General features: G+C 42.0%; 1 protein-coding gene across 1 annotated transcript; it reads left to right on the forward strand.

The window, feature by feature from the left end:
* The first annotated feature begins 7354 nt into the window (after positions 1 to 7354).
* LOC120945638 lies at positions 7355 to 44366 on the forward strand. The gene is made up of 13 exons (XM_040359960.1): positions 7355 to 7462; positions 9227 to 9309; positions 10298 to 10360; positions 14150 to 14209; positions 15872 to 15910; positions 18882 to 18947; positions 24100 to 24144; positions 26736 to 26762; positions 34600 to 34647; positions 37857 to 37883; positions 40141 to 40176; positions 42751 to 42798; positions 44271 to 44366. Exons 1-13 carry the CDS (start codon positions 7411 to 7413, stop codon positions 44349 to 44351), a joined length of 675 nt encoding a protein of 224 aa, XP_040215894.1. The 5' UTR covers positions 7355 to 7410; the 3' UTR covers positions 44352 to 44366.
* Positions 44367 to 72089: the final 27723 nt, after the last annotated feature.

Raw genomic sequence — 72089 nt, forward strand, 5'->3', positions numbered from 1 at the left:
TAAATTCTGGTTGGGTGTCGCACACTTTTATCTCCATCAATAAAATGGTAAATATACTTGAAACTTTACCAAAGATATATTTTGCTTAAAATTAAATGTTTATGCATATTCTTGGAAATATTCATATAGGTCAACAAGTAAAAAATCTTCCCTTTTGAAATGTTCCTAAGAGTAACAAAAACCTCCTGATGAAGACCATGAATGTAGTGGTCGAAAATGCATTGGGGTATTCATGTGTAAAGTAAACGTATAATGTAACAACATATAGTGGAAATGCTTTGTTCTATATTCCAACCAGGGCTCACATTTTAAAACTCTTGTAAAAACTTGTATTTGGCACTCTTTGATAATAAAATATTGAAAATACTTACCATTTTATGATTATTTTGCTGCTTAAAACTACCCTGGGAACTTTTCCATTTTAAGAACTCTCATTTAACCCAAACCATCTCTGAGAGATATTAAATCTTAAAAGGGTTGTAAAGGTACAATTTTTTTTTTCCTAAATAGCTTCCTTTACCTTAGTGCAGTCCTCTTTTACTTACCTCATCCTTCGATTTTGCTTTTAAATGTCCTTATTTCTTCTGAGAAATTCTCACTTCCTGTTCTTCTGTCTGTAACTCCACACAGTAATGCAAGGCTTTCTCCCTGGTGTGGAGTGTCGTGCTCGCTCCCTCCCTTGGACTACAGGAGAGTCAGGACTCCCACTAACACACAGCTCCTTTCTCTATCTGCAATATAGAGAGCATCCTGACTTATTTGTGCAACCATTTACACATCATCATTCTATCACCCACACATATTAAATTCCATCCATCACTTCTATCATTTTTTTTATCATTTTATTATATTTATTATATATTATATATATATATATATTTCTTTTGGGCCCGTCCTGGGCTATATATGGCTGTATATGCATATATACACATATATATATTTTCTGATTAACATTTTTTTGATTAATATATAGACAGGCAAATATCTGCATGTTTATGCTTACTTTTGTACAATCTCCCTACAGGGTTACTGGTGTCACTCCTTTGGTGGATAGTCTTCCTCCATCTTTGGTTGGCCTGCACCCCTTGGCCCCCTCCCCGCCCACTGGACCTTGGTGGCTGCTGCCCCGTCCCCCGCTCCCCCCCTCTCTCCCTGGGTCCTGCCTGGTGGCCTCTCCCTCCACCCGCTCTCCCCCCCCCTTCCTGGCTCCGCTGGTGTGGGGCTGCAGGTTGCGGCCTCTTGTAGGCCAGGGGGTGATGCTTTTCTCACCCCGTAATCTTTTTGGTCTTTCTATCCACCTGACCATCCTCCCATCCGGCTGGGCCATTCAAGGGCTGTTCCTCGACATTTGGCTACTGGATGACTGCCGTCCTTGACCTCTGACAGTCTCCTGGGTATGTGTACCTTGGCAGTGATGTCATTATATGTCAGTGATGTCATTATATGTCTTGTGTGTGCAGCTTGCAAAAAAACATGTATATAATATTTAATATATATGTATTTTATTGTAGTACTTATGGTCGCAAATCTCGTTCCCCCCTGAAGAAGACTGCAACTTTTGTAAAAGGTCAGAACTCGTTGTGGCCTTGCGTCCTCAGTAATCATTTTTATGTTATACTTATTTTCCATGGCTGCCTTTTGTATGCATTAGCACTTGTATTATGTTTCTCTCTGGAGCTCATGTCCTGATTCAAATTAGATTTTTTTTTACCATTTATACATATATTTCTTTGATACCATTTGAATGTAAATAAACTTTATACTTTCATATAAATTTTCACCCATTGTTTATTTTGTTATTTTTTGCTGCAATTCAAAGTCCCTAGGGGTACTTTTTATTTTTCGTATATACAGTAAGAGCTGTGAAAATGTGGATTAAACTCCCTCAAGAATTAGTTCTGGACAGCTTGATAGATTGTTTTAAAAAAAAGCTGGATGCATTCCTAAATGCATGAACTATAACCGGATACTACAATTTGTAGTTAATAACACCAGGTGTAATTGACTCTGGGAATATCCGATTGTGTTCTTGGGAATCAGGAAGGATTTTTCCCTCACTGGAGCAAATTGGATGATGCTTAATTGTCTGTTTGTTTGTTTGTTTTTCTTCCTCTGATACAACCATGGGTTTAGGATAGTGTATATGCAGGTTTTTCTATTTTTTCTATTGGTTGAACTAGATGGATTTGTGTCTTTTTTCAACCTGACATACTATGTAACTATGTAACCACTTTATAATATATATTTCCAGTGCAAAGGCACAAAATATTTGAAATATTGGGCAAGACAAAAAAAGGTGAATAGTGGGCAAATTACCAAACAAATCTAGATGATCGATATGATGAGGATAATTATTATCAATATTTGGTACATAAGCACAGTCATATGTTCTATATTATGTGAACAGGATGAGAAGAAGCACTCATAAGGGGCCCCTGTGGGGTACAATGGCCAATGGATATTTGTTTAGTGAATGCTTTATATTTACTGTGTATTAACAGTATATATTTTTACATAAATTAATTTAGTATTGCCTAATGAATTAGAACATTATTTTAATATGGAAACTACTAATGACTGATTTTGAAGAATAAGTCTCAACAATTACCATTTTAGCTGCCAGATCCTTGTATTTGGCAGTTTCCTAACCATATCATCATATTTTCTCTTTCAGTGATTTTAACCTTTTCAGACTTTACACATCCATATCACCTGAACAAAGGAGGTACTGATATTTTATCAGTCTTTAAAAGTCTTATCCACATATTCATATTTGCATGAAATGAACAAATAATTTTCTGACAGATATGAATTCAACATGACAGAATGAACTATCTTTTGTTAAAGTAACTACATGCTGTACAGGTGAAGAGTATAATGAGCTTAGACCATCTGCTTCTAACCAAAGCTGTATTCTGGCCTAGGGCAGCACTTTGCAGGGGGGCAGCACGCAAAGAGTCCCCGTCGGTTTGCACTGCACTGTTAGGCAAAAATTAGTCTAGCACCCCCATTAAGCGGCCGCACTGCTTCCAGCATGCAGGCGGACTGAATTCCGCAACTGGGGGGGGGGGGGGGCTCTGCTTCTTATTTTGACTATCCTATCATCCTGGACCACAAACCTTCCTCACTGTGCTATATGTTTCTATTTGCATGGTTATATCTTCTTAGTCCTCTACATAAAATTATCAGAAATGTGTGCTTGAAGTAGAACTATAGGCAAAACATTTTTTTTTTTCATTTTGGATAGAGTAAGGGAGGGTTATAGCTAGGGTTGTCCCGATACCACTTTTTTAAGACCGAGTACAAGTACCGATACTTTTTTTCAAGTACTCGCCGATTTTGAATACCGATACTTTGTTTTTATCTAATGTGACAGCAGCACATGTGTCAGTATGTTTTTTTTTTTATCTTTAACAATTTGTTTTTCATTTTTTAAATTTTTTACAATTTTTTTTTAAATTTTTTTTTATTTATAATGCTTTCTTTTTTTTAAGGGGGGGGAGGGGGGTGGACCGTGTCAGTGTGTTTTTTCTTTAATTTTTTTATTTTCTACAATCATTTTTTTATTCTTTTGTTTTTTTATTCTTTATTTTTTATTTCTTTTTTCAGCCCTGTTGGGGGGGGGCTTTGGTGAGATATCAGGGGTCTTAACAGACCTCTGACATCTTCCCTTTGAGACAGGGAAAGGGACCAGGGACACATGTTCCCCTGTCCCTTTCTCAGCAGCATCAGCTGCACTGAAAATGAATGGAGTGAAGACAGCGTCTTCTCTTCATTCATAAACTGAAACATTTGTAAACACAGGTTACAATGTTTCAGTTATGTGAATGGACAGAGTCAGTGATCACTGACTCTGTCCATTCGGAGCAGTAAGGAGCCGGATTTACCGGCTCCTACCCCGCTCTCCATCCTGACAATTCCAGGGGGTAAAGGAGGAGCACCGAAAGGGGAGAGAAACACGGCGGGATACACAGGATACACACGGCGGCATACACGGGATACACACGGCGGCATACACAGGATACACGGCGGCTTTCAGCTGCTTTAAAATCAGCGGAGATCGGTGCTTGTAACTTCCCCACGCACTGATCACCGCCGACAGTACAAGTATCGGGTGAAGCATCGAGAGCATTTGCCCGAGAGATTTCCCTTCACTTCCTTCCCCATAGTCAAACAGGAAGTGAGAGGAAATCTATGCAAATTAAGGGAATCCCTTGCCCCCCCAGGCCCTCAAAACTAGTGTCCCTACTCGGGCAGGTCTTAAACAGCAAGGGGTGTGACCTTGACAGGAAGGGGTGGGTCATATTTAAATTAGGGGGTGCACAAGTTTAGTCAGGCCTAGGGCAGCACAAAACCTAAATACACTACTGCTTCTAACACTGACCAAGTTTTTGACCATAACCCAGTTTAGATGAATTGCAACCAGTTGATAACACAACAGCCTTTTTATGACAATGGTTTTACTGGTCAGTAATGTATGATTCTTATTTTTTATGTTCAGTACTATGAACACATTTTTAATAAATGTTTTATTTCATTTTTTTCCAAATACTTTTTATTAACGTTCAATTTTACAATACAAAAAAACTATTCATTCAAAGTCTGTGAAGACTTCCATCAGCGGTTTTTCAAAAGTACAACTGGCCCAGTAATAATAGGAAAAAAATAGCAACTGTTTTATCTTGCAGAGTGATGTACAAGGCACTAAAATTGTTTCTTCAAATACTATAGAGGAAGGCTTCTGCCAGAGTATACCCATTAAATGCTTACTTTGGGAGGACTATTATACTTACATTGTTCATGGAGGCTGGGAGCATGGATGATTCAAGTGCCTCATTGAAGACTACCAATAGCTCAGGGAGTAGAATATCACTAGTTGACTTATAACTTTCTGACCGGAGTCCAGCTTTGCCTGTGGCTTTGCAATTAGGAGACTCAGCGACTTACCATGCTATGGTAAATTATGGTAAATTAGGTGACCTTAATGCAGCTGCTAACATACCTACTTTATAACCCCTGTGTCAGGAGTATAAATAACGAAAATGAAACTTGAAAATGGCATAGCGCATCAATGTACCTTCTGCACAAATCACTTGATATTTACTCAAACCACAAGCTAACAGGCATATATACAGTACAGACCAAACGTTTGGACACACCTTCTCATTCAAAGAGTTTTCTTTATTTTCATGAGTATGAAAATTGTAGATTCACACTGAAGGCATCAAAACTATGAAGTAACACATGTGGTATTATACATAACAAAAAAGTGTGAAACAACTGAAAATATATTTCATATTCTAGGTTCTTCAAAGTAGCCACCTTTTGCAGCAGACACATCTCTAGGACTTTTAAGAGGAGACTGTGTGAATCAGGCCTTCATGGTAGAATATCTGCTAGGAAACCACTGCTAAAGAAAGGCAACAATCAGAAGAGACTTGTTTGGGCTAAAGAACACAAGGAATGGACATTAGACCAGTGGAAATCTGTGCTTTGGTCTGATGAGTCCAAACTTGAGATCTTTGGTTCCAACCCCCGTGTCTTTGTTCGACGCAGAAAAGGTGAACGCATGGACTCTACATGCCTGGTTCCCACCGTGAAGCATGGAGGAGGAGGTGTGATGGTGTGGGGGTGCTTTGCTGGTGACACTGTTGGGTATTTATTCAAAATTGAAGGCATACAACCAGCATGGCTACCACAGCATCTTGCAGGGGCATGCTATTCCATCCGGTTTGCGTTTAGCTGGACCATCATTTAATTTTCAACAGGACAATGACCCCAAACACACCTCCAGGCTGTGTAAGGGCTATTTGACCAAGAAGGAGAGTGATGGGGTGCTGCGCCAGGTGACCTCTTGAGAATGCCAAGAGTATGCAAAGCAGTAATCAAAGCAAAAGGTGGCTACTTTGAAGAACCTAGAATATGAAATATATTTTCAGTTGGTTCACACTTTTTTGTTATGTATTACATGTGTTAATTCATAGTTTTGATGCCTTCAGTGTGAATCTACAATTTTCAAAAAAAAACTTACCTGTCCTCCCGGCTTCTTCGGAGTCAAAGCCAGGCAGGCCCACCACTTGCTGCCTGTTGAAGCACCGGGCCACCGCACGCTCCTCATCAGTCAGCCTGATGGTGCAAGGTGGTCCCCCTCCAGTGCCCATGGAATGTGCTGTAAGCTTGGCCAGCTTATCACGGACCACGCTCCTCAGATCATTAATCTTTTTGGAGATACCACTGACGGTCCTCGTCTCCCCCCCCCAAGGCATTGATATCATCATCTATCTCCTGGAGGATCTGCTTCTTCCTGGCCGGGGTGGTGTCCCGGCTCTCAGGGCCATGCAAAAAATGCCCATTTCGGGTGATGGCCCTGGCAAGGATCTCCTTCTCACGGACAGAGAAGTTTAGCTTCCTCCTCTTTGGTGCCATATCACCACCAAACACTCAGCACCAAACAGACACAAAAACAGACAGCAAAAACCAAACACCAAAATCAGACAGCACAAACAGACAGCTAATACAGACACCAAAAAACACACAGAAAAAACAGACACAAAAAACACCCAGAAAAAACAAACAGCTAATACAATCTCCTACTCCAATAAATCTTTCCTATAACACTCCTACACAAACCAACACACAGCCACAGACAACAGAACAAAAGCACCTTTCTTCAGGAAGGGAAACACATGGATGTACTTTTGCAATGGAAGGGCGTTTGTCTGGGCCTATTTATACACAGGGCGTATCTCACTAAGTACGCCGGGCCTAGTTCCTATCTCACTGATTGCGCCGGGCCGAGTTCTGAGCATGCACAGTGAGGTGCAGAATCATGCGCGCATGCGCAGTCCGGCCGGCCCTTCATTTGCATGGGGTCACGGCTCATTTCAATGGAGCACGCCCACTTCCTTCCCACTTTCAATTACCTCGCCTTACGCCTCGGAATTTACGTTACGCTGGCACAAATTTGGGCGCAAGTACTCTGTGGATACGGTACTTGCGTCACGAAATTGAGCCGGCGTAACGTAACAGAGATGCACTACGCCGGTCTATATATGCGCCGCTCTACGTGATCTGGCCCAATGTCCCTATCACAAGCTCAACAAGTGTTGATCATAATTGGACATGTTACAAAAGCAGGACCTGGTGCCAAAATTGCAAAATGGTACTTTGGCACATTATTCTCAGTTTATGATGAGGAAAAAAATTGGCAATCACATACTGTTTTTTTAACTTCATCCAATATTTATTTTAATCATTTGCCCTTTAGGATTAAAAATGACTGTCATGTGAAGACCTTTAAAGTCCTTGATTTTGTTCCATATTTTTGATGATGTCATCATCTTCAATTATATAAAAAGAGGAGCTACACCTAGGTACAGTACCTTGAGGTTAACCAAAAGAACCTGAACAATGAAGACCTTCATCTTCACCTTCTTTCTGCTGGCTGGTCACAGCTTTTGGGGTAAGCCATTCGCTTTTATTTGTCAGTTAAGTGAAATAGAAATGTTAGATCTACTTCTTGGTGCTACATTTTTTAGTGATGCATTACTCATGTATATTGAGGCACTATAAACATGGCTTCTATTTCCACAAGACACTCATTGGATAAGGCTAGAACAGCAGGGTAGCAGGAGGCAACATTCAGTACAGCTTTTACAATTACACTACATTTATTAGTTTGTTAGCATTACATTTGTTCATTCTATACCTTGCTACCTACTGAAACCTGTGGACAACAACAACAACAGTCAAACAAATTAAGAAAGCTGCTGCTAAGTACTTTCTGTATCAAGATTCCCTACTGCTCACAGCCAAGCAGCCATGTCCCCGGTCTCTGCAGGCTGTATTCTGAATGCAAACTATGGAGTTGCTTTAATAAAGGATAGTGGCTGTTTACTTAGTGTATGTTCATCAGGTTTAGCAAATAGGAAGAACCAGTGTTCACTTCAATCTACCAATCAATCATGTGCTAGCCAAAAGCCTTTTTTTTTTTTTTTACCTTTTCACATGATTGCATTTTGAAAGGGAACACAGGCTCACCTGATTTACTAACATTTTTGAAACATTAACATCCTTTACACCTTCAGTAAATCAATCCCAGTTTAATAGCATTGTTTTTCACATTTGTATTAGCATGATTTAGCCTATACAAAAGGCCATCCCCATTCATCTGTGCCCATGAAAAGGTATAATAAAGGGTTAATCCATCATTTATAAATGTTTCTTTCTTTTTCCTAACACAAAATGCTAGCACATAGTTACCCCTGTATACAGTATTGTGTTCCCTAATTAACACATCTAAAAGTTTTTTTAAATTATCAACACTCCCCGCTGACACCACCAACTTTGGAAGAGACCTTCACATCCTTACTACTTGCACGGTAAAGAACCCCCTACACAGTTTAAGGATAAACTATTTCTAGTCCAACTTCATTGAGTGGCCGCGGGTCTTCTCAAGAAACCTAAGGCTAAATAGTTTTCTCCCTAAGCTGGAATCACCTTTCAGATATTTGTATATTGAGATTATATCCCCTCTTAAGTATCTTTTCTCCATGGAAAATACGTTTAAAGTGGTTCTAAGGTCAAAAGAATGCATTACAGTAAAAAAATAAAAATATACTAGCTGCTTTTCCCTCTTCCTTGAGTCCTACATCAATGGAGTGCTGTGAGTGCTGTGTGCAGCTCTTGTCGCCCCTCTTTCTTTTCTCACAGGAGAATCAGGCAGCACCAGGAATCATTGGCTTCTGCTGCTGTCAGTCAAATTATGTGAGGAGGGAGCTGGGCGGGGTCAAACAGCCATGTGCATGTCTATGGATGCAAAGAGCCCAGCTTGGTAGCATGCCAGCAGATGAGCCCCCATAGCATACGGCTTGCTATGAAGGCACACACAGAATAGGGGCAGACCGTGTCACATATTAACAATTTACAATAAACAGAATTATAAAAAAAATATATGTTTTTGATTTTACAACCGCTTTGATGTTTGCAGTCGTTCCTCAAATCTGAGGTCCTCCAGTCCCCTTTCTTGCTGCCTCTTTAGATAAATGGACTTCTAAAAATCAAGCCAGCAGTATAAAAACACATTGCATTTTATTATAAAGGGTTCAGTAATTGGAAAGTTATTATACATGGACTTTAACAATATGTGAAAACAAGAGCTACGGTGAAAGTATTGCTATGATGGATGAGGATTGTCGTCTAATATGTATTTGTCTTTTCATTGTAGAAACAAAAGCTCAAGGATCAGACTCAGCATCAGGATCACAAGGAAATATAGTAGGACTTAATTGTCTTGGGAAGATTGTTGAGGTAAACTTTTTTTGTCTTGTCTTATTCATGTATCAATTTATTTGAGAACATTATATACACATATATTTGGTTCAGTCCTTCAGCATATGCCTTTTCTACCCCATTATTCTGGTGTCAGTGACACAGACCCTGCCACCATCCTAGTGACACAAATCCTGCCACCATCCTAGTGACACAAATCCTGCCACCATCCTAGTGACACAAATCCTGCCACCATCCTAGTGACACAAATGCTGCCACCATCCTAGTGACACAAATCCTGCCACCATCCTAGTGACACAAATCCTGCCACCATCCTAGTGACACAAATCCTGCCACCATCCTAGTGACAGACCCTGCCACCATCCTAGTGAAACAAACCCTGTCCCTGACAAAAATCCTGCCACTGTCCTAGTGATATATATTTATTATAGTTACAGTTATACCAGACATCCCAACCAACAAATTTCAGGGAGGTGGCACTTCATGCCCGCAGCCCCCCAGCCCCCCCACTCTTTGGTGACAGGAATCCTGGAAAGGACAGAGAGAAACATTTAACTGTTTCCATGCCATTGCTCACTGGGCAGATGAAGAAGCAATACTTCATCACCAGTGAGTGAGATTCTGCATTGTTTCCATCAGCATGAGTTACAATATCTCACTCATCCGGCCCGTGAGGGAGCAACGCTGGTCACAGGTGAGTATTTCTCTCTGCCCTTTTCTAGAAATTTTAGGAAGTATTGTGCCTGGTCCTTTATCTGTATACTGCTCTGAGTCAGGGTTTTATAAAGTAGTGAAGCCACTGGATGGCCATGACAGTGAGGGAACTGGTACCTCAGAAGGAGAGGTTATCATTGTCCGCCTCAATACTTCTCCAGTACAGTTCCCTTCATTGTTCAACGGCCCCCAAACTAAACAAATATGTGGATCTCTGCTGTAAAATGTTGGTAGATACTTTGTATTGCAAAATCCATGACTTATTAATGCTTCTTTTTTTTTTTCCGAACAGGCGGCTCCAAACTTCGCTACAGATCTTGTAGATTTTATATGCACAGTATATAACAGTGACTCGGTAATTATTACACATTAAAAAAAGTTATCTTTTATAAAGTCATATAATAGAATGCACTAAAATGGATAAAAATTGTTTTAATAATATTAATTTCTGTGCTAAGAATGTTCAAAGGGTAACTAATAACAATTAAAGAAAGGAAGCCGCACTCAATAATATTAAACCAATCCCGCTACTCCTCTGACATGTTTCACTCAGTAGAGCTTAAAGTCACTCTAAACGATATTCTTATTTTCTACAAATAACCCATACACATTCCCTGCTTACCCTCCCTGGCGGTATGATAATGCCAGATTTTTGATGCTGAAAGCGGTACAATTGTTTCACATGGAAATTTGGCATTTTATATTGTAGACCTGTAATTCTTATGCCTTGTACACACGATCAGAATTTCCGTTGGGATAAACTCCGACGGATTTTTCAGATGGAATTCCATTCAAGCTGTCTTGCATACACACTGTCACACCAAATTCTGACCGTCCAAAACGTGGTGACGTACCACACTATGACGAGCCGAGAAAAAAGTTCAATGCATCCGAGCATGCGTCGACTTAATTCTGAGCATGCATGTTTTTTTGTTCCATACAGACGAACAGAATTTCCGATAGAATTTGTTTTCATTGGAAAAAAAGAGAACATGTTCTCTTTCTAAGTCCGTCAGAATTTTCGATGGAAAAACTCAGATGGGGCACACACGCGGTCGGAATATCCATCGAAAATTCTGATCGCGTGTACAAGGCATTAAAAATAACTCACTTAAATCTGTCCAAACAACAGTCTAGTAGACATCCAGTGTATGATAAAGTTTGAAACACAAAATCATAAATTATAATATAATAAATAACTATAAATAATTATAACAAATAATAATATAATAATGATAAAAATTATTCAGTAATGTAATCAAATAAAAAACACAGAAATTTGCTCAGTTGCAGAATTGTTGCTGTCATTACTTTCAGTGTTTGATGACGAATTTCCCCACAAATCACTATCTGCAAGTGATTCTAATTTATTATCGCTGTTTTCTAGCTGGTTCTAAAACCGCTTTTGACGTAAAGGGACACTTTTTGGTTGCTATGGACATTCTCAAATTTCCAGGCAGAAAGAATAGTATTTATAATATAAATCTACATGCAGGGCACTGGACAAACCACTAGGGACAAAGGGAATGTGAAACTATTTGATACAGTACTGTAATCTGTAAGATTACAGTACTGTATGTATTCTGTGTTTTTCACTTTAGAATTTGGCGCCGGGCTTCGTCCCCGTGCGTCGCAATCAGAGCTTTTTTTCTCAGAAATTAGGTGCAGGAACTCAACCACGACCAGTTCAGATTTCACAAACAGTAGAAGGGTCTTAAAGGGGCATTAAATACCAGAATTGCATTACATACAAGTTCAGAGTTCAGGGGGTTACAAAGCTGTCACTTGTAAACACAGAAACCAGACTTCTGTGTTTACAAGTGATTGTGGTGAGCAGGCACCAAAGGGTCTGAGCCAGAGGTGGTGGAACTGAGTTCCCCCAAGTCGCAATGCTCGCAGGGAACGGAGCTCGGCACTGTGATACATCGAGCGGAAACACAGCTTGCAGACACAGCGGGGAGACAGCGCAGGGTCCTGGGGACAAGGTAAGTAAGCTGTACATGGATCCTGCGATGTGATCCCGAGTGTGGCTCGGGGTTATTGCTTTTGGTACTGAAAATTCACCCTGAGCCAAACTCAGGAATAAAGAGGTTAAGGGACCTGTAATCTATTTTGCACAAAATTGTTTCTTATTGCGTTTTCCTCCACCATCATGTCCTCCATGATAGTCCGAGCCCCCTCCTTTTCCCTCTCACTTCTGTTTGTTTAGAATGAGCAGGGCATGTTAGTTGCCGCCATGTACTATGCTCTATGCACCCTACAAATCCATAGTCCACAGACCCTAGTACATCTTGGGAAAAGTTGGCTATGATCCTACATACAATGGTACCATGGAGAATGTACGGAACTACCCTCTAAAGAAAAAGAAAGAAAGGAGGGCACACCGACCTAGTGCATTACCGTAATAAAAATGTTTATTAAAAATAGAATAAATCAATGGTCCTACTCACAAAATTAGCATAGGTATACGCTTTTCTGACAAACAAACTAGCTCTCCTGGCCCCTACAGGTGGGACTTGATGATGAGAGGATCAGACGTCCCTCAAACGGCTGACGCGTTTCTGGGGCGCACCCCTTTCTTCAGAGCCTAGGTGGTCCGTGGTGCCTCTCTCGCGTGCGCTTCCAAATATATATACATGTACTCATGTGCACAGGGGATCCATGCTCAGGTGACCACCGAACAGCCAACCCCGCCCTTTAATCTCTGCTTGTCCAACCCATAGGGATGGAGCTCCCACGTTCTCAGGAAATCAGATTACAGCAAACAAAAATCATTTTAGGGACTTTGAGGAGACAGAAAACAAAAGATAGACGGTACTTTTTGAGTTAAGAATACATGCTTGAATAGAACTTTTTATTTTTTTTAAGATAGAATTTAGTGTCACTTTAAGTGATCACAAGTTCCAAGAAGTAGAGGAATGTGTGGGGAGAGAAGAGATAGAGGTGGGATCAGGGTACAAGCTATGGGAGGGAGAATAAAAGGAAAGGGGTTACATTTGTTTCTATTTGGACCCACGGCTTGAGCTTAAATTAATCATTTTGAATAAATATTAATAGCATTGGCACAGGTGAAGTTGGCCCATATGTATCAAAGGAGAGTCAATTTTAAAGTGGTTCTAAAGCCTTACATTTGTTTACCCTAATGCATTCTATAAAAAGCCTTCTGGTCTGCATGATCCCCCTCAGCCCCTCCTTTACTTACCTGAGCCCGATTTCGATCCTGTGTTGTGCATGAGAGCAGCGGCTCTCTCACCTTTCTCCCTCCCACTGGGCAGATTGATAGCAAGTGAGTGTGGCTCAGCGCTGCCCACCTCTTTCGCATTACAGAATTTGATTGACAGCATCAGGAGCCAGTGGCTCCGGCGAGCCACTGGCTCCTGATGCTGTCAGACAAATTCTGTAATTTGACACAGGTCAAATTCCAAACTCATTTTCGTTCAAATATCGCAATTGAGAATTTTGCCTTCTAATGTCGCAAAATTTGTGGGCCACAGCAATGTGCGATTTTCGCATGGCCATCGAATTTGAGTGATGTTGAAATTTTTTGAAAAACAAACAAATTTCTAATCAATGATGGGAGAATCGTGTGAGAAATATGAATGAAAAAGAAATGAGCGTGAGATGTGACCTGGAAAGAAAAGACGATTCCCAGGCACAAAATTTATTTTCTGTAGCAACATAAGGCGAAATTGGAGGCTTGGTTGGCCGAATTTTCGAAATCAAAACGCACAAAATTTCTGATTTTCAAGAAAATGTTTTGCCTGCATTACAGTAAGCTTCTACTGAAGAAAATATGGGGCTGTCATTGCTGACCTATCCTAAATATGCTACTTGTTTGTTTACCTCTTGTTTTATTTTATTAAGTTAATGACCCAGAACAAGTATGCAGCAAGTAAAGTCAAAGTGAATTCAGAACTCAATTCACTAGATCAGCATGGCATTCTTGGAAGATTTAGCAATGGTAGTCCACATATTTCTCCCAGTACATATTTGCCTTAATATATTAGATAAGACAAAATAGAAATGAACAAGTACTACAGTGTTGTGATGCTATAGGTTATATTATATACATTTTCTAATAAGATTGCATCAAAAGCAGAATTCCTCTCCTGCATGTTTAACTGATTGCATTTTACTTCCACAGTCATCAGAGGACAAGGCTGCAAAAATCGTAACATTTGTAAAAGAGTATGGAAATGTGGTGGTAAGACAAGCCTGTGTTTTGTTTAACTACAGTGCATATTTTATACATTTCATTGACCCTAATGCCAAATTTTATTTGATGGTATTACAACAAAAGTTGTATCTATATGTACACTTTAACCACTTAACGCCCGCCGCACGACTATTTACGTCCACAGAATGGCACGTACAGGCAGATGGGCGTATATATACGTCCCTGCCTTCTAGCGGGTCGGGGGTCCGATCGGGACCCCCTCCGCTGCGTGCGGCGGGCGGCTTACCTCCGGGAGCGATCCGACTCGAGGGGACGGCTGTTCGTTTCTGTCCGCCCCCTCGTGAACGCTTCCAGCCAATCCTGTGAGCCACCGCCGTGTCACTTCCTCTGCCTGTAAAATGTAAACATAGGCAAAGGAAGTGATGCAGCTCTCATCTCGGCGGTATTTTCAAACCGCCGAGATGAGAGAAGAGTCACAGTAAGTCGCAACTGACACTACACTGACACCAGTACACATAGGCACATTTAACCCCTTCCGATCACCCACCCCCCTGTCACACTGTCACTGAATGCAGTGATCATATATGTACTGATCACTGCATTTAGTGTCAGTGTGACAGTTAGTGTGACAGCCAGTTAGTGTTAGGTCCAGGGTAGCCCCGTACCCCCCCCAATAAAGTTTTAACCCCTTGATCACCGCCCTAGTTAACCCTTTCACTCCCTATTGCCAGTGTCACTAAGCGATCATTTTTCTGATCGCTGTATTAGTGTCACTGGTGCCGCTAGGAAGCTAATTTTTTTTTTATTGTGATTTTTTTTACTAAAGACCTGTGGCTGAATACATTTTGGCCTAAATGTTTGACTAAAATTTAGTTTATTCAATTTTTATTATAAGAAAAAGTAAAAAATATTGATTTTTTTTCAAAAATTTCGCTCTATTTTTGTTTATAGCGCAAAAAATAAAAATCGTAGAGGCAATCAAATACCATCAAAAGAAAGCTCTATTTGCGGGAAGAAAAGGACGTGAATTTTGTTTGGGAGCCACGTCGCACGACCGCGCAATTGTCTGTTAAAGCGACGCAGTGCCGAATTGTAAAAACGCCTCTGGGCATTTAGCAGCATATTGGTCCGGGGCTTAAGTGGTTAAAAAATAAAGAAATACATTTTTTTGACCCAACACCATTATAGTTTCCCTCTGACCCTCAGTATAGGCTAGTTGTGTCCTAGAATATGCAGCCAGACTAGCTAATACTCAGGATACAAATATGTCCAATAATACATTCTGATCATCACAAGAAATACCGGTAATTGTAACATTTAGAGCCTAATTTATCATTATGGCTGTCACAGCATGCTTGCTTTTATTTACTATAAAATGATCTTCCATTAAATTGGTGCTTCAGCTAAATCAGAATTTTTATTGGCTGATGCTAATCTTGTCCAAAGAATCTTTGTAAATAACAGGGAAACTGGCGTGTCACCATTTATTAGACTCATATGTTATACTACATATAATGCCCCTCACAGAGCAGCATTACATCTGATTAAATGGCTATATTACATTTCCTCTGCAGGTGACCCTTTATGTGAATGATGCAGCTCACTGTCCCTATCACATCCTGTATATAATCAGAAGGAACTTTTTGTTTAAACCGCAGTAATGTGATCTGATTTATTATTACCCAACAGGATGGCTGTGATCTCCGCAAAATCCTCGGGCTTGGTGAAGTAAGTTTACACACTAGCACTTTGCATTGAAAATTTTCAGAGGTGGTTTCCATACACAGTGATTAAAGGGGTTGTAAACCCTTGTGTTCGTTCGAGCCTGTTCGTTCCCACGCCGGAGACGTGCACACCCTCTCTGACCCGTGTCTCGGCTCTTGATTGGATAGATTGATAGCAGTGCAGCCATTGGCTCCCGCTGCTGTCAATCAAATCCAATGACGTGGGTGCCGGTGGACGGGGCCGAGTCCGACATTCTGTGTGTATGCGCGCAAATGCTGGACTCCAGAGCACGCCCGCACGGTAACCCCCAGGGAGAATGCTTCTCCTAGGGGGTTTTTCGATGTGGGGAGGACCCGCGAGCACTGTTGGGGGACACCAGAAAACCAGACCAAGATCACTCTGCGCAAAACTAACTGCACAGTGGAGGTAACTATGATATGTTTGTTATTTAACAAAAAACAAGGGTTTACAACCCCTTTAATGTATTATGGGTGTATGCTTTTTATTCAGGCTTTTTTCCTCTTTATTTTCACCTGGTGTCTTGCCAGTAACACACTTCCTGTCTTAGGCTCACAACACTCACCCAACGTAGTGCATCTACGGAGGAGCAGTGTTGTCACCCTAGGATAAGTCTACAGAGCACCTCTACATCGCTTTATCTCCATAACATAGGAGCAAAGTTTTTTTCAGCGGGAATGCAGGGAACGCAGTTCCGTCACCTCCAACACTGAGGCCCCGTACACACGACAGAGGAACTCGACGCGCTTGGCACGTCGAGTTCCTCGTCGAGTTTTGGGATGAAGCCGCCGAGGAGCTCGGCGGGCCGCCTTCTCCCATAGAACAACGCGGACAACGAGAAAATAGAGAACATGTTCTCTATTTTCTCGTCGAGTTCCTCGGCGGCTCCATCGAGCCAAAACTGTACAGACGACAGAGTTTCTCGGCAGAATCCGGGTTTTGACCGAGTTTCTCGGTGAATTCTGCCGAGAAACTCTGTCGTGTGTACGAGGCCTGAATGTATGTAGTCGTAAGGGATGGTGGAGTGTTCAGGGAGGTCTGTTGTTGCTGGCTACCCAGAGATCTATTGTCGCTGGGAGTCTGTCATTGCTGGTGGTGGATCTATTATTGCTGGTGGGTCTTATGTTGCTGGGAGGGATTTACTGCTGAGGGAGGGGTCTATGGTTGTTTGCTGCTGGAAGGTCTATTAATGTTGGCTGCTGGGAGATCTATTGTTATTGTATTGTATACAGTATATCAAACAGATATAACTAAATACATTCAATTGTATATTTAACAGACCATATAAAAGAAGTTGAATGCTAGAGTTTACATACAATTTAAAAGCATGTTTATAGCATTGTCATGGATGCTTACTTGGAATTTAACGATATTGTTGGTGTTCTGGGTGAGATTTCTGAATAATATATGTGTGTTGATGTGGCAGTAGTTACCTGTAAAGTCAAATAACCTTTTGTAAAGACTTCCCATGTTGATCAGCAAGGACTCTGTTGCTCCACCAGTTTGGCCAAAATAATCTAAAATTATGCAAGCATAGACAATGGTGTGGTTTAGGCGGTTAGGACTTGTTTATAACTCTTAATTTGCTCTGTTTTGATCTTTGTACGTAGATTGTGTTCTGTGTGCCCTGTTCATACCACAATGCTGCATTTTTTCCAAACGCATAGCACCTCACCTAATGTCACTGTTGGCCACTGCACCATAGCTCAGCTCTGCTGCATATAAATAAATGAATTCTCATTTTGTGACATTTAAATAATGTCAGGCCTCGTACACACGAGGTGGTTGTGGTTGTGAAGCCTAAACATTTTTTACCTTAATGCATTCCTTGCAATATGGTAACAATGTTTAGGTGTCAGCATCCCCCCTCACCCCCTCCCCCTTTTACTTACCTGAGACCTCATTCGATCCAGCGCCATTCACATCTGCAATTATTCTCTCCCTTCACTTCCGGGACTTGCTGTCTTTGCAATCAAAGCCAATGACTAGGAAGCTGGGAGCAGGGCAGAGTCCCGCTGTCTGTCAATTTACACAGCGGCGGGGCACACACAAGTGCCCCCATTGAAAGCTGCTTCCCATGGGAGCACTGGACAGAGGGGAGGGGCCAGGAGTGTCGGCGGGGGGACTCAAAAAGAGGAGCAGGTTCGTGGCTTACACAGGGCAGGTAAGTATTGACATGCTTGTTATTTTTCTTTTTTTAATTTACCCTTACAATCACTTTAACTTACTGTGCTCTGAACTGATATACCAACAAGTCTAATCAGTTTTCCCAGCTACCCTTCTGTGACCTACAAAAGAACTCTTCCCTACTGTATGTAACTGATATGGGGAGTGAAGGTTAGTAATGAGGTGAGTGGTCTAGAGTGGCAACCATGGCTCTCTTCATGTATACAGTTGTACAGTTGAGTGAGTAAGGCTAGGTGAAAATGAAGGAAAAGACAACCTGAAACTAATGTAGCCACTACATACGAGGACTGATAAGGTGCAAAATGTAATCATTTCTTCCCATTCAGAGCTACAACATAAATTTGCAATTTGTATTAGGGAGGTTTACAGTTATTGAGATCTACACAAGCTTTAAATAAATGAGCACTAATCTGGCACTGCTTTCTGATTTGACTGATAGAAAATGTTCTCTTCTTAGTATGTTTGAGGGTCTATTCACAACAGCCGCTGCATTAGCGCAGCAACTGAAGTGGGGTGACTGTAATACTAATGCGCCAATCATGACACATCACGCTGTTCAATGAAAACTGTCTTTTTTTATTGAACCTTTTTGAAATGTAACACTGTGACATTTTGCCTTGTCTTGCGGTGGAAATGTACTGAAATTGCCACCTAACGCAGTCCTACCACACCTGGTGTGAATAGACCCTGAATCAAAAACAGAATGAATTAGTACAGTTTGTAAACACTATGACAATGCATATAATATATGATTTATTTCTCATTCTAGGTAAATTTGGTGGATGTCACTGCTGACTCTGCACAACCTATTGTAGAAACTGTTATCACAGCTTTGGTAAGTTTACTGATATTAAAAGAGTGTTAATTGGCTCTAATATAAACTAACAGCACTTTCCTGTCTATTATATTGATGCTAAAAACAAGAACAACAAAAGCACAATGAAAAGTTCAGCCTGCATGATGGTCCTACAGAATATCATATCTATTAACAAACATGGGGAGGTTTTTCTTGCTTTTAACATGCTCACATTAGAATCCTCACTCTGACTTATACACGGTCCAAAAAATGTTTGGCTTTAAAAGAATGACAGGACCTTAGGACCTTGTGAGTAAAAGGAATAATGTGTGCAGGCTGCCTGTCCCAGTCTGCACACTAAAAAGCAAGTAGACTTAACTATGCAAGGGAATTTTCTCTTAGCTTGAATAAGGCAAAGCTCTGATGACTTCCATCATCTAATCATACGCAAACTGAAATACTGTATTCTTTATTTTTCTTGCACGTACAGTATTTAATAGGAATTCTTTGCAAAGTGAATTTTTATCACATTCATAAAGTTAAGGAAACATTCCCTTGTTATATGAACAGTCTATTTGCCTTTAATAAAGTAACCCCATTATGTCAAACAGAAGGAGTGAGCAAGCAGTGGGTTTTAATCAGTGTGTTAAAAAAAAAAAAATTTCAAGCATGTATTATGCAAATATAATGCTAGATTTTGGTGAAACACTTAGGGCCCTTTCACACGGGGTGGATCAGTAATGATCCGCCTCCGTGTGTCCGTACAGCTCAGCGGGGATCCTCCGTAAAATCCCTGCTGAGCTGGCAGCTGACAGGGCGGTTCCCGCACACTGTGCAGGGACCGCCCTGTCTTTCCTCCGCTCTCCCCTATGGGGGATCGGAAGAACACGGACCGTATGTCCGTGTTCATCCCATCCGATCCGGCAGACGGAAGAAAAATAGGATTTTCTTCCGTCCGATTTTGTGGATCTTTGCAGAGGCGGACAAATTACGGGTGTCAGCGGATGGTCATCCGCTGACACCCGTAATCACATAGGGACCCATGTATGTCCCGTTTTCAACGGACGGATGAAAATGCGGACATACGGTCCGCACGTGTGAAAGGGCCCTTACACATAACTCCCAACTTTAAAACTTGAGAATGAGAGACATTTTCTGGAGATAGTGACCTACAGCACGCTATGCGCGCCACGGCAAAAAACTGGGTGCGATCAAACTGTTAACAGTGGTAGGGGCTAAAGAGGCACGGTTAAACCTTCATTGTACCTATAAAATATGCTTTGATTGCTGTTGCTCTAGCAAGAGTCTCACAAACACATATCCCCCATACTCCTAGATAACACCAGAACGCCCTATACTCCTAGATAACACCAGACCCCCCCCCCATACTCTTAGATAACACCAGACCGCCCCCCCCCCCCATACTCCTAGATAACACCAGACCCCCCCATACTCTTAGATAACACCAGACCCCCCTATACCCCTAGATAACATTAGAACCCCCTATACGCCTAGATAACACCAGACCCCCCTATACCCTAGATAACACCAGGACCTCCTATATGCCTAGCCAACACCACAATCCCCTATACTCCTAGCTAACACACCAGACCACCTCTCCATATTCCTAGATAACACCAGACCACCCCTATACTCCTAGATAGCACCAGACCCCCCCCCCCATACTTCTAGATAACACCAGACACCCCCCCTCATACTCCTAGATAACACCCGACCCCTCCTATACTCCTAGATAACACCAGACCACCTCCCCCCCATACTCCTAGATAACACCAGACCCCCCCCCCTATACTCCTAGATAACACCAGACCCCCTATACCCCTAGATAACACCAGAACCCCCTATACTCCTAGATAACACCAGCCCCCCCCCCCCCCATACTCTCTGTATTCCTAGATATGCATAAAATGCTGAGACTTGTAGTTCCGTGTATACAAGGTGATACATTTAGTGCTGGGACTTGTAGTTTTTTTGTATACAAGACAGATACACTAGAATGCTGGGTCTTGTAGTTCCTGTATAAAAAGACAGGTACACAGAATTCTGGGATTTGTATTTCTTATATAAAAAGACAGATACATAGAATGGTGCGACTTGTAGTTCCCATATAGAAAGACAGATACACAGAATGATGGGACTTGTAGTTCCTATATAAAAAGACAGATACACAGAATGCTGGAACTTGTAGTTCCTATATACAAAGACAGATACACAGAATGCTGGGACTTGTAGTTCCTATATAAAAATACAGATACACAGAATGCTAGGACTTGTAGTTCCTTTATAAAATTACAGATACACAGAATGCTGGGACTTGTAGCTCCATTGTAACCAGTTTTTGAAAGAGGGAATTTAACCACTTAAGCCCCGGACCAAAATGCTGCCTAAAGACCCAAGGGGTTTTTACAGTTCGGGACTGCGTCGCTTTAACAGACAATTGCGCGGTCGTGCGACGTGGCTCCCAAACAAAATTGGCGTCTTTTTTTCCCCACAAATAGAGCTTTCTTTTGGTGGTATTTGATCACCTCTGCGGTTTTTATTTTTTGCGCTATAAACAAAAATAGAGCGACAATTTTGAAAAAAATGCTATATTTTTTACTTTTTGCTATAATAAATATCCCCCAAAAACATATATAACATTTTTTTTCCTCAGTTTAGGCCGATACGTATTCTTCTACCTATTTTTGGTAAAAAAAATCGCAATAATCGTTTATCGGTTGGTTTGCGCAAAATTTATAGTGTTTACAAAATAGGGGATAGTTTTTTTGCATTTTTTTTTTTTTTACTACTAATGGCGACGATCAGCGATTTTTTTCGTGACTGCGACATTATGGCGGACACTTCGGACAATTTTGACAAATTTTTGGGACCATTGTCATTTTCACAGCAAAAAATGCATTTAAATAGCATTCTTTATTGTGAAAATGACAGTTTGCAGTTTGGGAGTTAACCACAGGGGGCGCTGTAGGAGTTAGGGTTTACTTTGAGTGTGTTTACTAGTGTAGGGGGGTGTGGCTGTAGGAATGACGTCATCGATCGTGTCTCCCCTATAAAGGGAATGACGCGATCGATGCGCCGACACAGTGAAGCACGGGGAAGCCGTGTTTACACACGGCTCTCCCCCTTCTTCAGCTCCGGGGACCGATCGCGACAGCACGGCTAAAAACAAATAGCCGCACCGTCGTCCCGGATCGCTCCTGAAGCCACGGGGACCGCCGCATGTACGGGGGGGGTCCCGATCGGACCCCCGACCCACGTCAAGCAGGGCACGTATATATACGTGCATGTGCCTGCCTGTGCCATTCTGCTGACGTATATGTACATGCGGCGGTCCTTAAGTGGTTAAGAACATCTGTCACTGAGATTGGGGGGGGGGGGGGGGGCCGTGGCCTGGCTGTGTTCCTCTGCCCTGCATCAGCAGCAGAGACTGTCCTTTAAGTATTTTGAATAGCCTGGAATGGAAAAAAATTAAGAATGTTTACAAGCAGTTAGGTATATGTTCCCTACCTAAAGGACAGGTCCACTTTCCCTATCCCAACCTAAACAAACATAAAAACTTCCCACCATGCTGCTTGCTTATTTCAGGCTAAAATCTTCTCTTAGTACCGACTATGCCAGAGCAGTGTTCACCACAGACTTGCGCTTCTCCATGTACAATGTACAGTGAGAGCAAGATCTGCTTATGTGGCGACCTCATTGCCTAATTACAATATTAGCAGAAAAGCTGTAAATAAAATAAAATAAAAAATACATTGAAAGTAGGGCCTCATGCACAGAGGGTGTTTATTTAGTCCCTGTAAATGCTATTTCTACTGGCAGGAGAAAAGCGTCTTAGAAAATATGCCTAAAGCAGCCGTGTATTACATAGGGATTTAGGAGCATCAATCTTTTGAGGGTTAATGGATTATTATTATTATTATTATGGTTAATATTATTCTATTCTGGTCATTCAAATGTGTTAACCCTCAAACGCTCTTAAATGCATCAAGCATTTAGGCGCCTTTAAATGCATTTAGGCACATCAAGCGTTTTTTTTCTGCCCTTCGGGTCCTGTCCCGAACGTGCTTTTGATGTTTTTTGTTTTTTCAGCTTGTATATGGTCCTCTTCGAATACACCTACAAATGCATATGTGTGCATGGACACATAGGCTAACATAGAGGTGCTTTTACAGGCTGAAAAAAAAGCCAAATGCCTGAAAAAGTGGAATTTTTTGAAGACCAGTGTGCATGAAGCCTATAACATTAAAATACAGTATATATCTTACTCTCCAGCTTCTGGTGGGCTCACCTAGACGAGGGTGACATATCTGGAAGTTTTTGTAGAATCCTGGAAAAAGAGAGTATCCCAAACTCTGCAAGAATGCACTTCTGAAAAGTGCTAAAAGCTTGTTCTTGTGATGGACATCAGCCACAGGTAGTAAGCAATAGCCAAAATCCAATGCAGAAAGGTGATTATTATTTTCTAGTCATGAGGGTTGCCATATAAGCAGACTTTGGGGTTGATTTACTAAAACTGTAGAGTGTTCAATTAAGCTTTGACAAAAAAAAACTGGAAGGTAATGGTTTCTATGTAGAGCTGCACCAAATTTTGCACTCTCCAGTTTTAGTAAATCAACCCCACTGTGTTTTAGTGTGCAGTCCACTTTTAAATAGAAGTATATTTCTCACTTTGGATAGAGTAAGGGAAAGTTATAACCCATGTCAGTTTATTTTTTTGCCATCTCTGTCCTATTGGGGACATTTACCTTCACTTCATGTCCCATAGCCAAAACAGGAAGTGAGAGATAACCCCCACAAATTTAAGGGAACTTCTTGGCGTTCCCCATTGGAAATGTTCCCCTCTATTACTTTTCTTGGGACAACACAACATTTGGGACTTTGTTGACTTTCTTATGCGATGATAATGGTAAACAGGACAAATAGAGAGGGTGAATCTCTTGAACGAGGGCACAGATTGCAATAAAAACCTAATAGGTGTTCTTTTCCCTCTCCACTCCACTCCAAAAAAAATGCCTTTAGTTTTACTTTAAGTGTTCCAAGCTGTTATGGAAAGAGGTATTTAGGATCTAATTCTCCATACATTGAGCAACAATGGCCTTGAAAGGTTTGAAGCTTGACTTATTCATTAAAAAATACAAAGTAAAAAATATGTATCTTCTTTCTATTTTAGGATAGTTTGGGATTAAAAGATGTACTCTCGTTATTATGCGATTCGGTAAGATCTCTAACAGTATCTTAAATCTTTCTAATTTTCACCTGTAATTAATGCTTTTCTTCAGACTAAAAATATATAATTAGGCATAAATCAGCGTTGTTATTCCTATATACAGTCTTGTCGATTACTTACTGTGGTAGCACTAGTGCTGTTCCTCTTAACTGCTATATTTACAAAGATATTGCATGCACCAATTATAATGTCTGAATATTAGTCATTGTAAAACACATTCAAACAACAGATTTAAAGCGGAACTATAATCACCTGTTCTCCAGCGCTGTAATCTCCGGAGTTGATCTGACAATATGGTTTCTCCTATTGATATGTTTCCCGTCTTGACTGCGCAGGCGCAATCCGAGCCAACGGAAATCACCGAACCTGAGCAGCTGTAGCAAAAGGTCCAGGGCGACGTGGAATTTGCTGTAAGTGGCCAGTCGGCCTCACGTCCTCGCTTCGTTCAGACGGCTCGCTGCGCTCGCTCGGCCTCCTGGCTCTTTTTTTAACATCCTCCAATCCACGGGGATGTTAAGGAATGAGCCTGGATGCCGCCCGGTTTGGAGATTTCCTTGGGCTTCGTCTGGGCCTGCGCAGTCAAGCATGGAACCATATCGATAGGGTAACTAGATCGACAAGACACCGGCTTCCTGTCATCTTCAGCCCAGAAGTTTCTGGGTATCGATCCCCGGATGTTTGCATTGTTCGAGATGTTGTCACTCCCATGCATGCACAGAAGTTCAGTAATCTCAGCACTGCTGTTATCTCAGCATGTGCATGCATACAGGCAGGCAATGGAATGGTAATGCAGAAGAGACGTACATTAAAAATCCTGCCTGTTTGCAATTTTTTTTAGGCTATTATTCTAATTTAATAACTAAAATTCATAAATGTAGAAGTTTAAACAACCGATTCAATTTAAATATAATACCCTTTTCGGATCAGTCATTGCTTCGTGTACATGGCTGTCATTTTTGTGTACACTACTTTAAATATTTTAAGCTGAATTGGAGCTATCTACAAATCTATATACTACCTACACTAGCATTTCCTTTTTCTAAAATTGTCATGTCTACCTTAATTGTTTACCTATGAATAACTTCAGTTTATGTTTAAGATTTGTAAACTGCAGAGCTGTCTAGTTCCAGAGTCAGGGTTGGGGCCAAGGCAGAGACATACGAGGAACTCACCTTGGGTGCCCTGCTGGGAAAGGATCCTTCCCTGCCTCTGCATTACCCATAATTACAGCCCAGCCATGCAGATTATACTGGGAGAGTACGCCTCTGCCCATGTAATCAGCGGTGCTCCTCTGCCAGTGAATGGCACTAATGTCATACTGTGCTAGTAACTGCATATGTGGATGTGCAGGCTCAACCTCAGCTTGGCAGGGGCACACTTTAGCATCCTCACCTTACCAGAGAGCCGTCTCCTGGTACTGTCCAGAATAGTAGTAGAGCAACTGTTTGAACTGCTTGAAGAAAGTATTCAGGAAAACATGATGGCCATGCTCCACTCCGTCAGCAATGCGCTCTATTTGGCCTGTAAATGTAATGCTCCATAAGTGAGAAAAGGAGCCTACTGGTGGCTGCAGTTTTCCAAATCACAGGGACTTCTCTATAAAGCGGCCACATATTACATTGTCCTGACACCCTGCATGGCCTGTCAGGAGGGGAAATTACAGGTGATATCTAATTTAAAGATTTGGAACGCACAGGTATGAAATACTCTTCATAACACAACTGGACTAACAAATATAGATATAACATTGTTGCAATAGCTACAGACCATTTCTAGGATTTTTTTTTTTACAGTATTCATGTTTCAATTATTTTATCAGCATTTAAAGCCCAATTAAACCAATTTTAAATCAGCTAAATACAAACTAAGTGCATCAATACAATGTTTGTTTTCATTATAAAGCAGACACAGATTAAAGCAGAAAATCTCATCCCCTGCTATCAGCTGCAAGAGGGACTCTTGCTCTCCTTGGAGAAGCAGTGGTCTCATTGCAGAGGTCCGACATGCACCCTACCGAGTCAGACCTGTAGCTGTGCAATCAGCAGAGCTCATACTCCCTGCTGATTGGAAAGCACTGGCTCTGACTACCCACAGAGAGCAAGGGTTCCACTCTGGAAGATACTGGCATGACAGGATTTTCTCCTCAGGCTGTGGCCGATTTTTAAAGAAACAAACTGTTAAGCCCTGTACACACGATTAGTTTGTCCGATGAAAACAGACCGATAGAAAAAAAACGATCGTCTGTGTGGAAGACCATCGGTCAAAAATTCATGCATGCTCAGAATCAAGTCGACGCATGCTAGCACGTCGAAGTGTTTTACGTCACCGCGCTTTGGCACGGTCGGATTTTTGACTGATTGTGTGTAGGCAAGACTGATGAAAGTCAGCTTCATCAGATATCTGATGAAAAAATCCATCGGATTCGATTCCATCAGATATCCGATCGTGTGTATGAGGCTTAAGACTTGAATACCTTTTGCGTTCATGCACCTGAATTATATTTAGCTAATTTAATCTGAAAGTTCACTTAGACTTGAATAATGATTTCTAGCCCTTACTAACACTACTTTATTTTACAGGCTACCTGTATAACAAAGATTGTTGCGGTATGCATACATTTTTTATTTATTTGTGTTTTGTGTTTGCCTAATGAATGCAGCAATTCAAATTCCAATTGAAGCATATAAAAAGGAAGTGTTAACTGTTTAATTGTCCGCTATCACTATCTGTGAGCTTTTACACAGATAATTGGTTACCTTAAAGCTTAGACTATAGGATTTAAAGGCTAGGGTTACCTTTGAAAAAAAAATGCACAAACTTTTGCAGAAAACAAATGTGCATTTATAATTTTTTGTATTGGAGTCTGTAAACCATTGCACCCGCAATCAGTGGATCGTGGGTGCAATGGTAGGTTCCTGAAAATATTTCTTCCAGCTCTTTGCCCATACCTCTGTACGGGCTGTCGATTGGAGAGCTGGAGGAAGTGTCAATTACAGCACTTGTAGTTCATTAAAGCGGAGTTCCACCCAAAAATGGAACTTCCGCTTATCCCACTCCTCACCCCCTTACATGCCAATCATTTTTCTTTATCGTACATCACGGGACACAGAGCGGCATTCATTACTATATGGGTTATATGGAGTACCTTCAGGTGTAGACACTGGCAATCTCAAACAGGAAATGCCCCTCCCTATATAACCCCCTCCCATAGGAGGAGTACCTCAGTTTTTACGCCAGTGTCTTAGGTGTTAGTCATGGTTTAGCTTGCCTCCGCATCCTTGGGATTAGGTGAGCTACCGGTTCTGTCCAAAAAAGCCTCAGCGCTAAAGTGGTCAGTAACCGGACCCCAAACCCTTGGGGTATAGCCCATAATGCTTTTCTTTTTAGAGAGCTGGACCCTGGGCCCAGAACTTAGAAACCTTTGGGTACCTAAAGTTTTCTGTTGCCAGGGTGCTATATGGGCCCAGGACAGTGGATCCTTCATAGGAACCCAGGGCCTGAAGGTCTAGACATCCCCACGGAGATGGGGGAAGATTGGGCCTCTTGCTTGGCAAAGTCCTGCGGCATGGAGCAGGTAAGTGAGGGGAAAACTTGCGGAACTTGGTTCTTAGCAGGTTTTTTTCTGGGGGGTCACAGGGGACATGCCTAAAGTTATGCACTGCATCTGGCAAACTAGTCACATATCATAAAGATAGGATGGCTCTCTATGTATTATTCCCCATAAGATGTGACCTCCCTTGTAGTGTTGGAAAAGCATTGAGTGGGGCCTGTGTTATATAAAAATATATGTGTGTGTCAGAGAGCTTTGCTTACCTGCAGGCCTCCAGGCGATGCTCCATTCAGTCTTCCTCCTCAGAGCCTGAAAGCAGGCAAAACGCTGACCTCCTCATGGTTCCAGGCTGCAGGCTGCAGTTTGCTGGAACAGAGAGGTCCCTTCCTCCCAAAATCCCCCCCCCCCTCCCCCTGTCGGGAGGGGCATTTCCTGTTTGAGATTGCTGGGGGGGAAGGGCGGGTCAGTGGCTTAAAGGAAGGGGCGGCCCTTCCTTGTTTGTTCCATTCAATACTTTGGAACTGAGGAGAAAGACCAGAGCGGCAGCACGGGGCGCCGAGGACACACAGTGGCCAGAAAGGATATTGCAGTCTTCAGAGGACTGTTTTTTTCAAGCCTAGAAATAGGCTGTTTCTTTTCCATCTCATAGTTTTTCTTTGCAATACTACTCAGGGGGACAGAATGTTTTTTCTTTCCTGGATTTGAAACAAAAACGAAAAAAAAAAAAAAAAAAAAAGTCATCTAGGGGAGAGGAAGCATTTTTTTATCCCCCAAACAGGTGTTTGGACAATTAACTTTTATAGTTCCAAATACCAATAGGTAGCAGGTGTACCTCGGTATTGTACCATGGTATGCCGCTGTTTTCCCTACAGGGAGCCTTGGGGCCATCGGGATCTGGGGCTGGAGCTGACGCGGGTCAGTCCAACCCTAAGATGGTCACGGAGGAGGTATTACTCACCTCTTTAAAAGAGATGCAGAAAAGCATGGGAAAAATGATAGCCGCAGCTATGCGGGGCAGTAAGCGGAATAGATCTCCGTCGCCCGAGCGCGGACCCTCAGAAGAGGAGGTCCTTTCCTCAGGGGAATTGGACGACCTCTTGGACAAGGACCAAGTAGGTTCAGGGATCGAAGACCCGGATACAGAGGAGTCTGGGGCAGTCTCCCTGAGGGAGAGCTGGTGGATTCAAGGATTGTCGGACTTGGTCCATAGGGCATTCAACTTGCCAGTACCAGATCTCCAGGTATCGACGGTTTCAGCTTTGGGCTCACTGAGGGCGCCTCAAAGCAATGCTGTGTTTCCGATCCATCCTCTATTAGAGGGAATTTTGTTCCAAGATTGGAACAAGCCAGATAAGATCTTCTTACCACCTAAAAGGTTCTCTGTCCTATATCCTATGGAAGAAAAATTTTCCAAAAGATGGGCTACTCCTGCAGTGGACGCAGCCATCTCATGTGTTAACAGATCGTTAACATGCCCTGTAGAAAACATACAGGTGTTCAAGGATCCAGTTGATAAGCGCTTGGAAGCACTACTTAAGAACTCCTTCACTACTGCAGGGGCAGTAGTACAGCCAGCTGTGGCTGCGATTGGGGTCGCTCAAGCATTATCGGATCAATTTAAGCAGATGCTTAAACTTATTCCGGCCCAGCAGGCAGAAAAATTTTCGGATGTCCCTAAGGCCATATGTTTTACGGTAGACGCAATCAAGGATTCTATCCAGCAAGCGTCACGTTTATCGTTATCCCTTATCCATATGAGAAGACTCTTATGGTTAAAAAGCTGGGAGGCTGAGCCCCCATGCAAGAAGCTCCTGGTAGGGTTCCCCTTCCATGGAGGACGACTCTTCGGAGAAGACCTAGATAAATACATTCAGACCATTTCAAACGGCAAGAGTACTCTCTTGCCAACTAAGAAGAAGGTTCAGGGACCTGCGTTTAAACGACAGTATTCCCCTGGGCAGGGGCCCTCTAATGCCAAGCAGTATCGACGGCCTCCTGCAAAAGCAAACTTCGGCTTCAACAGCAGATCACAAGGACAGGCTGTTAGAGGCAAAAGGCAGTGGTTTCGCAAACCAGCAAAACCAGCCCCCAAGCCAACCTTATGAAGGGGCGCCCCCACCCACGAAGGTGGGGGGAAGGCTGCGACTCTTTTCAGAGATTTGGGAAGCCAGCATTCCCGACGAGTGGGTACGGTCTTCCGTGGCCACAGGCTACAAATTAGATTTCCTAAGGTTTCCTCCTCCTCATTTCCAGAAGTCGAGGATCCCAAACGATCCGGAAAAGGGAGCCGCATTAAGATCGGCATTAGATCATCTACTTTCCCAGGAAGTAATAGTAGAGGTACCAGTCCTGGAACAGGGGCTGGGTTTCTACTCCAACCTATTCATCATCCCAAAATCCAATGGAGATGTCAGGCCAATTTTGGACCTAAAGATGGTAAATGCATATCTAAAGATCCGCTCATTTCGGATGGAATCCGTGCGGTCAGCAGCTGCCACACTCCAGAAGGACGACTTCATGGCGTCCATAGACATAAAGGATGCCTACCTTCATGTTCCAATTTATCAGCCACATCAAAGATATCTACGCTTCATGGTGGCTTCGCGTCACTTCCAATTCGTGGCGCTTCCCTTCGGGTTGGCTACGGCCCCCCGGGTGTTCACGAAGGTCCTAGCTCCAATCCTAGCCAAACTAAGGATCCAAGGGGTCACGATCCTAGCATACCTGGACGACCTCCTAGTCATAGATCACTCGTCTCCCGGCTTGGAGCGAGCAGTGGCCCTCACGGTCCAATACCTCGAGAGGTTCGGCTGGGTCCTAAATCGAGAAAAGTCAGCTTTCCAGCCCACAAGGCAGTTGGAATATCTCGGCATGAGATTAGACACAGAACAACAAGGAGTGTTCCTACCTCTGAGGAAGGTAAAAGCCATCAAGGAATTAATCCTACTGGTTCTAAGCAAGAAAGAACCGACTATTCGCCTATGTATGAGGTTACTAGGCAAGATGGTGGCCACATTCGAGGCGGTACCATACGCCCAGAGCCACACTCGCATCCTACAGGCAGCCATCCTGTCAGCATGGAGCAGAAGGCCACAGGCCTTGGATATCCCGTTGCCGCTCTCATCAAGAGTCCGACAAAGTCTGTGTTGGTGGTTAGACCCTCAGAATCTACTGAAGGGGAAGTCTTTCAGCCCAGTGGCTTGGAAGATAGTGACCACAGACGCCAGCCTGACGGGCTGGGGAGCAATTTTGGATGGTTGCACTCGCCAAGGTACTTGGGCAAAGCCAGAGAAGCAGTTGCCCATCAACATCTTGGAGCTCAGAGCTGCTCGACTAGCCCTCAGGGCTTGGACGTCAAAATTGCAGGGGTTCCCGGTGAGAATTCAATCAGACAATGCCACGGCCGTGGCATACATAAATCACCAAGGGGGAACCAGGAGTCAAGCCGCTCAGAGAGAGGTGAGCTTGATTCTCCTATGGGCAGAGGCTCATGTGCCCTGCATATCGGCAATATTCATTCCAGGAGTGGACAACTTTCAGGCGGACTTCTTAAGCCGCCAGACTCTATGGCCGGGGGAATGGTCTCTGCATCCACAAGTCTTTCAAGCACTCTGCCAAAGATGGGGAGTGCCGGACGTGGATATCATGGCATCGAGACTCAACAAGAAACTAGACAGGTTCATGTCCCGCTCAAGGGATCCGATGGCCTGCGGAACCGATGCGTTGGTTTGCCCTTGGCATCAGTTCAAACTTCTTTATGCGTTTCCCCCGCTCCAGTTACTACCCCGCCTGCTGCGCAGGATCCGGGTGGAGCACATACCAGTCATCCTGGTAGCTCCAGCATGGCCCAGAAGGGCATGGTACTCACTAATCTTAAGGATGGTAGTGGGAGACCCTTGGACTCTTCCTCTACGGCCAGACCTGCTATCGCAAGGTCCGATCCTCCACCCTGCCTTACGGCATCTAAATTTGACGGCCTGGAAGCTGAATCCCTGATTCTCAGGGGTAGAGGTCTGTCTCAGAAAGTAATCTCTACCCTAATCAGAGCCAGGAAACCGGTCTCTAGGGTGATTTATTACAGGGTCTGGAAGGCCTATGTAGGCTGGTGTGAGTCCAAGCGATGGCTTTCTCGCAAATTTACCATCGATAGAGTATTAAGTTTTCTCCAGCTAGGAGTGGATAAAGGATTGGCATTAAGCACAATCAAAGGACAGATTTCTGCTCTGTCAGTGTGGTTTCAGCGGCCGCTGGCCACCCACTCGCTGGTTAAGACCTTCCTTCAAGGGGTCTTACGTATTAGACCTCCAGTTAAATCCCCGCTTTGTCCGTGGGATTTAAATCTTGTTCTGTCAAGTTTACAGAAACAACCGTTTGAGCCGTTGGCTGATATTCCTTTGGTTCTACTGACAAGGAAGTTAGTATTTTTGGTTGCCATAGTTTCCGCAAGAAGAGTTTCGGAGCTGGCAGCCTTATCCTGTAAGGAACCATATCTTGTTTTTCATAAGGACAGGGTCGTTCTCCGCCCTCATCCTTCCTTCCTTCCGAAGGTCATATCCAGTTTTCATTTGAACCAGGATTTGGTATTACCATCCTTCTTCCCTAAACCTACTTCCAGAAAGGAAGGGTTGCTGCATACCTTGGATATTGTCAGGGCCATGAAGGCCTATCTTAAAGCTACAAAGAAGATCCGGAAGACAGATGTGCTGTTCATTCTACCGGATGGGCCCAAGAAGGGGCAGGCAGCTGCAAAGTCCACCATTTCTAGGTGGATTAAGCAATTAATCACTCAGGCCTACGGCTTGAAAGGGTTGCCTCCTCCAGTATCATTAAAGGCTCATTCTACTAGAGCCATGGGCGCCTCCTGGGCAGCACACCACCAGATCTCTATGGCTCAAGTTTGCAAGGCGGCAACCTGGTCTTCTGTCCACACGTTTACAAAATTCTACAAGTTGGACGTAAGAAGGAATACTGATACTGCCTTCGGGCAGGCAGTGCTGCAGGCTGCAGTTTGAGACCCTCGGATTCCGGGGGCTCCTCTTGTTCGAGTTAAATTTAAAATTTTTATTTTTCTCAACTAAGTTGGATTTATTATGATTTGAGTATATCTCTAAATTAAATCCTTTTGTCTTGGAGATGTTCTCCCTCCCCTCATTGTAAGCATTGCTTTGGGACATCCCATATAGTAATGAATGCCGCTCTGTGTCCCGTGATGTACGATAAAGAAAAAGAGATTTTTAATACAGCTTACCTGTAAAATCTTTTTCTTGGAGTACATCACGGGACACAGAGCTCCCACCCCTCTTTTTTGAGGACCATTTTGGGAGGCATACTGCTTGCTACAAAACTGAGGTACTCCTCCTATGGGAGGGGGTTATATAGGGAGGGGCATTTCCTGTTTGAGATTGCCAGTGTCTACACCTGAAGGTACTCCATATAACCCATATAGTAATGAATGCCGCTCTGTGTCCCGTGATGTACTCCAAGAAAAAGATTTTACAGGTAAGCTGTATTAAAAATCTCTTTTTTTGGGGGGGGGAGTGGGGGCTTTAGGAGAAGGAGACTTCCTGTCCCACTTCCTCCTTCCGCCGAGGGGCTGGAAAGGCGATTAGCTTAATTGCCTTTTCACAGCCCCTCCCTGTAGGCGAGCGCCTGTCCAATCGGATGGCGCGCACGGCTCAAAAATGCGCAGTGCCGCTCGAGCATGTGCAGTGGTTGCCTGGCCGTGAAGCCGAAAGCTGTCACAGCCGGGTGCCCACAGTGACAATGAAGACGCCGGCCGGGGAGGGGGGGAGAGGAGCGGAGCCATAGGAAAGGCCGCGGCTTCGGCCTAGCTCCGGAGCGGCAGCCATCTTGGTACACCCAGCGGCGGCCTAGGTGAGCTCCCCTAGAGCGGCGCACTGACATCACCCGCCTCAACTGCTCGTGGATCTGCCTGCTTGTGCCGTTCTATTCTGTAGTGACTAAGCAAGCAGACAATCGTATATACAGTGGGGGAGATGTGGATATTACAGTGAGGGGATGTGGATATTACAGTGGGGGAGATGTGTAATATCCACATCTCCCCCACTGTAATGTTCGCATCTCCCCCACTGTAATGTCCACATCTCCCCCACCCCCACTGTAATGTCCACATCTCCCCCACTGTAATGTCCACATATCCCTCACTGTAATGTCCACATATCCCTCACTGTAATGTCCACATATCCCCCACTGTAATGTCCACATATCCCCCACTGTAATGTCCACATATCCCCCACTGTAATGTCCACATATCCTCCACTGTAATGTCCACATATCCCCCACTGTAATGTCCACATATCCCCCACTGTAATATCCACGTCATCTCCCTCACTGTAATATCATATTAAAGTGGGGAATATGTGGACATTACAGTGGGGGAGAAGGAGATGTGTACATTACAGTTGGGGAGATGTGGACATTACAGTGGGGGAGATGTGTACATTACAGTGGGGGAGATGTGGACATTACAGTGGGGGAGATGTGGACATTACAGTGGGAACTATATTTGGTGGTGATCCGAAAAATGATCCGATCCGTGACTCTGATCCGAGGAACGATCCGAACCGTGAGTTTTTTAATTTGTTGCACCCCTATTTATAACTTATGTTTATTTGAAGTTATCCATGAAGTATAAATCATTTTCTAAAATTAGCCTCTGTTTAAATGTGGCTGCAGCCAGGCTCCAACTTTTTAACTTGAAATGACAATTCTGTATAGAGGGGCACCAGATTGTGGGGCTTTCAGGTCTTTGAATAGGATGAAGGTACCAACTTTTTTTACCCCATGGGCTTTATTTTATTTCTTAAAAAAACTAAATTGTACATTGGCTTTAAGAGTTCTGCTGATTTAAATAATTTTATATTTTATTGCAGTCACTAACAAACCTCCTAAATAAACGTAATCCCACACAAGTCTGCAAGGTATTGTTCATTAATATATATATATATATATATGTTATTAGTTGTTGTTGAATAATAATAAACATCTCTGAAATGTAAGAATACAGGGGTAATTAAAAATATGTATTTAAAGTGGAACTACACTGCATCTGAGCACCACAAACCAAATATTCTATTTAGTACATTTTTAATATTTAAGGCAAACTCACCCATCTATCAATGTCGCCATGCTTTATTTTGCTGAGACATCACTTTGAAAAACATGCAGGCAGGAGAGTGTGTTTGGCTATGAAAGCCCCTCTTCCCCTCCTGAAGACTCCTGGGATGTATGACATCCTTAACCTAGGCCTGGAAACCAGGAAGTAAATTGGGAAATGTAAAAAAAAAAGTTTAAAACAAGTAAATATGATATTGTTTCCTATCTATTTACTAATGCTAGCAGCATTAAGAATTAAAAATAGTCAACGTTGACTGAGAGAATGAAGTTCCACTTTAAGCATTCTCTTGTGTCCACAGCAATGCCATAGCTCCCAACTGTCCCTGATTTGGAGGGACTGTCCCTGATTTGGAGCAATATCCCTCTGTCCCTCATTCCTCCTCATTTGTCCCTCATTTTGGTCTGATCTATATAGTTATATATAAAATGTACTATTTATCTATCAATAAGTGTTTCCCAGTGCTAAACCATTTACCCAATCTCTAAATTGCTACATTTCTAAATACTAAAATCCAATATAAAGGAATAGTAGTGGTAAAAAGCACTTGTGGGTTTAAGTACCGTATTTATCGGGGTATTGCGCGCTCCGGCGTATAGCGCGCACCCCTAAAGTGGACCCGACATTCCTGTAAAAAATACATTTTATTAAATTTTACTACTTACAGTTTTGGTGTCTTGTGCGGCGTCCATCGGCGGCCTCGTCGGGTCCGGCGTCCGTCTGCGGCTTCGGGGGTCCTCTTCGTCGGGTCCGGCATCCGTCTGAGGGTTCGGGTGTCCTCTTCGTCGGGTCCGGCGTCCTTCTGCGGTGTCCTCCCCGCTCGATTCCGGCTTTCCCACGCCGAGTTTGAACACTGCGCCGGCATATACCGAGCGCAGTACACTCGGGTATAGTCGGGCAGGCTCGGCTACTCTCGCGCTCACGTCCAGGACGTTAGCGCGAGAGGGGCCGAGCCTGCCCGACTATACACGAGTGTACTGCGCTCGGTATATGCCGGCGCAGGGTTCAAACTCGGCGCGGGAAAGCGGGTATGGGCATATATCACGCACCCACGATTTTGCCCTGATTTTCAGGGCAAAAAAGTGCGCGGTATATGCCGATAAATACGGTAATCAATTTTTTTGTACAATTCTCATTTAAGGGGGAAGTGGCAGATGGTGTGTCCTATGCCTATATACTTTTTCTAATAGGTATCCCTCATTCCCATTTCAGAAAGTTGGGAGGTATGCAATGCTTGTTGTCATTAGTTTCAAGAGTACATCCAGCTGAAAAGTTATTGTTTTCTAAAATGGAGAAGGTGTAACTCCTTAAAATTTAACTTGTAAATACCTTTCATTTGCTCGAAATGCCTTTGCAAACCCAGATACTATTATGCAGAAGTTGCAGTGACATTATCGCTGTGATGTACGTAGCCTGCGCAGAAAACAGAGCTGTGGAAGGGGCCCAGCAGGCCCCACCCACTACAAGCTGCCTGCAAAGAAATACAATAGGGGTGGAAACAAGACCAGTCACCCTGCACAAAGAGAAAGCAGCAGAGACCATTCTTTATTACAGGAAGCTCCTGCACAGAGGCAAAGTTTCACACTGAATTACTGCACAGATCTGGAATAAATACACAAAGTAAACCAAGATTCAGGACAGAATACTGTACACGGTATTTAAATTGTGATTGTACAGATTCAAAATCACTAGTTCAAACAGTACATGTTGTTATTTAGCTGCCATATTGGCATTACATAAAAAACAATAGTTACTTTATTTTTTATTTGCTGTGTTATTGTTCTGTGACTGCCCTGCTTTATTTCACGCCTTCTTCTGGAAAGCAGGGGGTGGGCAGTTTATTACATCACACACAGATGAGAACTAAGCCCTCCAAATGGTGCATCCTAGAAGGCTGTGCCTTCTGCATTCCACTCCCCTACAGGCTGTGACAGCCAGTCAATGCTGCGCTCTCTCCTTGTGGAGGGTGACTCCTCTTGGCTCTGCCCTCTTCTGTAGTTTTCTACAGGCAGCCTGTAGGACCCTCACATAGCTCTGTTCTCTGCACAGTGATGATGTCACTGCTTCTTATAAGAGGTAATATCTGTGTTTGTAAAGGCATTTTCACACAGAGTGAATTTATATTCTTTTTGGCATTTGAGGAATATATTTAAAGCGGAATTCCACCGAATTTTCAGAAAGTCAGCAGCTACAAATACTGCAGCTCCTAACTTTTAAAATATGCACACTTACCTGTCCAGGGCGCCTGCGATGTCGACACCCGAAGCCGATCTGTCTCTTGGGTGCTGCCGCCACCATCTTTGGTAGGGGAATCGGGAAGTGAAGCCACAAGGTTCCCTACTGCGCATGCGCAAGTAGTAATGCGCGATCTGAATGGACCTTGCTGTCTTCTGGGACCTGTGTGTCTCCCAGAAGACAGCAGGGGGGGCGGAGGAGGCGCAGGACGTGGCATAGATATATGCGGATATATATGCCCGGAAGTGGGAGCAAATGCCTGTATTAGACCTGAAAGGTGCCAAATGTGACACCGGAGGGGGGGGGGCCTTTGCAGGGTGATATTAAACCAGCAGTATAGCATGGGTGTTGGGAGAAAATCTGCTGTTATAGAAACAGTGTTGGGTGAAATCTGCCGTTATGACCCCAGGTATGAAATAGCCATACAAGCAACAAGGCAATACATTTAAATGTGCCATGCTGTTTAATTTCTCTCAACAAGTATGCAAAGCAGTAGATATTTCCCCATGAATTTGCTTCAGTGACAAACAGCCCGAATTGTCCCAGAAATGTCCTTTAATTACGAGCCTGTTCAAGAAAGCTAATCAATATCCTACAACCAATAGCAGATACCAATCAAATGAAAGGGCTCAGTGTGAATCATGAATTTATTTATTATCTCTATAATTTCAGTCATATATTTGTGATCATGTTTCCTTTAAAAATACTGCCATGCATTTAGTAATAATTCATTATGATTCTCTGTACAACCAATAACATTGTTTGTTTTTTATGCACTAGAATCTGAATAAGACCATTAAGGATTTGGTAAGACCGACAGCATGACTAGTACTTTTCATATTTAATCTTTTGTTTAAGATTGCCTTTCTGAGTCTGGGAATCTGTTTGTGAGAAGTTTACAAAGGGCAGTGCAAAATAAAATGTGTGTATATTCTTACTGTTTTTTCAGCAGTTTTTAGCAGTTGCAGAGTGAGACCCTTGCTCTCTCTGGGTAAGCCATGTAGAGGTCTGACACGCCCCCTACTAATTCAGACCTATAGCTCTGCAAGCACAAAGCTCATGCTTCCTCCCGATTGGAGAGTTCTGGATGAGCAGGGGGCGTGGCTGACATCCATAAATTAATCACTGGCTGTGGCTTTTTTTTTTTTAAGCAAACTGTAAGAATTTGCACAGCTTTTGTTTTGATACACTTGTAATATAATTAACTAATTTAAACTGAAAGTTCAGCTGGGGTTTAATCCCAAATCTATCATGTCTGATCTGGGGGTGCAGTAAAAAAAGGTGTGGGGGTATACTGCAAAAACACCTTTGTTTTATTTTCTCCGGGTAGCACACCCTGCTTTTCAGTCTCTTCAGCAGAGATGGGCTTGGGCGTGTTTAGAAAACCCCACGTGCCCGATCCCGCCAGGAAGCCGGCACTGCACAGCGCTAATCACAGACAGTGAGACATGTCCTGATTCGCAGCTGCACAGATCGGGAAATGTCTCACTGCCTGAGATTAGCCGTGTGCAGTGTCGGCTTCCTGGTGGGATCGGGACTGTGGGGTTTCAAACACGCCCGAGCCCATCTTTACTCACCAGGTCACTGACAGTCTGTCACACAGTGTTAGAACCTTTATTTCTTGTTCACTCTGCAAGCTTCTGTATTGTCACGACCTGGAAGTGCCGTCTGACTCTACTTCTGGGTAGTCAGCCTGGATCACATCAGAAACCCCCATCACATCAAAGTCCCCCCTTCACATTATGGTGTCATAGTATCATAGAGTGGGGTGGTACAGCCCACCCCAGCTCCCTTTAGATCAGGTCCTGGACCATCTTCATACATACAAATATAAGAGTATTAAGTCCTGCGAGGCAACCTATGCTGAAAGAAACACTGACTATGCCCTCCATCTGAAGATGCTAGTTGCCGGACTGTCAGGCAGTTAATTTCTTTGAACAAGTATGGAAAACAGGAGATCTGGTTTCATTTTGAATTTAGATTATTAATGTTTGCTCTGTGTACTTGAGCTAGATACATTTGGGTGAGTAGCACAACGGGATCAGCATTGCGAATCCTAAATATCCCTCAGCACTGGTATCTTTTAACCTCTGGAGACTATGGGGCAGATCCACAAAGGTATTACAACGGCGTATCTATTGATACGCCGGCGTAATTTGAAAATTCCAGCGTCACATCTTTGTTTTGAATCCTCAAAACAAGATACGACGGCATCTCGGGTCGATCCGACAGGTGTACGTCTTAGTACGCCATTGGATCTTAGGTGCATTTTTTCCGCCGGCCGCTAGGTGTATGCAAATTAGCTATTTACGGCGATCCACGTACGTCCGGCGGGCGCATTGTTTTTACATCGTTTGCGTTCGGCTTTTTCTGGCGTATAGTTAATGCTACTGTTATGAGGCGTACTCAACGTTAAGTATGGCCGTCTTTCCCGCCTCGCATTTTGAATTTTTTACGTCGTTTGCGTAAGTCGTCCGCGAATAGGAATTTGCGTAGAATGACGTCACCGTCGTAAGCATTGGCTTATTCCGGTTACATTTCGAGCATGCGCACTGGGATACCCCCAGGGACTGCGCATGCGCAGTTAAAAAAAAAACGTTGTTTACGTTGGGTCACAACGTATTTACATAAAACACGCCCCCATTACATCCATTTGAATTCGGCGCCCTTACGCCGCAAGAGATACACTACGCCGCCGTAACTTACGGCACAAATTCTTTGTGGATTTGAAATAAAAAAAAAAGTTACGGCGGCGTAGTGTATCTTAGATACGCTGCGCCCGGCGAATCTTATGCGAAGGTACGTGGATCTGCCCCTAGGTATGCAAAGGTTTGCACTTTGATGCCAAATAGAAATTTGTTGGCTATTGAACCCAATTTCCAGTAGTTTCTATTACTGTCAGTACCTATAACTGTACACTAAATGCATAGATTTAATTATTGGTAAACATGAGGAAAAGGCGGTAGCTATTTGTTGTATACAAAAGTTTATTTTGTATGTCGCCTTTTGAGTTTAGATCTAAAATATGATTTCTACTAACTAAAGTATTTGTTATTTTTTCAAGATTGCCCAAAATTGTCCTCTGCCTAAAAAAGCTATGGTAAGATTTATTTATAACTAAACAAGTTACCAATAAAATTTGAAACATTTTATTTTACTCCACATTTGCGAAATGTCAGTTTTTAGTACATTAACTACATTTTGGTATATTATATATAGGTATTCTTTTCACAAGATTGTATTAACCTCCCTGGCGGTATGATTATGTCAGGTTTTTGATGCTGAAAGCGTTATAATTGTTTTGCATAGAAATTTTGGCGTTTTATATTGTAGGCCTGTAAATCTTAGGAATAACGCACTTAAATCTGTCCAAACAAGAGTCTAGTAGACATCCCGGGTATGATAAAGTTTGAAACACAGAATCATTAATTATAAAATAATAAATAACTATAAATAATTATAACAAATAATAATAAAAATTATTCAATAATGTAATAAAATCAAAAACACTGAAACTTGCTCAGTTGCAGAATTGTCGCTGTCATTACTTTCAGTGTTTGATGACGAATTAACACACAAATCTCTATCGCTCAATTCTGCAAGTGATTCTAATTTATTATCGCATTAGCAGCATTGGTTAACTTGACAATAACTATATGAATAATTTGCCTACTTAATATGTTATATTTCTATTTTAAGGACTGCATACATGTATTTGGTATGCTGTTATAATAAAAAAAAAAACATTCTTTGTTTTTTTAAACATAGGGTGACAATGTACTATTTAAAAAAATATATATAAATATTTTTTACAATTGAATCTATTATAATTTTAATACAGTAATTATAGGAGATGAATATAATATCAATGAATGAAAATGGTGGCAGGTGGAAAATGTATTATATCAATGAAGTCACTCTGGCCTGCATGTGACCACATGCTAGGGAACAAAAAATCATTAAGATATAAATAGAAATGTAAAAATATATAGCAATAGGTCAAATCTCAAAACAGAGCTGATGGGTCACTCAGGACCCGTGGCATTTTGTGAATAAACACAGCATGAATATAAGATAAAAAAACATTAAATGCTACCAGGTGATAAACAGAAAAAAATGGGGGGGGGGGGGGGCTAAAAACACTGAGCTCCAGCAGTACAACGGAAGAGGGGAAAACAAAAAGAAGTCACCTAGGTGGATGAGGGATTTTAGGCAGAGATCAGTCAGCAGCCTTTTCCCCTCCTTTATAAATTGTGGTCATAGATACTCCTGTTTCAACCTGACTAACTATGTAACTATGTAACTGTAGATAAAGATTGTCAAAATACAACAGGCACAATAGGCACAGTGAATTCCTCCATCTTCTGTGTATGGCGTGGATAGCAGAGTCTGTTAGTTCTTTTTTGTTGAAAAAGAACTATCAGTGTATGAACAACTCAAAGTGGAAATTCAGGTTAATTTTTGTTTTTAATGGTTCATTTGGGCTAAGCTGACTCAAACAAACAATTTTCATTGCATAAAGTGGCAGCCGCTGTGTGTGCTGTAATGGACTGTAGTAGTATTAGCTACATAAAGTAAGCGACACAGCGGTATGGTTGAAATGAAGAGTCCGGCTGAGTGCTACTCTTCCATTCAAGAGAAGCGTTGTATTTTCATCAATGAATATGAGGCTTCCTCTGACTGGTTGAGGTGAAAATGGTGACTTTATCCAACTGCCAACCTGACAAGGGTACTAATCCTCCCCGACTCTATTCAAACAAAAAAAACAAATATTAACATTACAGCTGAACTCCTGGAATTAGGCCTCGCTCACACCAAAACACTCTGAAATTGCGATCTGCAGGGGTGTCAATGTTAACGACACCCCAAACACAGGTCGCAAATGCAGTGCATTAGCTTGCACCGCTTTGCATGGTACTAGAGTACTAGTCTAGTCTAGGGGCACAAGGATATGGTGAATTACTTACCCTATCCCTCCAGCACAGTTCTCTTCTACTCAAAGCTGTGGACTGGCAGCAGTCCCTCAGCATCATCATTTACAGTGCAGGGCTATAAACCCTGCATTGTACACAGAGGAGGCGAGCATGCGAACGTGGCTATGAGCACCGTAGAGAGACAGCTGCGTAGATGGAAGAAGCCTGACTGAGCCAGGAATAAGGTAAGTATTACGCCTTATGCCTGCACAATTAGACTATACAAGCATTTAACCCTTGCAGTGCGGAGGATAGGTTCACTGCAAGGGTAGATTTTTGTTTTCCCAGGTTTCAGCTTTTACTGACTTTCCATAATTTAACAAACAGTTGCAAACAATGGAGTGGTTATTGGCCCCTTAGTAGCCTAGAGGCTTGGTCTAAGGGTATGGTATTCAGTAATCATAGGCCATAACATTTTCCCAGGTCCTTGACACTGTGCCTACAAGTGCCTCATTAAAAAGTCAGCTCTGCCCCAGATTATCACAACTGTTCCATATTTTTTATAGCTGTGACCACTTATAAGTTCTCCCCACAAAGTCCTCAGCCATGCAAACCTTAGTAATATATATCTGAGAGGGATGGTTTAACTTGGAAAAAAAGCAAAACATTTTTTTGAGGAATATATTGTAATTAAAAAGTGTAAACAATGCAATTTGATTTTACAAATAGTATTGTGAAAATAATGTGGTTTTTTTTTTCAGCCTGGCGCTGCGAATCTAGCAACGGATCTCCTAACAAAACAAATTCTGGTACGGTGTTACTAAAATATTATTTTATATAGTATCTTTCTTTCTCCTGCTTTTAACTACAGCTAGCCATATCTAGAAGATTTTTGAATGAAAGAATCTGGACAGAAATTCTTAGTAGAGTCGATGGCTTGACAAATGTCACTCTAAAGTAGTTTGAAATGTAATTTTCATTTAACATTCAATTTTGGAACAAATAGACTTTACTTAACAAAATCCACAAACACGTTGTCAAAATAGTTTGTGTGAAAAAAAAATCCATCCTGTTCCTTTGATTTTTCTCATCACTGCAGTTGACAATATACATCAATTTGACCCCACTAAGGATTAGAAAATCAAACGACCGCTGTAAAAAAAAAAAAAAAAAAAAAAATTCAAATGAGATTCTACTAGTGTATAGCCAACTCTAGATTTCCTAAAATCAGCCTGCAGAAATTGACAAGCACTTCCCTTGCATTGCCTGATACCAGAAAATGCTGAAAAAGAAGCAAAGTACCTATATTATACACAAATCAATCATTTAGAGTCAGAAGGGGTTATTTACGAAAGGCAAATCCACTTTGCAGTACAAATGCAAACTACAAGTGAAAAGTGCACTTGAAATTGCTCTCGGAAGTGCAGTCGCTGTAAATCTGAGGGGGACATGCAAGGAAAATAAAAAACAGCATTTTAGCTTGCACATGATTGGATGATAAAATCAGCAGAGCGTCCTCTCATTTCAGATCTACCCCTCAGATTTACAGCGACTGCACCTCAAAGTGCACTTTGCACTTGTAGTTTACACTTGTAGTGCAAAGTGGATTTGCCTTTCGTAAATAACCCCCATTGTATTTACCCACCCAGCACTGAAACTTCAGTAGGGGGAAGATTTCCATATTAAATTAGGTGATGGCTGTCTATTCACCTATTTTGCCCAGATCGGTTTGTTGTAGTTACCAGTTATCACTCTAAACTACTAACACCACCGATGTTACAGACTTTTGAAGGGCCAGCTCCAGCCGACTAGAAAGGGTTGAAGAAGCTTCCCCTTGTATTATGTTCTGCTGACAGTAATTCAATCTACAATGACAAGCAAAAACAAAAAATGCTTTTTTAGTAGAGATGGGGAAGGAAAGTACCCTTGTAAGCTTTTTATTGCTGTCGGTATCACTGTTGTAGATTTTCCTCACTTCACTTCTGGTGAAATCATTGACAGAGGGATGGCGAGTGAGTCTCAGACAACAATATAATCTGGACTTGGACTTCATTTGTAAAATGAAAGTGTAATGCTGCCCCCCTATTGCCTTACAAACTTGTGAAATTGACAATAGCTATGCTCAGACCACAGCCACAGGCACTGTCAAAAATCTTCCAGAAGGTCGGCAATAAGACATGTCATCTGTTTGTGTATATAGTATATGTATATCTATTTGTGTATGTATGTACAGTATGTATGTATAATATATATTTCACAATAACTTATTTATTTTTCACAGGAACAAGTTGGACCTTTATTGGAAACAGTTTGTGGAGTAGTAGTAAGTAAAATGTTGTGTTTAATTTTAATCTTTTTTTAAATATGCATTTTCCTTTTGTGGGTATGAATAGCAGTAAGATCTTGAAAAAACATAAAATTCTTTAAACTGTTTTGTTGTAGTAGTAGTATACAGTACAGTGTTTCCTTTATTTATTTACTACATATTCTTTCAGGAGTTTAGGAAACAGTTATATTTTCAAAATAGATCTACTAAATATTCCATCAGCCTTTAATGCCATAGATTTCATGATAATGATAGAAACTAAATAAGGATTCTGCTTGGTGGTGAATTTATTCATCTTACTATACCTAAAAATATAGGTATAGGATAATGTACTGTAAATTAGGAATTTATACCATTTGCTTTCTGCAGTCACTTCACTCTTACGGCTTTTTACCTAAGGCTAGACAGATTTTGCCATTGTTTTATTCATTTCTGATCCCACGTAATTTTCTCTTGGAAGCCCCATAGTCAGACATATAGATTTTTGTGAATAGATGGTATAGTATTGGAAATAAACCATCTCAGACATTCAGAAAGTCCTGGATGGGACTATAATACTTTATTTTGGTATTGTTGGGAGAGGGCAGGCAAAGAGAAGAGAGAATCTTCCAAAATGATATGTGAAAGGCCAGGAAGAGATACAGGATCAGAATCAGGATCAGGGGATGTGTAATGGTTTGGAGTAGTGTGGCACAGAAGGAGAAGCAGTGGAGATCCAGGACTGACATCAAATAGAGAACCAATGGAACACTCACCCCCCTGAACACATATATAGGAAAATAACTAGTGTTTATAGGTGGCCTGGTACATTGCAGGTATGCTTCAACAGAGGGTTTGGACTGGTAGGCTATGTGCTCTGTAAAAAAATTAAACAAATACTCAAATCTTTGGTATGTTAAATATAGAACACAAAACAAAAAGAGACTTGGGTATAAAACACACATCCAGTGATGGGAAATATTAAATCAAACATTGAAGAAATAATGAAACGCCAATCTAAGCACCATATGATGATGGTGTTGCTTGTGCCCACTTGCAACAGTCACAGCAAAGTCTGGATGGAACCTGACAAATCTCCTCATGAAAACACATAAAAAGACCAGATTCAGAGCTTGCAGATCATTCCATATTTATTGCCAGAGAGTTTGCGCGAAGCCTCGTACAGACGGCCGAGGAACTCGACGGGCAAAACACATTGTTTTGCTCGTCGAGTTCCTTGTTAGGCTGTCGAGGATCTCGGCGAGCCAAATTTCTCCATTGGCGTCGAGGAAAAAGAAGACATGCTCTCTTTTTGGTTCGACGAGATCCTCGACAGTTTCCTCGTCAAAGTGTACACGCGACCGGTTTCCTCGGCAAAAACAAAACAAAACAGCAAGTTGCTGGTTTTTGCCGAGAAACTCGGTCATGTGTACGAGGCTTTAGAGATCCATGGCCACTAGAGGGAAATGTGCCAACGGTAAGCTTCCTTGCTTGTGTCAGTGGTGCTGCCCCCTCCCAACTGTCTGTGCATGAGTGCTGCGGAATGGGAGATGACAGCTAGAATCACACCAAGGGCTGGGGATGTGGTGCAGACTTCCAGGCAGTTGTCTCCATATTTTATTTAAAACCACATTTCTAAAAAAAAGTTGGAACACTGTGTAAAATCTACATAAAAACAGATTTTTATCAGGACTGCGACATTGCAGCAGACAAATCTGACCCTAAGGCCCCATACTCACGACCAAACATGTCTGCTGAAACTGGCCCGCAGGCCAGTTTCAGCAGACATGTTTGGTCGTGTGTGGGCGCGAGCGGGCCGAATTCCAGCAAACATTTGCCCGCCGGGCCTTTTCCCAGCAGACAAATATTCCTGGACTTGTTTTAAAACAGCCCGCTGGAATTCAGCCCGCTCGGACATGTACGGTCGTCAGTACAGACCTACCGTACATGTCCAGGCGCCCGCCGTCCCTCGCATGCGTCGAATGACTTCGACGCATGCGTGGAAGCATTTTAAAGGCGGGCCGCCCACGTCGCCGCGTCATTGTCGCGGCGACACCGCGTCATCGACGCGCCGACACCGCGGACACGCCCTGCGTATTGTTTACGCGCGGACTTCTGTACGATGGTGTGTACAACCATCGTACAGAAGCCCTCTGGCAGACATGTATGGTGAAAACGGTCCGACGGACCGCTTTCACCATACATGTTTGTCCGTGTGTACCCGGCCTAAGTGATACATTTTGGAGACCAGTGACATCAATGCACTGATCACTGTATAAATGACACTGGCAGGGAAGGGATTAACACTAGGGGGCGATTAAAGGGTAAACTGTGTTCCCTGCACAGTGTTTCTAACTGTATGGGGGATGGGCTGCCTGGGAAAAGAGAGAGATCACTGTTCCTGATCACTAGGAACAGCTGATCTCTGTCTCTCTCTTCTGCCCTGTCAGAATGGGAATCTGTTCGTTTACATTGACAGATCCCTGTTCTAGCTCTCTTTACCGCAATCACAAAAGCCTCCAGCGGAGGGCACGCGCCCTCAAAAGCCAGTGCACGAACCAATGTACCAGTACGTCGATTCACACAACCGAGCTAACTTACTGCAGTATAACTGTGGTGGCTGGTCGGCAACTTGTTAACCTAATTTGTTGTAAAATGTTTTTCCTGGCTAGTACCACTTACTGTGTCAGCTTTTTATTGCCCTGTCCTAACTTTTTTTTTTAAATTACCAGATTTTTTTCTTAAAATTGTAAATTTTCTCAGTTTAAACATTTGAAATGTTTTCTATTTTCTATTGTGAATAAAATATGGGTTTAGGAAATTTTCAAATCATTGCATACTGTTTTCATGTAGATTTTACACAGCATCCCAACTTTTTTGGAATTGGGGTTATAAATGGATACTTTATTGAAACAAATAATTTAGGCTACATTCACACCTAAGCTGTTCAGTGAACATGCATGTTCATAGAACATGTGTCCCATATGTGGTGCCATATGTGGTGCCATTCATTGTTAAAGGGGAGATCCGGTTAAAAAAAAAATATACATATTAAAAGTCAGCAGCTACTAACACTGTAGCTGCTGACTTTTAATAAGGACACTTACCTGTCCAGGGTGCCCGCAATGACGGCAGCCAAAGCCAAGCAATCGCTCGGGTCTCGGCTGCCCCACCTCCATCCTCGGTGAGGGAATCAGGAAGTGAAGGATTGCTGCTTCACCGTCTGATTCCCTACTGCGCATGCGCGAGACACACAGCGCTACATGAATGGACGATGTCTCCTGGGATACACACAAGGTCCCAGAAGACACCGCTCCCCCATTCCCCAGGATGCAGCGTGAGGAGTAGAAGAAAGAAGACGGAAAGCGGATCAGGAAGTGAGAGATTAGGACAATCTGCCTAGCAACGGGCACTTCTGGTATGTATAAAAAATTAAAACAATTTTTGTTTGCCTTTAAATGTGTGACAAACGCGTTAAAGTACATGTTTTTCACATGTAGGACAGCCCATTAAAATGAATGGGCTGCTCTATGCGTGTAGCTCAAAAACATGTGAAAACACACAAAAACAAGAAAATGCGTTCAGAAATGTACATTTACAAAACACTAGATGTGCACCTAGCCTTATGGTTAGACTCAAGAAAATCATTGAGTGTATACAATGTAAATAAAGCTCTATATAAAATGTTGTCCTTACAGAGCGTTTCCTAGAAAAGGGTTATAATGAGAGCACCTTAAAAGACACCCTTGACCATATTGCAGCTATGGATAGGGATGAACTTTTGCATGAAAGGGAACAAGCTGAAGGAAACCAATTCCTTGAGGGTGTGCCTTTCATTACCTCTTATTCCATCCAGCACCGGTCCATTTCACATCTGATCCAGAAGCATTGGCACATTGCCAGGAATGACCCTGTGTTGAGAGAAATTTTGCCAATAAAACCGAAGGTGATCTTTAAGGGAGTACAGTCCCTTAGGAATAAAATTTCTGTCAATGTTATTGACCCTCCCCTTAGGGGCATTGGCTTCTTCGACCAACTTAAGGGTTACTATAAGTGTAACAGGTGTCGTGTGTGTGCCCTCAGTAGTAATCAACGGAGATGTGTCACCACCTTCACTTCTACAGTTACCCAGAAGGAGTTTAAAATTGTGCCATGTATTACCTGTGCCTCTACTGGGGTTGTGTATTTGGTCCAATGCCCGTGTGGGCTTCAATACATAGGTCGTACCAAGAGATCCTTGCAAGTAAGGGTTAATGAACATATCACAAATATTCTTGCAGGTTTTAGAAATCACTCTGTGTCTAATCATTACAGACTTAAACATCATAAGGACCCCTCCAATACCCTTTTTCTTGGAATTGATAAATTCCAGGCGCATTGGAGGGGTAGTAATTTAGTTCGGGAGATTTCCCAAATGGAAATGGGGTGGATCCATCGGTTGAAATCATATAGCCCCCATGGCCTCAATATTGAAACGGATATAAATGCTTTTATTAATAATGCCTGATGTGAACCTTTGTAAAGGGCTCTATGGGAACAGACACGGGTTCAGCATTTTTTCTTATATACAATTAAGTTTTGTTTTTCCTTTACTTATAAATCTACACAACAGATTTAATTTTTAATAAATAAATACATTTTTACACATTTTCCACCTATGTGGAAATGCTAATTTTTGGAAAAAAATTTTTTTCACATAATTTCTTATCATTTTTATTTTTTATTTTTATTATATTTAATTTCAATTTTATATATATATTTTTTCTTGTTTCACTATGGACACATAATTGTGTTCTCTTGTTTTTCCTTCCCCGCCCCCATTTTGAGGTATATTTACCTGTGAGGATGTGGGGCAGCACGTATTGCGATTTTTCACAATATCACCTTTGCCCACCCAGGTGGGACTTATCACATAATTTTTGTAAATTTAATGATATATCGATTTTGTTTGAATATATATATATTTAAAAATTGATGTAACACATTGTTTGGTTTATTATCACATAATTGGTCAAAACCAGTATATTTAAAATTTATTTTTACCTTCATCACTTGAAGGGTTTTTTTGATCTTGTTGTTTAGATCCTGGTTTTGTATAAGAACGTGTCTTCCCATTATATTTCTATTACTGAAGACAAAACCTTTTTTTAATAACCCTTGCCCTATACAGGCTTAGAGGCCGGTGTTTTTCCTAGGTTTAAACATCAATAGGTTTAATCTAATAAGAGATTTTTAATTTACCCACAAGATGGCCACAGTGAGCACTGAGTTGAATTATTCTGTGCCGGATATGAACTCTGTGCTTCCATGAGTAATCTGTGGGCTAAATTTAATTTAATTAGTCTCCACGGAGGCTTTATAAACTTTTATTACTTATCCCCCCCTTTTTTGTGACCTCTTTTGCGGCGAGTGGAAAGTTCACTCTGCGACAGGGGAGTATTAACATCAAAGAGGAAGGATATTCTCAGTCCTAAGCCGCGCACATTAAGCGTGGCGGTATGGGCAAATTTACCCTCAACAAAAATGGCGGAGTCTGTTCCCATGGATCGCCGTTTACACTGAGTGGCCGCTATATGAAGGTGTCTCACTGCTGCTAGCCCTACCCCCATTGAAAACGTCTAGTAGTGACGAAACGCGTCTGGGAGGCTGCGTCAGTGACGTCACCACGCCAAGGAGGAGGGCTCCTCAAGCCGGCCGGCTTTACTATTGCTGTTATATGCTGTTTTTATTCGTACTGATGTAAGTACATTACTTTTAAATAAATTTCCTTATCTTGCGGTATTACGCTATTGTGCCCCTTCTTTATCCTTGATATATGTGTCTGGATCGCTTGATTGCTAATGTCCTGAGCGGGGGGTAACGAGAGTGAACTGCAACTGCCTTCCAATTCTATGCTGAGGCTGGGATCTCGCTGCTTAATTACAAGTGTGTCCACCCTGAAGTATCTAGAGGATTGAAAGGCCGTGGCTGGGCTAAAGCCAAATGCATTAAAGACTTGCCGTTTGGTAAGCAGCTTATTCTTACGGTGGAGGATTTGCACTAAAAGCATGCATGTCACCTGGGTGTTCGTGTTTTGACCAACTTTAAGAACTTAGTGTCATTCATCAAACAAACTAAAGGCTCTATCCGTTAATATTGTCCTCAAGGAGATCATATCAACTTTATCTTCAGTGATTGACTTTTATTTTATTTTTTATTGTGATTGGCGCGGCTTTTTATATTATATAAAATGTTGTGTTAGGATTCCTAGTCCTTTGTTGAATATCACACCAAGCAAACGTATGTATTACCGTATTTATCGGCGTATAACACGCACCCTAACTTTAAGAGGAAAGTTTCAGGAAAAAAACTTTCCACAGCCCCCTGCGTATAACACGCAGGCACAGTTTACACTCTATTTTCAGGGTAAAAAAGTGAGTGTTATGCGCCAATAAATACAGTATATATTTCACACAAAAAAATAACTGCAATGTTCATCAATCACAACAAAAAGGTCAAAAATAGCCTGATCAGAACAGCATCACTCTCCAGCAATGATCACATCATGTCTTGTTAAGGATTGCAATCAACTATCTGGTCAACTTGCCTCTTCTACTGTCACCATCTCCTCAATGCTCGATAGAAGCATATGAAAACAAAAAGGGGAAGATCTAATGCTCTCTGTTTCAGTGCTATTTATTGAACAAATCCAGCTGCGCTTACAGTGTAGCAGTCTTAGACTAGGCATGTATACCAAGCAGCCAGCATCCTCAGTGGGCTCATTCACATATACAACACTCCTGTCCTCCCGAATGGTTGTTGAGATAAGTACGCCCACTCACGGAATGACGTCACAATCAGCACCCTGCTTTACGTGTTATGTACAGGGACTTCCTCAGAAGCTGTCTACCAGAGAGGCAACTTTGCACATATTTGGTGAATGTGGAGGATAACAAGGTGGCAATTGTGGTGGAGAAGAGACTGTGATAAGCATCCAGTTTTGATTGATGTATATTGTGGCATATATGTTGCATACATTTTCTTTGCAAAAAGGGACAAACATTTTTTAACACAGCATTGTAATATAAAGCTTTATTTACATTGTATACAGTACACTCTTTGTTTTAATTAAGCACAATTATTTGTTATTTATGCATTTATAATGTATTCAAGTACAATTATTTGCAGTTTATATATTATTCACTGTATATTATTAGCACTCATTTATTTATATGTTTTTTTCTGATTTATACTTGTGGAGCACTGCACCATATGTTCTTTGCAATTTATCAAAAACTTGTGTGGAAAAATGTGGGACTCTAATTTACGGCGATTTTGAGTTGCTACACGGTGATACACATTTTATATAATTATGGTTATACTACTGAATGGAGTGCTTTTTGTGCATTGAGATCTTCCTCTAGTGGATCTTTGAAGCAAACTCTCTGCCAATAAACAGTATATGGATGATCCACAAGCTGTGACTCTGCTCTTTTCATGTTTGAACATTTATAGCAGATCTGTCAAGTTCCATCCAGACTTCACTGTGACTGTTACAATTGGACACAAGTAACACACATCATAATTAGTACTGATGCTCTATGGTTTCTTCAATGTTCAATAATTCAGGCCCCATACACACCATAGAATCTATCCGCAGATAAATCCCATCAAATGGGTTTCTGCGGATAGATCCTATGGTGTGTACACGCCAACGGATATTTATCCGCAGATAAATCTCCCCTGGAATGGATTTCCAGCAGATAAATATTTGTCGACATGCACAGAATATCTATCTGCTGGAATCCATTCCAACGGATGGATCCGCTCGTCTGTACAGACTTACCGGATCCATCCGTCCAAAGGGATTCCCCGCACGCGCCGTAATGAATAGACGCATGCGTGGAATTCCTTATATGACAGCGTCGCGCCCGTCGCCGCGTCATAATAGCGGCGACGGCGCGACACGTCATCGGCAGAGGATTTCAGCGTGGATTTCAATGCGATGGTGTGTACACGCCATCGCATAGAAATCCTCTGAAATCTTAGAGAGGATTTATCCGCGGATACGGTCCGCTGAACCGTATTCGCGGATAAATTCTATCGTGTGTATGGGGCCTCACTGTCTGATTAATTATCTCCTGACACTGGATGTGTGTTTTGCGTATTATTCTTTTTCCTTCGTATTTTTAAATTTTAGGATGTACCGCGAGTATCCTCAGTGGTGGAAGATTTGGGCTATAACACTTATATCTTAGACATTTCACCATGTTTACTGTTTTTAGCTCTTTTAGAGTGCTGGGTTGCAATTTTTTGTCTGTAGTTAAATATAGATTTGCTTTCTTTTCCTCAACCAGGATGGGCTTTTAAACAAGGTTGTTGGTGGTTTGGTAAGTTCCATCTGTAGATGCAAAATATATCCATTTATGCTAGTTTTTTAAATCTAAATAATATTTTACTTAATTATTAACTGCTTTAAGATTCATGCCTTTATTATTTTTATAATTGGCTGTTTTTACTATTTAATAACCAAGTAAATCAAACCATTCTTTTTTTTTAATGCCATGGCCGTAAATTTGCATGGACAGTAAATTGAACAAGTATTCTATTTTAAAGCAGTATTGAAATATAAACACTTATGTGAACAGTTCATCTAATATGATGATTTTTTTCAAAAAAAGCCTGGGCAATGGAGTTCACTATCTGTGCATTTCCACACAGGCAGTTAAGTTTAACAAGTAGTGGAGATCAGCACATCACAAATATGCCACAAATCTTTTGTACAGACCGTTAGATTATTTGCTAGAACCTTATGGCTCGAAACACTAAAGCCAGCTTTATACAGATGGAATTTCAATCAGTTCAGCAGAGTGCTGTCAAGATTCCATCTATGTTTGGGCAGGCTGAATGTTGCCAAGTCGATCCATTGATTGCCTTGGGTAAAACCAGCATGTACAATTTTTTAGCATGCGATTATTGCCAGCGGCTATAGCTACTAGCAACAATTATTGTGTTCACAATACATTGTGATCACAATAGCTCTGCAGAAGGAATACAGTCTGTGTTGATGGGGGAATTAAGCAATTGTTGCAGATCAAAAGTCGCATAATCTATGGCCTGTCTTACTCTGTTGGTGCCCTTAGTATGTCTGTTAGAATAGAGTTTCCTTTTATCAGGAATTTTTTGATGTGTTGACCTCCACATTATAGTAAATAAAAACCATCTGGATAGAACAGAGAAAGTGCAACCTGTAAGCAAACAAAAGTTTTTGAGGCCTAATAAAATGTCTACACATATCTATGAGTTGTCTATTCTATACACAGAAATAAAATCAGGTATCACAAAAATGAGTGCTGTTGGTAAAGGGTGCAACCTGGGCACCTACCAAGGGCCCCAAGTTTCTACGTTTTACCATCCTTCAAATTAGGTACACTTGTGAATTCCGGAAAAATGGTCTACATTTGAAGCCAGACTTAAGTTTCTTCTGACCTGCCTCATACTTCCCTTTAGCTTGCTTTATGAAGCTTCTGAATGCATCCACATTGACTTTTAGAAGGGAAAAATAGCAGTTCAGATTAATATATTAAATGATATGCTAAATTCACTAAAACAAGTGAGCACTGCTCCTTATGATCCAGTTAAAAATCCAAATCCTCCTAAACTGCTCCAACATTTGTCAGAAGTAAACAAACACCCGAGTACACAAGCTTTTCGTGTATAGGATTAAATGTATTACTGAAGGAAGGTCTGGGCTTGTACCTGGAGTTTCTTGAAATAGTAATGAGCAACTAAGACAGCGAGAGAGAATTAATAACAAGTGTCTGAGACAAGTTCCATCTCAGCTGATGCCCTTGCCCATAGCAACCAGTCAGCCTCTATCTTTATCATAGGTGTGCGCAGCCTATTGCATTAGGGTGTGCACACCAAAGCTCAAACACACGTGTGTGTAATATACCATATATGGCAGTGGGCAAGTCAGTAGGGCTTTGTCAGCAGGGCAGAGATCGGTGTCAGTAGTTTATCTTTGTTTGTATTATTATTATTATTTTTTTACAATTTTATTTTTATTATTATTTTTTTAGGAGCCCTGTTTGGGGGCTTTGGTGAAATATCAGTGGTCTAAACAGACCCCTGATGTCTAACTTTTGAGGCAGAGAAAGGGACTGAGGACAGAGATTCCCCAGTCCCTTTCTCTGCAGCCAGTCAGCAGGGGGAATCTGCATACCACAGGGTGATTAGGGTGTGCCCAGGCACACCTTACACCCTATGTGCGCACGCCTATGATCTTTATTATTTTTCTTCAAGCTTAGAAAATAAAAATGTAAAAGCTGATTGGCTGTGGTTCAGTAAAAAAATGTTTGTCTCAGACACTTTTTTTTTCATAACTAAATGACATTTATAATATTCTATTAATTCAGCAGTATTAGCAGAGTATTGACTAGTATGTAGTAGTATAAATCCAGTCTACGGGAGATGCTATTGCAAATCATTGTACTCTATGGAGAGAAGTGAGTCATACATTAGGCAGCCAGCAGTGTGTGAGGTGCAGTGCGATGACAAGCACTCTGCCAATCCCATTTTTGCTTCACTAAGTGCATAATTCAACACTTTGTACTATTCAGCTGTAATTAAAGCTCAGTTCACATTGGTGCGATGCAGGAAGCCCTGCAAATCCACTGTGGGTTCCTGCATCGCACCCGACTCACAGGCAGTTCACGCTGCCATGAATCGGATCACATGGGCGTGTACACCTATGCGATCCGATTCTGGTGCGGACCAAAAAAAGGGTCCTGCACGACTTTGGTCTGAATGCGACGCAAATTCAGACGTACAATCTGTATGGCTGAATTTGCATCGCACAGACATCGCATGTGATTTGCACAGCAGTGTGAATGACTTCGAACCGCGCACTAATGTGAATCCAGCCTTAAAAGTCAATAAAAACTACTTCCAACTCTGCCAGGACTCCTGTGTGTCCCCCATTAGCATCTGATATAAATGACACCCACTGTCTTCTAAAATCACAAATCTGATTATTGTATTTAGTTTATCTCAACTCCCAAATAAAAGACTTATAATAACATATGATTTAATATGTACAATACTGATATCACATTATTCTTTTACAGGGGGTGGGCCTCTCTGTGTGAACATGGAAAGAAGATCCTTCACATGGATGCAATCAAATACTGAAATTCCAATCAATACTCTCTTTTCATTTACCTTTTTTTCCTAAATCAAGTCTCTCTAAATTAATATTAGAAAGTCGTCTTTACTGCTTTTCAAATAATTGATTAATAAATTCATTGCATATCAATCTATGTGTTAGTGATTTCTTCTCATAGTTTTCTTCATTTGAGCCGTGAACATGTCTGGTAAAAGAACATATACGTTAGCCGGTATTAACACAGACCAATTAGTAATATTGTATTTAATAAAGTGGAAAAAAATAGTGCGCTTATCTAGTATATACAAAGAAGCTACAAACTCAAAATGTTTATACAAAACAAAATAACATGTGAAAAAGATGGAGTTGCGCTAATAAAAATAAGTGTCAGCAAAGTGAAAATATTCAGAAAAATGTCCAATGGTGAAATTGGGTACGTCTTCCCAAAATAAAAAATAGGAAAAAAATTATTGTAATAATAAAAAATAAATAAAAATAAGTGCAATTCATTGAAGAATCAGCTTCATAGGAGTGTCCCAACAGTGAGTGTTGAAAACTGGATCACAGCTGTCTGAAATAACGGACCCTTACCAGAGTTAGCGATCCCAAATGGATCAATTCAAGCAGGTAGCCGTAACCTGGGCTGTACAGGGGATCTAATCCAGGACACAACCTCCCGACAGTCCAGCAGTGATGAACCCAAAAAAACAAAACAATAGAACTCCAATAGTGTGATATAGTACAGACACTAATGCATAGCATCACCAAGTGACTGGCAAAAGGACAGTGTGACAAAAAAACACCACCACAGAACACACTGGTCCTTACCAGATCCTTGATTCAGAAAGGCAAAGGACAAACGTGGGATGTGTGTGTGCAGCCAACACAGGGGTCTTAGGAATGGAGCAATCCTCAAACAGGTCAACGATCCAATAATAAGGAGAAGAGAGCCATATAGTGTAATAACGTATGTACGGGGTTTAATAAAAAATGTAGCACTTACAGCATAAAATCAGGAAAACAGCAAAAAACGAAAGCTCCGGCCGGTAACGGAGCTACTTCCTCACAAGCGGTGACGTCACTACGCCTCCTCCCAACGTTTCATCCAATAGGACTTGGTCACGGGGTGTGAGGAGGCGTCTTGCGTCACCGCTTAAATAACATAGCAGCAGGCGGGGCCAACGTGGACACACGTCCCGAGCGATCAGCGATTCGCCATTTTAACTATGGGCACAGATAAGGGAAAAAAACGACAAACAATAAGGAAATGACCCAGAGATCATAAAAAATAATAGTGACAAGGTATAAACGAAGCCTCTACTACCTGAGACCCTCGAGGATATTAGTCCAAGGGAGCAGAGGAAAAAAGGATTCACCTTGCACACTCGCTATTCAGTAGAGTAATCAAAACGTGGATTATAAAGAATAATCCACATCAAAAGGCTACTAGAGCCTCATAGCTGTCAGAGTGAATCATCAAAATGTTTAAATAAAAATATTTTCAATACCTGCCCAAATATATCCAATTGATTGGTAATGGAAAGGTTAACATTTAAAGGTATTAAAAAATGTATTAAAAAATTAATTAAAAATTAATTGATTAACGATAGCGACTATCGTCATTTAGGAGAATGTACAGTTGGTGACCGATATTACCAAAAATACAAAAAATTAAAAATAAAAAGACATGTTTATATAAAAAATGTCAATAGATAAAAAATGTTAAAAAGAAACCGAATTGGGAACTAAACTAAACGGGACTTATCGTCGCACGTATAGGGAGTCACCAGAAACGTATGTCCACATTGCTCGTACAGTATCTATACTCTTTATAACAAAGATGCTGAATAGATATAAATTTAATGACAATCAATATAGGTGACATATGTCGTCATAACCCAAGAAGTATATGTCTAATGTAAACCTCCACATTAAAGGACAGTGCCCATTTGGATCTATACACGACACAAGGGGGGAAGAGACGGAACAGATAAGGGGGAAGTGGAAAAAAAACTCTATATATACAGGAAATCAAAAAAAGGGGGAGATCACATGGTTGATGTCAGTTTGTTAAGAATTGTCAATGAAACAATTGACATCCACCTCTATATTTTGGCCATGGGGCTCGTAGCACTTAAGAGTGTGAACCCACTGCATTTCTGTTCTTGAAATAGTCCTAACTAGATCACTTCCCCTCCAGTGTGCCTGGAATTTGTCTATGCCTATACATTTAATGCCAGTAGGATCCTTCCCATGGCACATCAAAAAGTGTTTTGACACTGAGTGATTGGGGAAGCCACTGGCAATGTTGGTGACATGTTCATTAAGGCGAATATGCAGGGCACGTTTGGTCCTGCCCACATATTGGAGCCCACATGGGCATTCCAGTAGATAAACAACCCCAACACTAGAGCAAGTTATGAAAGATTCGATATTAAATGTTTTGGATGAGTGTCTTGAATGAAAAATCAAAGTCTTTTTTGAAATTGTGGTGTTGACAGCACAGACTTGACACTTCCCACATTTGAAAAAGCCAACTAGGCCTGACAAAAACATTGAGGCAATTTTGGGAGGATCTAGAACATTAGGAGACAATTTATCTCTAAGTGATGTAGAGCCCCTAAATACCACTCTCGGTTTTACAGGGAGAATGGCATTGAGGGTCTTGTCACTCCTAAGAACATGCCAGTGTCTAGACACAATATGTCTGACACTGGCATGTTGGCACGAATAATCCGTTATGAACGGAGCAGAATAATTGTTCAACTGATCCACCTTCGGTTTGGTCTGGAGCAGGTCTTCACGCTTAGTTTGATTAACCAGACCCAGTGTGTTCACAAGGGAATCATGACTATAGCCCTTGTCTAGAAAGCGTTCAGTTAAAACATCTGCCTGTTCAACAAAGATGTTATGTGAGCTACAGTTCCTCTTTAAACGGAGGAATTGACCTTTCGGTACAGCCCGAAGCCAGGCTGAATGATGACAGCTGTCATTTGGTATAAATGAATTTCTATCCGTCGTCTTGAAGTAAGTGGAGGTAGCAAACTTACCTCTATCAATTGAAATGGTGAGGTCTAGAAAGTTGATACTTTCCTGACTTGCCTCGTATTTCAGGACAATGCCTCTATCATTACAATTGAGAAACGACATAAAGGTGGATAGCTCCTCTTCGGAGCTTTTCCATAGGAGGAGGATGTCGTCAATATACCTGGCCCACAGCATAATCTGGGGCCTAGAGGTAACATCGACGACATCCTCCTCCCACTTGGCCATGAACAAATTTGCCAAGCTGGGGGCATATTTAGCCCCCATAGCAACTCCCCTATCTTGACGGTAGAATTGTCCATTGTGCCAAAAGAAATTATGGGAAGCTGCAAACTGCAGCAATTCCATAATATATGCAATTTGGACATCAGAAAGTGCTGAATCTCTGTCCAAAAAATGTCCTACTGCTTCGAGGCCTAAGGTGTGTGGGATTACCGTATAAAGAGACGTGACATCAGCAGTCACGAGCCACAAATCTGAGGTGGGTTGTAGGTTTTCCAAAATATTAATAACCTGTCTAGTATCTTTTATAAAAGACGGCATCTTTTGTACTAGGGGCTGTAGAAAAAAGTCTATATATTTGCCCACCCGGGACGTCACGGAATCGATACCGCTGACTATCGGTCGACCCGGGGGGCAAATAGGGTCTTTATGTACCTTAGGTAGGTAGTACATAATGGGGACCCGTGGAGCCTTAGGGACCAAAAAGGCCTTTTCTTTCTTGTTTAGAATTTTTAAAACAAAGCCCCTATTAACTAACTTGACCAATGATTTCCTGTACTTGTCTCCCGGGTCAAGGGGGAGACGAGTATAAGTATCTTCGTCACTAAGAATACGATGCATTTCAGCCAAGTAGTCTGTTTTATTGAGGACCACAATGCCCCCCCCCCTTGTCAGCGGGGCGTACTACCAGATTCTTGTTATCACTCAATGATTTAATACCCTCCTCCAATACCTGTTTGCATCTCACTTTTTTCACATTGAGATCTTCCAGGTCCTTAAGGACCAGATCCTTGAAAACCTTCAAGGAAGCAGGCATTGGACCGGGGGGGTTGTAGGTAGAAGCATTTCTCAAATCAGAATGAACATAATTAGAAAGTAAAGTATTGGAGGGATTAAAGGGGTTAGACGAGACATACCGTTGGATGTTGAGCTTCCTTACAAACTTATGAACATCCATGTATGTTTTGGATTTGCTAATATTTTTGGGTGGAGCATATTTCAATCCTTTATCTAACACACATAGTTCAGGGTAAGTAAGTTGGTGAGAACTGACACTGGCATGTTCTTAGGAGTGACAAGACCCTCAATGCCATTCTCCCTGTAAAACCGAGAGTGGTATTTAGGGGCTCTACATCACTTAGAGATAAATTGTCTCCTAATGTTCTAGATCCTCCCAAAATTGCCTCAATGTTTTTGTCAGGCCTAGTTGGCTTTTTCAAATGTGGGAAGTGTCAAGTCTGTGCTGTCAACACCACAATTTCAAAAAAGACTTTGATTTTTCATTCAAGACACTCATCCAAAACATTTAATATCGAATCTTTCATAACTTGCTCTAGTGTTGGGGTTGTTTATCTACTGGAATGCCCATGTGGGCTCCAATATGTGGGCAGGACCAAACGTGCCCTGCATATTCGCCTTAATGAACATGTCACCAACATTGCCAGTGGCTTCCCCAATCACTCAGTGTCAAAACACTTTTTGATGTGCCATGGGAAGGATCCTACTGGCATTAAATGTATAGGCATAGACAAATTCCAGGCACACTGGAGGGGAAGTGATCTAGTTAGGACTATTTCAAGAACAGAAATGCAGTGGGTTCACACTCTTAAGTGCTACGAGCCCCATGGCCTAAATATAGAGGTGGATGTCAATTGTTTCATTGACAATGCTTAACAAACTGACATCAACCATGTGATCTCCCCCTTTTTTTGATTTCCTGTATATATAGAGTTTTTTTTCCACTTCCCCCTTATCTGTTCCGTCTCTTCCCCCCTTGTGTCGTGTATAGATCCAAATGGGCACTGTCCTTTAATGTGGAGGTTTACATTAGACATATACTTCTTGGGTTATGACGACATATGTCACCTATATTGATTGTCATTAAATTTATATCTATTCAGCATCTTTGTTATAAAGAGTATAGATACTGTACGAGCAATGTGGACATACGTTTCTGGTGACTCCCTATACGTGCGACGATAAGTCCCGTTTAGTTTAGTTCCCAATTCGGTTTCTTTTTAACATTTTTTATCTATTGACATTTTTTATATAAACATGTCTTTTTATTTTAAATTTTTAGTATTTTTGGTAATATCGGTCACCAACTGTACATTCTCCTAAATGACGATAGTCGCTATCGTTAATCAATTAATTTTTAATTAATTTTTTAATACATTTTTTAATACCTTTAAATGTTAACCTTTCCATTACCAATCAATTGGATATATTTGGGCAGGTATTGAAAATATTTTTATTTAAACATTTTGATGATTCACTCTGACAGCTATGAGGCTCTAGTAGCCTTTTGATGTGGATTATTCTTTATAATCCACGTTTTGATTACTCTACTGAATAGCGAGTGTGCAAGGTGAATCCTTTTTTCCTCTGCTCCCTTGGACTAATATCCTCGAGGGTCTCAGGTAGTAGAGGCTTCGTTTATACCTTGTCACTATTATTTTTTATGATCTCTGGGTCATTTCCTTATTGTTTGTCGTTTTTTTCCCTTATCTGTGCCCATAGTTAAAATGGCGAATCGCTGATCGCTCGGGACGTGTGTCCACGTTGGCCCCGCCTGCTGCTATGTTATTTAAGCGGTGACGCAAGACGCCTCCTCACACCCCGTGACCAAGTCCTATTGGATGAAACGTTGGGAGGAGGCGTAGTGACGTCACCGCTTGTGAGGAAGTAGCTCCGTTACCGGCCGGAGCTTTCGTTTTTTGCTGTTTTCCTGATTTTATGCTGTAAGTGCTACATTTTTTATTAAACCCCGTACATACGTTATTACACTATATGGCTCTCTTCTCCTTATTATTGGATCGTTGACCTGTTTGAGGATTGCTCCATTCCTAAGACCCCTGTGTTGGCTGCACACACACATCCCACGTTTGTCCTTTGCCTTTCTGAATCAAGGATCTGGTAAGGACCAGTGTGTTCTGTGGTGGTGGTTTTTTGTCACACTGTCCTTTTGCCAGTCACTTGGTGATGCTATGCATTAGTGTCTGTACTATATCACACTATTGGAGTTCTATTGTTTTGTTTTTTGGGGTTCATCACTGCTGGACTGTCGGGAGGTTGTGTCCTGGATTAGATCCCCTGTACAGCCCAGGTTACGGCTACCTGCTTGAATTGATCCATTTGGGATCGCTAACTCTGGTAAGGGTCCGTTATTTCAGACAGCTGTGATCCAGTTTTCAACACTCACTGTTGGGACACTCCTATGAAGCTGATTCTTCAATGAATTGCACTTATTTTTATTTATTTTTTATTATTACAATAATTTTTTTCCTATTTTTTATTTTGGGAAGACGTACCCAATTTCACCATTGGACATTTTTCTGAATATTTTCACTTTGCTGACACTTATTTTTATTAGCGCAACTCCATCTTTTTCTAATATTATATTTAATATTGCATCAGTCATACATATTATAGTTAGGGGTCTATTCATCAATGCTATCAGACAACTTTCACCCAAAATTTACACACGTTTTACATTGGATTGTATTAGAAACACGTGTGAATCTTGGGTGAAAGCATTGACATGAAAATGTCACCTGTAAATTCTCCTTTATCCTTCCCAAGTATTGTGTCAGGACATTAAATTACAATTAACAACTAGAAAGTTACTGAGGAGTCTCCAGCATAGGGTATAAAACAGCCCAGAGAAACGACTTGGCTATGCAACTGCTTTCATTAAAAATTGAAAAAAGTGTAAAAACAATATCTTTTTTAATACTTTCAAGTAAAAGTGACCTTTTAAAGTGTAAGTTCACCTTCACAGAAAATCTGTAAGGTGACGTTACACTGGACCCCAATACCCAATCCCAACCCCCCCCCCCCCCCCCCAGTCCCACTGCACCAGACTGACGCGATCCCCTGCTGTCAGCCAAGGAAATGCCGTTTCACTGGTCCGAGGATTTGAAACCCCAGACCGGTGAAGTGGCTTTTCCGTGTTTGACAGCAGGGGATCGCGGAAGTCTGGTACATCAGGACCGGGGTATGGGGAGGGGGTCCAGTGTAAGGTAAGCTTAGAGATTTTCTGTAAAGGTGAACTTACCATTTATGCGCAAAAACTGTCAATTAAACATCTCCCCATAATATAAATCCACTTTGTGGGCACCGAATGCCTCTGCAAACTCAGATATTGCTATGTAAAATTAGCCAGGGCATTATCACTGTGCTGCACATAGCTTGTTATTAGGGTTTATTGGATGTTTATATTTTTTTAACTTTTACATGTTTTTATTTGTTAAATAAGCATTTTCTAGTTATACAAATTCTTTATTTCGTATTTACCATTTAATATAGAATGCAGCCATGACCTAAAGCATTGTGGAATTTCTAAACAGAGCACAGAGCAGAAGCTGCTTCCAGACTCTATCTCTAATTTCAAGACCACACAGTGCTGTACAGAGCAGACAGAGAAGATGAAAGGAAAAGGAATTCATCATTTAGCTGTGTGTACTGTTAATAATCTGAGCTCATTAAACTCTTTAAACCACAGGTTGAGCAAAGCAGTTAGTGTTAGCCTGGGAAACACAATAAGTGGGCATCACTAAATGGCGGCTCGTGGTCCACGCCCGACCTGGGCTACTGCTCTATCTGGACTGCCGCGATCGAGCCATTTAGCTGCCGATTTTGTCCCCAGCCTTCGCCGCTGTCATTAGCGGGACAATTCTGGCCTGGAGCGGGACCAGCACTGTGTGGAGAGAGGCAGCTGCTAAACACCTGAATTAACTTTTCACGTTAACCAGGAGATGATTGGCTGCTAGGAAGGAGGCGCTCCTATCAGACAATCACCAGCTTGCTAAAATGAAAAGGTAACATGGCAGCTCCCGTGCCCCATTCAGTGCTGCTGTGCCTCCACCTTCAGTTTAGGGTTTTCCACCTCCTGCTGTCCACTCTGTGAAAGGTTGGAGAGTTAAGGGAGGAAAGAACATGCAAAGGATGGAGAGCGAAGGTACGGGGGGGGGGGGGCAATGCCTTGTGTGTGTGTGGGAGGGGGCATGTAAAAGGGAGAAATACTGTGGGGGGATGTGAACAGGGCTGTTAAAAAACACACACATTTTATATATAAAAATTGAATTGTAAAAAAAATTAAAAATAAAATTGTAAATAAAAAAACTACTGACACCACAACCGCCCCCCCCCCCTCATACCGACACGGTCCAGAGCCCCAAGACCACTAGCACCGACCACTGCCCTACTGACACGACCACTGACACCGACCACTGCTCTACTGACACCGACCACTGCCCTACTGACACCGACCACTGCCCTACTGACAGCAACCACTGCCCTACTGACAGCAACCACTGCCCTACTGACAGCAACCACTGCCCTACTGACACCGACCACTGACACCGTCCACTGCTCCATCCCCACCTCCTTTCCCAAAAGCACTGTGAAAAAATATATTTAAAAAATAAACCCCCCCCCCATCATTGTGAAAAAAATTGTACAAAAATAAATTGTAAAAAATAAAAACAAAATTCTAACACTGTCCATTGCTCTACTAACACCATCCACTGGTCCCAAAAAAACATTTTGAAAAAAAAAAAAAAATTATTAATTAATTGCAAAAAAAAAAACTACTGACTCCTACTGAAACCATCCTGCACATACTACCTACCACTGTACACTCCACACTACTCTCCTACACATACTACCCACCTCCATACACTTCACACTCCCCTAGTGTACATACTACTCACCTCCATGCACTCCACACCCCTCTCCTGCATATACTACCCACCATCGTCCACTCTACCTGTGTATTCCCTATTTAACATTACCACATTCTGCGCTATGCAAGTCATCTCAGATTGTATTAAACCACACCCCTTTAAGTCAACGCCCAATATTTTATGCAAATTGTAGCACCCTCTAGTAGTGTAGGTGCTAGAGTGAGAGTTGTTAGTGTAGGTACATGTAGACTGGCCTGGCTGGCAGCCAGGCCTGTTTGTTTTTGTTTGATCTGGGCTGGGAGTGGCTCAGGGTAGAATCTGGGTGACTCACAGGCAGCATTACCAAGACCTCCCTCTTATTTCCAGAGTCTATAGAAGGTTCTGGAAAGAGAGGAGAGGGGATGTGGAGCTGCCTGAGGTATTCTGAGGAGCCCTGACCAATCCCCAACTCGGAACTGGCAGGGGGCAGGCCTTCTCAAATACCCAGGGTCAGCCCAATTTGGGAGAAGTTATTGGGTGGAGGAGTTGCAGTACAGAGGCTGTCAGGGCCTTGGAGGGAGCTCTCCAGTCTGGGGGGGTGACCTTGGGCATGGACTCGGGTGCGGACAGGGCTCTCCAGTCTGGGGGGGTGACTTTGGGCCTGGACTCAGGTGCGGACAGGGCTTTCCAAGAAAATGTGGAGGTGTCCTGGACAGGAGGCACAGGGGGAGCAAGAGAGGACAGCAGGAGAGAGTACTGCTGGGCAGGTCTCCAGGGAGAGGAACCATTGGTTGCAGCCAAGAGGGCTAGTGAGTGGCATGCACAGTCGGGAGGACTGGGGAGGCACACCTGAAAGGACTGGGAGAGTGCAGTCGGAGATGGGTGCAGAACCATAGGAGAGGACTGTGTATTCTAAGATGGAATAGTACAAAAAGAAACAATATATCAAAATCAATCAAAATTAACAATTGCAATAATATTTTTTTAATTTTTTTTTATGTCTGCGCATCCCCAATCCCCAGAGCACTGCCACCTATCTGTCTCCCCTATGGCGGATTCCATCAATGTCATCCCATTCGATGACCGGTCAGGTCCGACACACCATAAGGTGCTGGGTCAATACAGGGGGAACAGAGGGACCAGCCTTATAAGGTATAAGGTAAAATAAACAATAAGTGGACCATATAGAAAACGGGTCCACACTACTTGAAGTATATGAGGGAAATAATGGATAAACTTACATGGGCTAGTTCTACTTTAAGCCTAAAAACCTGGGACAAGTGCTGTCAACAAGATGCAATAGGTGTTAGCCAGGGCTTTTTTTCAGGGGGAACTTGGGGGAACTCGGTTCCACCACCTCTGGCTCAGACCCTTTGGTGCCTGCTCACCACAATCACTTGTAAACACAAAAGTCTGGTTTCTGTGTTTACAAGTGACAGCTCTGCACTCTGTGTGTAACCACCTGAACTCTGTATGTTGAGAACAGTTCCAAGTATTACCTATGCCAGTATGTCAGCAAACATTGTCCCAGGGGCTCCAGCAGCATCTGAACAGCCGGATCTTGCGGCCCTTTATAACCCCCATCCGGTCCGTAGACCGGAAGCAGACACAAGACTGTAGCGCGCATGCGCAGCCCTTGTCGCTGACATCACTCTGTGCTTTCCATGCCTAATGTTAAGTCATGGGAAAGATAGCACAGGAGTTCCATCTAGTGGTTGGAAAGAAGATTAACCCAACTGATGGGGAACCTCACAGAGGAAAGGAGGAAAGCGAAGGGGACAGAGGCATGCACGGACAGTGAAATCGGGTGCCCTGCTTGGAGACAGAGACACCCTTGGGCGTCCATGTGGTAACCCGAGAGGCACACGGGGATCGGACAGCCATGTCAAACAGGGGCAAGAACATGGGAGAGAAACCATCAGGGAGAGAGAGGATTGATGGGAAGAGATGCTCAAAGTAAAATGGCGATACGCAGGCATATACTATAATAAGTGTATATAAATAAACATGTATAAATTAAAACAAATAAGTGTTACAAAGATCAAATTCAATTAAATACAATTACATTGTGTATAATTATATGATTAATTAATAAATGTGATCACGTGCATGCTGTGCGACAATATAATAAAGCAGACTGATTTTAATTAAATAAAAAACAGTAAAGTATATAAAGAAGAATACTGAAACAATTATAATAATCAAAAATAGTACACAAGTAATTAATATACTCATTGGGAATCATCGGGCTAGGGAAAAGGGGGAATAAAAGGATGGTAATATAAGGAGGGTGTAGGAAGAGATGTAAAAACCCATCATTAACAAAAGAAAGGGGGAGAAAAAATTATATATATAAAATAAAATACATTTAATTAAATAAAAAAAATGAAAACAAAACAAAAAACAAAGACAAATAAAAATAAATATAAATAATAATAAAAATAATAATGATAATAATACAAATAAAATATATTGAAAAAGGGGGGAAAGGGGAGGAGCAAAAGGAGTGGAATGGGGAAAAAGGGATAGGGAAAGGAAAAAGGGAGGGGGTGTGGATTGGAGGTTGGGGAAAAGGGAGGGAGGGGGGAAAAAGGGGAGGAAGAAATGAAAAAATATTAAAAATAAATAAAAGAATAAATAAATAAAAATGAAAAATGAAGAGAAAGGGAAAATGAAAAAAAGAATAAGAAACAGAGTTCAATGAAAGATAGGGGGCACAATGACAAAGGTTGTACAAATTATAAAAAAGGTTTATAACTCAACGTTTCATTTAAACCAGGGTACACTGTTGCTTTTAGAGAAAAGATCTACCGAGATTCTAATTGCAACAACTTTTGATCATTACTGCCCCCTCTAACATCAGGGGGGATATGTTCAAGGGCCATAAATTTGATAGTGTCCAATCTGAAGCCATAAAAGAGTCCTACATGGCGACTGATTGGAGTCTCCATCTTATGTTTTTTAATCAAGGACACATGATCGTTTATTCTTACATTGCATCATATATATGACACCAGCAGTTTGACAGGTCATGTAATGCTTAATTGATGAACACGGACATTGGGTAGTCTGACTTCATTGCTATTTAGCATAAAACAACGGTAATTGCATTTTTTACAAGAAAAAGAGCCTGGAGACAAAGTGGGTATGGATAGAATTTTGTCAGACGATCTTTCAATGACTTAGCACGTACCAGAATTTACTATTTTCTTTTTGCTACACCATAGGTGTCCGCGGTCCCTGCCTGTGAAGGGCATTTGCTTTAGGCCTGGCTGAATCAGTGTCAGGCCTACAGTGCTAGCTAGTCTGGAGAACGAAAGAGAGGAAGCGATGTACAGTAGTCCATCAACAAATATCAATTTCAAGTAATGTTCAGGGCCACCAAGAAGGTGTACTGCAGGCCCCCGGCCTACTAAGGATAATCCGTTGAAATCACTACTAGAGCCTATTCAGAGTGAGGCCTGGTCAGCTCAACATGGTGGGACAGGAGTACTAATGCTGTGACAAGAAAGTGATGTGCAGGAGAAGTGTTCTGGAGGTAAAAGTCTGCAGGGATGGTGCAGAGGTGGGAAATGAGTAATGAGTGAACCGCTATAACATTTCCAAAGTAATGAGTGAACCGCTATAACATTTTCATTGTAAAGCATGAACCGCTATAACATTACAAATACTAATTCATCCTATGGGCATCTCATATCCCTTTTCCCAACCAAGTTCAATCCCCCAAATAAAATAACATTGTTGTCTACAAAGTGTGATGTATGGATGTCTGGCAGCAGGGTGAATATGCGTGTATCTAGTAACTAGTAGCAACACACCGCTACATAGGGACTTGGTAGGAGCAGTCAGGTGACACGAGTAGGGACTTGGTGGGAGGAGTCAGGTGACTCGTCTAGGGACTTGGTGGGAGGAGTCAGGTGACTTGTGTAGGGACTTGGTGGTAGCAGTCAGGTGACATTTGTAGGGATTTGGTGGGAACAGTCAGGTGACTCATGTAGGGACTTGGTAGGAGCAGTCAGGTGACTCGTGTAGATACTTGGTGGGAGCAATCAGGTGACATTGGTAGGCTGTAAGCTTTGAGCTTATTTAGCCTTAGAGTGCTTTCAGACTGAAAGCACCCCGGGGATCGGCTATTTTGAGAGGTGCTTTACCGTAGTTTTTGCGGCACATTTTGGCCGCTAGCGGGGGGCTTATAACCCCCGCTAGCGGCCGAAAAAGGGTTAAAAGCGCCGCTGCATCAGTGCTTTTCAGGGGGTTCGGCAGTGCTGCCCATTGATTTTAATGGGCAGCGGCGCTTTAGGAGCAGTGTATACACTGCTCCTAAAGTGCTGCAAAGAAGCTGCTTGCAGGACTTTTTTTGACACCTTGCCAGCGCAGCGCCCCAGTGGCAAAGCACTCGGGCTTTTTACACTGGGATTGCAGCTGAGGCTTTTTTCAGGCGCTTTACAGGCGCTATTTTTAGCGCTTAAGCACCTGAAAAACGCCTCCGGTGTGAAAGGGGTCTTACTGGGTATAATTATGAAAAGTGAGACATCCACCCCTCCCCCACATAACACATCCTTGTGATCAAAAGGAATGTTGCGACTGTAATCAGGTGACCTCAGACACACACACACTGCATTATAACAATAATCAGATCACTGGAGCTTCTCCTCTGCCCAGTTCTGACTAGGTACATCTCCCCTAAATCAAATCACTTGTCTGTGTATCTTCTGCTGGTGGCCTGTGAGTTCACTGCACCATACATGCATTTTCTCCTTCTGTGGATCCGACCCGATGATGAGAAAAATCCAGTCAAAACACAGGAAAGGCAGCCAATCCTGGGAGAGCTGGAGAAGAAATAGGGGAGGGGGAGGGGGTGTGAATTGTGTACTTAGTACACAGAATGTGCCTCTCTCGTGCATGAGATATGTAAAACACCTGTCACTCACAGCAGGGCGGAAGAACAGACTGGGCTTTCACCATAAGTCTGTTTTATCTCACTGAAAAAAAGATGAGAGGTTTGCTCAGAGCTGGATTAACTCTTTGTGGCAAGACTGGGCACAGATGATATGAAATCCTATACTCTACATTGTGCCAGCCAAATAAAGTGGTTTACATCAACTTTAATGTCTCCATATAGGAAAGCAGTTTTAACATCTAGATATTTCACTTGCATGCCCTTCCCTGCTGCTAAGAAGCGCTCTGATGGTGGAGTGTTTTACGACGGGAGCAAATGTTTCATCGTAATCTTCACCGAAGTTCTGGGAGTAACCTTTGGCGACTAGTCTGGTTTCGTATTTGTGGATATTCCCTTCTGCGTCTGACTTTACTTTGAAGGTCCACTTACTTCCATTGGTTTTGCAGTTAGGAGGGAGCTCTGTGAGTGTCCAGGTTTTATTTTCTTGAAGTGACTTTAATTCTTCTTTTGTTGATTGTCTCCATTTATTGGCTTCACAGTATGGCAGTTTTTCTATGTCTTCCCAGGATGTTGGTTCAAGTATGCTGTGTGTTTTGACAGTATATGACAGCTTGTGGGGTGGTATCCCCTTTGTGCTCTGACTTCAGGCAGTTCAGCAGGAACTTGATTTAGGCATTGTGAGTTCCACCTCTTGTTCTGACTCTTGCACAGGTTCGCTTTGGTCAACCTTTTCTTCTGGTTTGCTTGGCATATTCACTTCACAGCTTTAAGAGATTTGTGTTTCTGATGATGGGCTCTCATCAAAATAAACACTACGACTTATTGTCACTTTGTCAGTCTTTGGGTGTAGGATTATGGTAACCCTTATTTTGATCACTGTAGCCTACTAGAATGCCCTCTATTGCTCTTTTCTCCAGCTTGGATCACGTTTCACTTGGAATATAGGCATATGCTTTACATCCAAACCCTCTGATGTGCCCTATGCTAGGCTTTGATCCATACCACATTTTGAATGGAGTACTTTTAATGGCTCTTGAGGGTAGTCTGTTCTGTAGATAGGTTGACTGCTTCTCCCCAGTAATTGTGAGGTAGGTTGGTATCCGACTACATGCACCTGGCCGATTCTATAAGAGTGTGATTTTTCCTTTTTGCTACGCCAATTTGTTCAGGAGTGTATGGCATGGTGTACTATTCCTTGTCTCTTCAGATATAAAACCACTTCTTTGCTTATGTACTGTATTCTCCCCCATTGTCAGAGCGTATTATTCCTGGTTTGCTCTGGAATTTGTTGATAGACATGGCAACAAACTCTTGAAGTTTCTATGATGTTTCATTCTTGTGTTTCATCAGATAAGTAGTTGTGTACCTGGAATACTCATCAATAAAAGTCAGTAGATATCTGTTCCCGCCTGATGTGGGAGTATTCATTGGAACCGCATACAACACTGTGTATGAGCTGCAGGAGGTGGGTAGTCTTTCTTTGAGACGCCTGTGGAAGGGGAGAACGTGTGGCTTTTGCTTCAATACAGCACTTGCGTTTCATAAGGCACTTTGCGAGGCGCTTTTGTTAAATCTTCTGATAAACCTCTCTTTATAATGTCCTGTATAGATTCCAGACTTCTGTGCCACAGCCGTCTGTGCCATAAGCTAATACATTTTCTTTGTAGGTCATTAGAAACTATATTGGCTTGCTGGTCTGTGGTGATGAGCCTGTATAGGTGATCATCCAGTTTTCCCTTTGCGAGGAATCACCTTCTATTATGAATTGTGCATTCATCACCATGGAACTTAACTGTGGAACCGTTTTCATGAATTTTCACTGATAGAAGGCTGCCTTCTAGTTCTGGACCATACATCACTTTCTTTAAAAGGAAACTCTGCTCACCTTGTGGTGTAATGCAACACAGAAAGCCCTGACCTTTACCTTCGGATGTGATGCTGTTCCCATTTGCTAGGAAATCTTTGTCTTTTGTACTGTAATCAATGTTTGTGAAGAAGGTCTTATTGCTAATCATGTGGCTTGTCGCACCCAAGTCTATGCACCAGGTGTGTGGCTTGCTGCTCCTTGTGAATTTAAAGGTGCCACTCCATGATGTGCAGTGCCTGATTTGCTCTCCCTGCTGCCCCAAGGCCAGGTTCCGCAATGCACCCCCTCCCCGCCAACCAAACCACTCCCCCAAATCAATGGAGAATGCCAACCGGATTAGTTCAAGTATTCTTTGTTTCTTTTTTATCACTTTTTTTATTTTGTAGCTAGTCGTTTACTTTTTTTATTTTTATATAATTTTCTTATTATTTTTCTTATTCTTTACTTTTTAATAATTGTTTTATTTTAATTATTTAATTATTATTTCTTATTTTTTTATCAAATTTTTTTATCAATTTTTTTCACATAACTTTACTGCAATCACACAGGAGAAAACAATTCCCTGTGTGATAGCAATTGGAGGTGACGGGTTCTCTTTATTGACCCTGTCACCTCCAAAACAGGAGTCCTAGCACTGTGCTAGAACTCCTGCCACAGCTGAGATGGGAAGAGCACAGATCACCCCTCTCATAGTGTACATCGGTGGCAGGGACAGTCACAGGAGACAGACTAGGCGGCCTGGGGAGGACGGAGTCCCGAAGACAGAGCCAGTAGAGAGGTATGTGGGGGTAGGGGAGGACGGACGGCAGCACACATTTTACAAGTGATTTGAGCGACATCGCCACAATCACTTGTTAACGAGGGAGCGGATTCCAGAAAGCAACTTACCGCCCTTAACTGGCCATCGGGGGACTCCATGCTGCTGCCGCCCCTCAGCGCCCTGCCACCC

The sequence above is a fragment of the Rana temporaria genome, chromosome 7 (assembly GCF_905171775.1).
Source record: "Rana temporaria chromosome 7, aRanTem1.1, whole genome shotgun sequence".
In the NCBI taxonomy this organism is placed as follows: Eukaryota; Metazoa; Chordata; class Amphibia; order Anura; family Ranidae; genus Rana; species Rana temporaria.

Coding starts and splice junctions, on each gene's coding strand:
- LOC120945638 (XM_040359960.1), top strand. CDS start 7,411: ATGAAGACCTTCATCTTCACCTTCTTTCTGCTGGCTGGTCACAGCTTT. Junction 9,310..10,297: donor GTCTTGGGAAGATTGTTGAG/GTAAACTTTTTT, acceptor TTTTCCGAACAG/GCGGCTCCAAACTTCGCTAC. Junction 18,948..24,099: donor AAACTGTTATCACAGCTTTG/GTAAGTTTACTG, acceptor TTTCTATTTTAG/GATAGTTTGGGATTAAAAGA.